Consider the following 72,089-nt stretch of genomic DNA (forward strand, 5'->3'; position numbering starts at 1 on the left):
ACTGTGAGTTGAGTATCAAGATCGTGATCTGTATTGTAACGCAAACAACATGGATGAGGAAAAGAAAGCTCCCACGCTTCTGAGCTTAATGGGTGCTGGAACATCCAGTCTCCTGAAAAACTAACAAGCAAGGTGTTTGAAGAAATGGTTACAATTTTACAAAATCACCTAATCCCTAAACTACTGGTAATAGCTGAGAGATTTAGATTTTACAAAAGGTACCAGTCAAATGATAAAAGTATTTTTGAATACATTGCAGAACTGCACAAACTTTCCCAGTACTGTGTGTTTAGAGATGTATTTTCTGATGCTTTTAGCGATAGGCTTGTATGTGGCATGCATTGTTAAAGCACTCAAAAGAGGCTATTATCAGAAAGAGACCTAACCTTAGGCTCGGCTTTCACAATTGTAATATTGTTTGAGGTTGCAGCAAAGGATGCAGCAAAACTACAGAAATAGAGGTTAGATTGTGAAATGCACAAAATGACCCTGAATTGTGCGAAAAACCAAAATTATTATCGATGTGGGAAATCCTCCCATGACGCAAATGAATGTTAGTTGAAGAAAAAGTTTGCCGGAAGTGTCACAGACAAGGTTACAGAGAGAGAGTGTGCACATCAGAGGAAAAGCACAACTGAGTGACAAATTTCACACACAAAACAAAGCAAATGCAGAAAGTGACCGAAAGTGATAGTATCAGAAAATGCAAAGTTTGACAAAGGTGAGCTGTCAGGCTTAGAAATGCATTGTATTACTGAACCAGATCACAAAATCATCTGGATTACAATCGATGTGTCTGATGTAAAACTGAAAATGGAGCTGGATACAGGGCCAGCTTTGTCTGTCATTTCAGAGGCTGACTACAACAGTCTGTTTTCTAAGCTACCATTAGAAAAGACTTCGGTGATGCTCAGGTGAAAAGGTGTCTCCTAAAGGTAAACTGAAAGTGAATGTGATGCACGGAGGTCAGACACAGCAGTTAGAGCTTCATGTATTAAAAAGTGAGCGCCAGCACTTTTCAGACATGAATTGTTGAGAAAAATCTGACTGGACTGGAACACAACCAAAGCTCTCCATATGTCATCACAAGCAACTGCAGCCCAAATGGTAGCACTAACCAGACACTGTCAGAGCTGCGTAATGCTAATGAGAAGGTTTTTGAGAAGAAGATTGGTAAACTCAAAGTTTGAATTTCAGAATTGAAATGGATGAAACAGCAACACCAAGATTCCAAAAACACATCCAGCGCCTTACACATTATGTCCTAAAGCGGATGCTGAACATCTGATCTTGGAAGTGTCTGGAATTCTCTCGAAGGTTGAGTGGAGTGTTTTGGCCATTTCCATTGTCCCAGCGATCAAGAAAGGGAAGGCCAGGGCCATTGGCATATATAGGGATTTCAAAGTGAGCATCAACCCAGTGCCATGTATTGTGCAGTATCCCCTGCCACAAATAGAAGAATTTTTTGCATTTTTGGCAGGCAGGGAGAAGTTTTCAAAGATTAACTGGTCAAAAGTCTATCTACAAATGGGGATTGAGGAGTCAAGCAGGAATTTCCTCACAATCAACACTCATAAGGGACTGTTGCAGTATAATCGTCTTGCCTTTGGCATCTTGTCAGCTGCAGCAATTTTGTAATGAGCAATGGACCAAGTGCTCCAAGATAAATCAGGAACACAATGTTACCTTGATTACATCATAGTGACTGGCAAGAATGATGTAGAGCACTTCCAGAACCTTGGTAAAGTGCTAACCAGGCTGAGTGAGTGTGGTCTGCGTACAAATAAAGAGAAATGCAAGTTTTTCAAGAATGAAATCTCATTTTGTGGACATATCGACAAGCATAGCATACATAAGTCACAAAAGATTGTGGCAGTGCAACAGGTACGCAGACTGGAAAATATGTCATAACTCAGGTCCTGATTGGGCCTTGTAAACCATCACCACAGATTTCTCACAAATTTTGACACATTGAAAACACTGTTACAGACAGCAGCAAAGTAGAAATGGTCAGAAAGATGTGAAACAGCATTCAAGGAAACAAAGTGACTAATAGCATCAGATGAACTACTCACCCATTATGACCCATCTCAACCCATCAGACTGGCGTGCCATGCGTCCCCTGAGGGCTTAGGAGCTGTTTTGTAACACACTATGAAAGATGGAATCTGAAAGTCAATTGCATTTGCTCCAAGATCACAGAATGCAATTGCACACAGATCGACCAAGAGGCCCTAAGTCTAGTATGAGGATTATAGAAGTTCCACAACTATTTCTACAGACAACCATCCCCTGCTGTCCATTTTCAATCCCAGGAATAGAATTCCAGTGATGACTGCTACCCAATTACAATGTTGGAAACTGTTCCTAAGAGCCCACTTTTATGATATGGAGTTCAACGTTACCTTACAGCATAGCAATGCTGATGGCTTGTCATGTCTTCCACTATTGGCAACTGAGGAAGGAAAGTCTTCATACTGTGACCCAGCAGAAGTGTTCCACACAGCACTGGTGAACCAGTTGCCCATAACAGATTAAGAAATACAAACAGAATCAAGGAATGACCCAACATTGTCAAACGTCTATGACATCACCATGCAAGAACGGTCAGCTCACAGTAACCCTATGTTTCCAGGGTTCTCAGTGAGACGAGACCAACTGCCGGTGTGTCAACGAACGCTGATGTGTGGATCTCGTGTTGTGGCTTCCTCTAAACTGCACACTAGTGTGTTAGAGAATATGCGTGAAGGACGTTTGGGTACAGTCAAGATGAGGAGTCTCGCCCAGAACTACATGTGGCGGACGGGAAATGATAAACAGATTAAAGACTTTGCCAAAAGCTGTTCAGGATGCCACAGCAAAATGCACCCCCACAGGCACTGTTACACCTATAGGAGTGGCCATCATCACCATGGCAAAGAGTACATATTGACTTTGCTGGGCCATTCATAGACTCCATGTTTCTGATTGCTGTGGATGCTCATTCAGAGACAATGAAGTCAAACACCTCAGCAAAGACTGTTTTCACTTTGAGAGCTATCTTCATCAGAAATGGCTGACCTGAACAAATTGTGAGTGACAATGGACCACGATACATGTCAAAATAATTTGGACTGGTCATGAAGAAAAATGACATCAGACGTTTCAAGTCAGCTCCTCACACTCATGCAACAAATGGATTTATCCAAACTTTCAAGAAATCCATTAAAGCTACGGACAAGGAGGACATTTCTCTACAGCAGGGGTCCCCAACCCAAATATCTGCCATCTCCTTACAAATTTGCTCCTCCAATTCTGGTTGCAGGAGGGGTATGATTGGCAACTAAATATTCCTGGATTTTGTTGCTTCAGGTGTAATAGAATCAGAGGGGCAAGAGTGGGAGGTGTTGCATTGCTTGTCAGAGAAAATATAACAGCGGTGCTTTGGCAGGATAGATTAGAGGACTTGTCTAGGGAGGCTATTTGGGTGGAATTGAGGAATGGGAAAGGCGTAGTAACGCTTATAGGGGTGTATAATAGACCACCTAATGGGGAGCGAGAATTGGAGGAGCAAATTTGTAAGGAGATAGCAGATATTTGTAGTAAGCACAAGGTTGTGATTGTCGGAGATTTTAATTTTCCACACATAGACTGGGAAACACATTCTGTAAAAGGGCTGGATGGTTTGCAGTTTGTAAAATGTGTGCAAGATATTTTTTTGCAGCAATACATAGAGGTACCAATTAAAGAAGGGGCAGTGTTGGAACTCCTTTTAGGGAATGAGTTAGGGCAGGTGACAGAGGTATGTGTTGGGGAGCACTTCGGGTCCAGTGATCACAATGCCTTTAGTTTCAATATAATTATGGAGAAGGATAGGACTGGACCCAGGGTTGAGATTTTTGATTGGAGAAAGGCTAACTTTGAGCAGATGCAAAAGGATTTGGAAGGAGTGGATTGGGACAATTTGTTTTATGGGAAGGATGTCATCAAGAAATGAAGGTAATTTAAAGGTGAAATTTTGAGGGTACAGAATCCTTATGTTCCTGTTAGGTTGAAAGGAAAGGTTAAAAGTTTGAGAGAGCCATGGTTTTCAAGGGATATTGGAAACTTGGTTCGGAAAAAGAGAGAGATCTACAATAAATGTAGGGAGCTTGGAGTAAATGAGGTGCTCGAGGAATATACAGAATGTAAAAAGAATCTTAATGTCATGGTTCCATTTAGCTGTTCCCCTTAACGCTCTTTACTCCCTGATAATGCCCTAATTTCAGTCATTAGATTTCCAATTCCTGCTAGTTTACCTAATTACAGTACACCTGGTTTTCGTCAGAGACTGTGAAATAAGTACGATGGCTTCTCTATCACAGGTTGCCAGTTTGTTGGTTTATCCTCGTGTGATACCTCGTTCTCTTGTCTGCTTAGAACAGTTAGTTCTAAGTTTAGTTCCAAGTTCTGCTCTAGTTTCAAGATAGTCCCTGTAAATCCCGTCTCCTTTCAAGATTCCTCCAGTTTGCTGTTCTGCATTCACATCTTCGCCAGCATCCCCAACTCCGTCGACGTGCCAGTGTCCTGCACTTGGGTTCTCCTCAGCCACCCCCTGCAACACTTAAGAAAGAAATTAGAAAAGCTAAAAGAAGATATGAGCAACAAACATAAAAGTTGCTGGTGAACACAGCAGGCCAGGGAACATCTCTATGATCTACACTCATCAAGAGCCAAAAGAGATAGGGGAGATTTTGACAAATTTATTTTCCTTGGTATTCACTAAGGAGAAGGATATTGAATTGTGTAAGATAAGGGAAACAAGTAGGGAAGTTATGGAAACTATGATGATTAAAGAAGAGGAAGTACTGGCGCTTTTAAGGAATATAAAAGTGGATAAGTCTCCGGGTCCTGACAGGATATTCCCTAAGACCTTGAGGGAAGTTAGTGTGGAAATAGCAGGGCCTCTGACAGAAATATTGCAAATTTAATTAGAAACAGGGATGGTGCCAGAGGATTGGCGTATTGCTCATGTTGTTCCATTGTTTAAAAAGGGTTCTAAGAGTAAACCTAGAAATTATCGGCGTGTGAGTTTGACGTCAGTGGTGGGTAAATTGATGGAAAGTAATCTTAGAGATGGTATATATAATTATCTAGATAGACAGGGTCTGATTAGGAACAGTCAACATGGATTTCTGCGTGGGAAGTCATGTTTGACAAATCTTCTTGAATTTTTTGAAGAGGTTACTAGGAAAGTTGACAAGGGTAAAGTGGTGGATATTGTCTATATGGACTTCAGTAAGGCCTTTGACAAGGTTCCACATGGAAGGTTAGTTAGAAACATAGAAACATAGATAATAGATGCAGGAGTAGGCCATTCGGCCCTTTGAGCCTGCACCGCCATTTATTATGATTATGGCTGATCATCCAACTCAGAACCCTGCACCAGCCTTCCCTCCATACCCGCTGATCCCCATAGCCACAAGGGCCATATCTAACTCCCTCTTAAATATAGCCAATGAACTGTGTTTCCTGCGGCAGAGAATTTCACAGATTCACCAGTCTCTGTGTGAATCTGTTGGAAGGTTCAATCATTAGGTATTAATATTGAAGTAGTAAAATGGATTTAGCAGTGGCTGGATGAGAGATGCCAGAGAGTAGTGGTGGATAACTGTCTGTCAGATTGGAGGCCAGTGACTAGAGGTGTGCCTCAGGGATCTGTACTGGGTCCAATGCTGTTTGTCATATATATTAATTATCTGGATGATGGGGTGGTAACTTGGATGAGTAAGTATGCAGATGATACTAAGATAGGTGGAGTTGTTGATAATGAAGTAGGTTTTCAAAGCTTGCAGGGAGATTTAGGCCAGTTAGAAGAGCGGGCTGAAAGATGGCAGATGGAGTTTAATGCTGATAAATGTGAGGTGCTACATTTTGATAGGACTAATCAAAATAGGACATACATGGTAAATGGTAGGATATTGAAGAATACAGTAGAACAGAGGGATCTAGAAATAATGGTGCATAGTTCCCTGAAGATGGAATCTCATGTGGATAGGGTGGTGAAGAAAGATTTTGGTATGCTGGCCTTTATAAATCAGAGCATTGAGTGTCGGAGTTTGGATGTAATGTTGAAATTGAACAAGGCACTGGTGAGGCCAAATTTGGAGTATTGTGTACTGTTCTGGTGACCAAATTATATGAAAGATGTCAACAAAATAGAGTGAAGTACAGTGAAGATTTACTGTTTCCATGCTGTAATTGTTATATGGTTATATGGTTAATTGTTTTTACTGTAATTAAATGAATAATTTTATTTGTAGCTTTAAATAGATTTGAATCACTTGTGCAATTATTTGCCATTGCTGTTCCTATCTTCTTACACTGTGCATCGTATATCAAAATTCTTTATGGTTGTTTTGTAATGGCTGGGAAGGGAGAGGAGGCACCAGGGATGTGGTCTGGGATACAAGAAGGTGGTAATTCAAAAATGTTTGGAAATCACTGGTCTAGCATCCACAATGAATAATGCATCATTGAGGTGGTATCTGGCATTATCATCGATGTTATTCACACCCCCCCCGCACCCCCCCCCCAGTACGAGCACTCACTTTCTACACATTCGTGGTCAAGGAATCACCTTGAACTTACACAACCCAATCAGTTCCCGCAGCTTATAAAAGACCATGGGAACGGGGCTGTTGTGTATTTAATATTTGAATAATCTCACAAATATATCATTTGATTAAGTGATCTTAGTGATTTATATAATTCTTTATGGTTATATTTAAAAATACATGAATTGCAATGACATGACACTACAACATGATGCATCCGTTCTTTGCTTAAAGTAAACACATCTTCGACTCACATTTCATGCTCCTGTGTCTTTCTTTTAATTGGTTTAAAATGTTACAATTACAAAACATAACAGAGGCAAACGCATATTTTAAAATTAATGTGTGATGACTACCTACCTGCTGAAACGCAACAAGATATTTGAGCTTAAAAATAGCAATGCAGCATGTGTTCTTCAAAAGGAAAGACACGATCGAGATTAAAAAGACAGTAAACAGAAGAATTTATGGTTTCATAAGCAGTGAGGACCAGTTGATAATAATCATTACAAAAAAGCAGAATTAATCGACTACATCAGGGGTCCCCAACCTTTTTTGCACTGCGGACCGGTTTCATATTGACAATATTCTTGTGGACCGGCCGACCGGGGGGGTGGGGCGGGTGGAGGGTAGGGTTGCCAACGAACAAGATTAGCAGTCAACAGGAATTCTGCAGATGCTGGAAATTCAAGCAACACACATCAAAGTTGCTGGTGAACGCAGCAGGCCAAGCAGCATCATCGACTGCACCTCTTCCTACAGATGCTGCTTGGCCTGCTGCGTTCACCAGCAACTTTGATGAAGATTAGCAGTCAAATACGTTGGGTTTACCCAGAGAAAGACCACAATGACCATGAAGCCTTCTGCGGGCACAAGTGCACATGCATGACTTGCGCATTCGTGTACGTGCCGATTTTTTTCTACAAATCGCTTTTGCCGATTCTGTTCAGGGGGCGGGGTGTTAATCACAACCGGAATATAGGTGATAAGTGGCTAATACACTCAATTTCCTTTCTAAAAGGGTTTATCTAACGAATTTAATATTAAACACACAGCGCATATTTTCCTCGCATGAATATAGCGATAAGTCAATTATCAGGGGAGGACAGGGGAGCTTGAAGTGTTGAAAGAACTTCCAGTAGAAGTGGTAGAGGCAGGTTCGATATTATCACTTAAAGAAAAATTGGATAGGTATATGGACAGGACAGGAATGGAGGGTTATGGGCTGAGTGCAGATCGGTGGGATTAGGTGAGAGTAGCGTTCGGCACGGACTAGAAGGGCAGAGATCGCCTGTTTCCGTGCTGTAATTGTTATATGGTGATATAGTTATATAAGTCAATAGCATCATAACATTTTAAGTAACGTTTGGATATTAAACACACAGCACGTATTTTCCCCGTATGAACATATAAAATCATTGCAACACACCAGTATCGCTGAATCAGTGGAAGCCCTGGGCTTGTTTCTCTGCAACAATACGGTCCTGTCGATAGGTGATGGGAGACAGCGATACTCGAAGGGAGTTCCTTATGTCCAGTCTATTCTGCAATTTAATTTTCGTTGCATTCATTGCAGAGATATGTTGGAAATGGAAGCAACGTTTTTAGTGCTTTCGTGGCTATCTCAGGATTTTCAGCCTTGACTTTGATCCAGAATGCCGGCAGAGATGTTATGTCAAACATACTTTTCAGCCCGCCGTCATTTGCAAGCTCGAGGATTTGATCTCCTTCCCGCACTGACATGGATGACGCGCGGGTAATGACCTCGTGTGCGTTCAAGCTCAACAGTGGCCGTGACAGGGAATGAGGAAAGGTGTAGCTGACTCCTATCACCAAATCATATCGTTTCCTCGCGGCCCGGCACAGGTCCGCGGACCGGTGGTTGGGGACCGCTGGACTACACTATGCGGATAGATGCCTCTCATTACACAATAGATAACTGAACGTTGAATGGATTTTGTATACTGAACAGATTAAGCTCTGTTTTAAAGCAAATGCCATATCCAAAGAAAAGTGAGTGACAAATTTGCTCAGCACATTGGATTTGAAGGCCTACAGTCTACTTTGAAATTTAACTGATTGAATCAAACCAACAAAAATGAGCTTTGCTGATATCATCTAAGTAATGCAGGAACATTTAGAACCAAAAATATTGTTGATTGCAGAATCCTTTAGGTTTCATTAGTGGAATGAAAAAGGAAGGGGAGTCCATGTAAGTGTATGTGGCTGAATTGAAGAAATTTTCTGAGCATCGTCAGTTAAGCACTGAGAGACCATTTAGTTTGTTGGATCTTACACGAAAGATTTCAAAATGGCTCTTAACTGAAGTACACACATTGAAAATAGCAGTTGAAACAGTTGCATTAATGGAAACCACAGAGAGACGAAAGTGAGTTGCAGTCAGGAATGACAGTGAGTGTGAACAAAATTGAAACATCTAAAGAGAAAACAGCCTGTCTGAACAAATTGTGTTACCATTGCGGCAGGGGGTCATGTACACAAGATCAATGCAGATTTCAAGGTAAAATTTGCAGAAAATGCAACAAAGTAGGACTCATATAAGGTGTATGTCAGACAAACAAAAACACATGGATTACACAGGGAAGAGAAAAAGATAAAAAGTCAGGTTGCAGTTTCAGAAAGAACACTGATCCGCAGGCTGTTGATGAAATGTCTGATAATGTTGAGAGTGACACAGGATTGGTAGCCTTGAGGTTTAAAATGTGGAAAGTGACAATAGGCAAGCAATATGGTTTACAACAGAAGTGAACGGTAAGTTAATTCAAATGGAATTGGACAATGGCTCAGCTGTGTCAGTAATCCAACAAAATGAGTATGAACTGCTATTCAAAAATATTAAACGGAAGCCTGTAGATATTCAACTAAGAATCTTTACTGGAGAAAAGATAACTCCTATAGAAATAATACAACTGTCTCCATTCTGTACACTATGAACTGATACCCACCAGGTGCTGGTGCCAACATCTGTAGGTTCTAGAGAAAGCTGGGTGGAGAGAGTTTTGTGACGGACACTGGCGGGGTTCGTGTTCTTTTTGGGGAAGATACAGAGAGGAGAAGATCGGGAGAGACGGCCGTAGGATTCAATCCGATAAGAAGACATGATTGCAAGGAGTGCTTTGTGAGTCAAAGAAGTCCAAGATGGGAAGTTCTACCAGTGATTGGTGATGAGAATTCAGTGCCATGAGTAATGGGCATACCCATCTTTTGGACAATACGAGCTCCAACGATGTGCATAGTTAGACTGGTTTAGTTGTAATGGGCCCTCTTTTCTTCTTTTTTTCCTCTCAATAACTGGTTGATGAAGCTGAAATTAGTAAATACACTTCCTTTATTATTGTATGCAGTGTACAATCAGTTATTTCTTGCTGATGGATAATTGTGTAGGAGCACAATTTACACAGAATTCATTCAAATCGAGGTTCCGTTAATTGCTGATAGGACTACTAAGTTCAGAGAGAGCATTGGGGATAGATACGCTGGTTGAACATTAGTTTGATCAGTTGGTGGGTAAGGGTATCGTGTTCGTCCAGACTAGCAATGACTAGCACCAGTGGAGATGGAAAATGTTTGCCAGCATTTGCTGAAATTGAAGGAAGCTGGAATTATCACTAAGTCAAGGACTCCCTATGTGTCACCCATAGTGGTGGTGTGAACAAACAATGGGAAGGAATGAATGTGTGTTGATTTTCGGACACTGAACAGACGTACAGTCCCAGAACAATATGCTTTGAATCAGCTTCTGTGTGGTTACTGTCCCTTGGGGAATGAAGGGAGGAGAACAAAAGGAGAAGAAGGTAAAGCTTATCTTAACCTTTCGGAGTCTTTCGGGGAAAGATGGGATACAAATTGTGAGGAGGCCTTTCAGTTGCTGAAAGAATTGCTGACTAAAACACCTGTGTTGGCCTTTGCAAACCCTCTTTTGCCATAAGTACTGCATATTGATGCCAACCGTGAGGGTTTAGGTGTTGTTCTATATCAGGACCAGGACCAGGGCAAAGGGTTGAGATGTGTCACTTTTGTCAGCCGGAGCCTGTCACCCTCCAAATGAAACAACCCTCCACATAAATTGGAGTTTCTGGCATTGAAATGGCCTGTGGTGGATAAGTTAATTGGCAACCTATATGGTGCCAAGCTCAAGGTGAGGACTGATAGCAGTCCACTGTCATAGATCCTGTCATGGAGAAATTGGATGCCACAGGACATCCTGGTTGGCGGCATTGTCTGCTTGTGGTTTCAGCCTGAAATACTGTTCGAGAGCTGGAATATTGATGCTGATGCATTGTCTCGTTGTTCGCATGAGGTGCCTGAAATGGATGGAGAGTGGGAGAGCTTCTGGTGTGATAGCAATGTTCCAGTTTTCCACAGTGGGGAAATCAGAGGCAAGGCTCTGGCATGATAGAGCTGCGGATCATTTGGGAGCTTCTAGTTGCTCCATTCCACCAGTTTATTGCAACGTGACCGCACTGGATACAAAACAGTTGCCCACCTTGAGTCCTGCAGAAATGGTGGTAGCCCAGTGAGACAACCCTTGTATGGGTGCCATCTGCTTATCTGTTGGCAAATGGGATATGACCCAAGTTGAAAAGATGAACCATCCTACCGCACCCCTACCGATGAGGGAGTGGGACAAACTGGAGTCGAGGATCCAGGTTTTATACAGAGTCACGTCTCCTCCAGACAGTCCTCGGCATTCCCAGTTAGTTTCAGGGAAGGAATTTTGAGAGTCGGCTCAAGCAAGAGTTACTGAGCATGCTTGGAGTTGAGTTGTCAACGATCATGCCCTATCACCCTCAGGGTGATCCCCAGCCTGAAAGGCTCAACCAGACATGGTTAGACTTGTTTAGAACCCTGGGTATCAGCAAAAGGAACAAATGGAGTCAGCATATTGGGCATTTGGCCAACAGCTACAACTGTACACAAAATGAAGCTACAGGCTACTCACCATACTATCTGATGTTTGGGCACGAAGCGAGATCGCTTGTAGATCTCTGTTTTTGAGCCAATGGTGAAGATGAGCCACAAAAGATGTAGCTTAAGCATGTGTCTGACAGAAGGAAAGAACTATAAAAATTTATGAGTGGACAGCAGCCTCTGCTACCAAGCAAAATCAAAGAAACAAGAGATATGATCAAAAGGTTAGGATCTCTCAACTGATTCCTGGAGACAGGGTTTCAAGAAGAAATTTGGGATTATCAGGAAAACATAAATTGGACAATCGCTGTGTGTCTATGCCTTACGTAGTGGAGAGCCAGATGCCAAATGTGCCAGTTTTCCAGACGAAGCCAGAAAATGGAAACGGCCCTGTCAAAATTCTCCATCGGAATCACCTTTTACACAGAGGGCAGGAGGTACGTGTTGACCCAGAACCTGAGTTAGAACCAACACCTAATAGGAGAACCCTGTTCAGAAGGAGGAGAACAGAAAGGCAATCAGAAGAACGATCTGATATGGACCCAACCACTGAATACTCTACAGACTCAGAGGACGAGGAAATGGGGGTGTGGTATATTGTACCTTATACAGAATCCCCAAGAATTGATGAAGAGATTCCTGAATCTCCCAACCCTGACTCAGATGTAGTGGGGGAACTAGCAGTGAACAGGAGGACACGATGCCGGACGATGAAGCTGGGCTCCAGTGTAATTGAGGATGATGCTGAGCTCAGTCAGGTGACAAGGGGACCTGAGTTGCAAGAAGGCATGTGTAATGGACAGGGGGATACATCCCTAAATTGATAGGAAAGGTCCCAGAGATTACCTGAGGCTGAAGAAGCTGAAGATGAGCAAAGAAAATCTCAAGAGAGTAAGGAAACCCCCAGACAGGCTGGTATATGGCACACCAAGAAAACAGAGTGTTGAGCCAATGCAATAATGAAATATGTTACTACCGTTTACAAATAAGTTGAGGGTCCTGAAATCACAAAATTCATTTGAATACTGTGTGATTACTAATGTTTTGCCAAATTTCAAAGTCATGGGGACGTGACTATTTTTCCTGCAGGGAGAATGTAATGCCCTGTTTACGATTTTTACTATTAATGCTGTAGGATATGTCATTTAATTGCTTTCCGTAGAAGTAGTGTGCCCTGCTATAGCATGTTCGGGTTTCAGGCTAAAGGTAATGGGCTATGATGTTCACCTTAGGAATGCTGTGTCAGCTATTCGGGATGGTGGAATTGGGTGAAGGTTCGAGAGAAAGCTGGGCGGAGGGAGGTTTGTGGTCTTTTTTTCCGTCATACACCTGGCCCTGACACACTGAGAAAACAAGGACACTTTTGTCAGAATGCTGTTTCTGGATTTCAGTTCAACATTCAACACTCCTGTCTCACAAACCTTAGAGAACAAACTCCTTCTCCTTTGTCTAAATACCCCACTGTGCAAGTGGGACTTGAACTTGCAAATGAACAGACATCACACAGTCAGGATGCACAAACGCTCCTCCCTCACCATTTTTCTCAACAAGGATGCCCCCAGGCTGTGTGCTGAGCTCATTGCTGTACACTCTGCTCACACGTGACTGCATGGCCAAACACCCGAGTAATCACATGTCAGGTTTGCTGATGACTCGACAGTGGAGGGGTTCAACAATGTCACCAGAAATGATGAACTGCCCTACCGGCAGGAGATGGAATAGCTCGAGGGCTGGTGCAAGGCAAATAGTTGCTTCCTCGATGCCAACAAGACAAAGGGGATGGTTATCGATTTCAAGAGAACTCACACCACTCACACCCCTCTTTACATCAGTGGCACTGCTGTAGAAACTGCGATCAGTTTCAAACTCCTCTGGTGTAGAACTTGAAACAACTCCCATGGTCCCTGAACACATCCTACACAGTAGGGAAAGCTCACCAACACATCTACTTTCTGAGTCGGCTGAAGAGAGCTGGTCTATGCACATCAGTACTCATGTCATTCCACAGATGCACAGTGGAGAGCATCCTAACAAACTGTATCACTGCATCGCTACTTCAAGTGGCCTCACCATTGTCAATAGACCTGCGACAGAGCTTCCCAACTCCTGTACCCATTACCCTGACTGATGAAGTCCAGCATGCCAAATGTTTTCTTCACCATCCTCTCCTTCTGTGACGCTGGTTTCAGTGAACTATGCACTTACAATCCTAGTTCCCTCAGTTCCATAACACATCCCAGGGTCCTCCCATTCACTGTATAAATCTTATCATTTTTCAATCTCCCAAAATGCCAGTTCCCTGGGTTGAAAGCCATTTGCCAATCCTCAGCTCACATACACACCTGATCAAGATATCCCTGTAATTTTTCATAACCTTCTCAATTTTCTACAAAACCACAGATTTTTGTATCATCCATAAATGTTCTAATCATGCCTTGGACATTCACATCCAAATTGTTTATCTGTATTACCAACCCCTGTGGAACACCTCCAGACAAACTCTCAAGTCTGAGAAACAAGCCTTGACCATCACCCTCTGTTTTCTAAACCTGAGCCAATAATGAATCCAATCCAATCTCCCCATGGCTCCCATGTACTCTCATATTCAGATGAGCATGCCACTTGGGACCTTGCTAAAGTCCATCCAGACAACATCTCTATCCAGTCTCTCGATTATCTCCTCAAAGTGCAAATCCATGCTGACTGTCTCAATACAGAACCTGTCTTTTGTCCATCAGAATCTCCTCCAGAAATTTACTCACCATTGATTTCACTCTCATAGGCTTGCAGTTTCCTTGTTTGTTTCTGCCACTCTTCTAAAACATTAGTACCACATTAACCACTTGCTAGACCACTGGAACTTCACCTGTAGAAAGAGATTAAATAAAAATCTCTGCAAATGCTTTCTTGATTTTGTCTCCAGCTTTCCATAAGATCTGATAATGCACAAGGTCTGGCCCTGGGATTTATCCAAGCTCATGCATATTGTGGCCTGCAATACCTCGTCCCTATTTCCCCATTTCATTAGCATCCATAATTTTCCCCACGGTAAAACCTGAGGAGAAATATTCATTAAATATTTCATCCAATTCCTTTAGTTCTTTCCTTTAGTAATGATACAACCATTGTTGATAGAATCTCAGATGGAGATGAGAGGGTGTACAGGATTGAGATATGCCAACGAGTGGAGTGGTGTCACAGCAACAACCTGCACTCAACGTCAATAAGGCTAAAGAGCTGATTGTGAACTTCAGGAAAGGTAAGACGAAGGAAAACATACCAATCCTCATAGAAGGATCAGAAATGGACAGAGTGAGCAGTTTCAAGTACCTGGGTATCAAGATCTCTGAGGACCTAACCTTGTCCCAACATATCAGTGCTGTTATAAAGAAGGCAAGACAGCGACTATACTTCACTAGGAGTTTGAAGAGATTTGGTATGTCAACAAATACATTCAAAAACATCTGGATAGCATTCTGACAGGCTGCATCACTATCTGGTATAGAGGGGCTACTGCACAGGACCAAAAGAAGCTGCTGAGGTTTGTAAATTTAGTCAGCTCCATCTTGGGTACGAGCTTACAAAGTACCCAGAACATCTTCAGGTTCTTAGGATTTGGGGCCCACACCAAACTTCTTCAACCATCTGAGGTGAAAGTGGCACTATTGTGTACAAATCATGTGTGGTGTGTATGCCAAGGAACTTGAAGCTGTTCACCCTCTCAAACCCAGATCTATTGATGGCAATAAGGGCAAGCCAGTGTCCATTCCTCCTGTAATCCACAACCAGCTCCTTTATTTTTGCGACAAATTTTTGCGAGGGAGAGGTTGTTTTCTTGACACCACTGTGTCAGGGTACTGACTTCTTCAATGTAGGTTGCCGCATTATTATTTGAGATTAGGCTAATCAGTATAGTATTGTCAGCAAATTTAATTAGCAGATTGGAGCTGTGGGTGGTGACACAGTTATGCGCATACGGAGAGTAAAGGAGTAGCCCTGAGGGGCATCTGTTTTGAGGGTCAGAGGGACAAAGGTGAGGGAGCCCACTCTTACCACCTGCCGGCGATCTGACAGGAAGTCCAGGATCCAGTTACACAAGGCAGGGTGAAGGCCGAGGTCTCTGAGCTTCTTGTCGAGCCTGGAGGGAATTATGGCGTTGAATGCTGAACAGTAGTCCAAGAACAGCATTCTCACATAAGTATCCCTATTCTCCAAATGTGGAAGGACGTTGTGTAGAGCTGTGGCTACTGCGTCATCTGTCTATCGGTTGTGTCGGTAGGTGAACTGCAGGGGGTCCAGTGTGGGTGGTAGCATGCCGCAGATGTAGTCCTTGACCAGCCTCTCAAAACATTTGCGTATTATTGAGGTGAGTGCGACAGGATGCCAGTCGTTCAGACCTGTTGCCTTGGTGTATTTATGTACCAGAACAATGGTGGATGTTTTGAAGCAGGAGGGGAGGGCACTCTACACCGGGAGAAGAAGAGATTAAAAATGTTTGTCAAGACACCTGCCAGTTGAGCCGCGCACATCCTGAGTACCCGCCCTGGGATGCCGTCCGGTCCCGCAGACTTTCGACTGTCCACTCGTTGCCGCTTAAACTACTTCCCGAGGGGGTGGGGGCACATTCCAAACCTGAACTAATGGCTCTCATTCCCCATCCAAACTGATCATGAATACCGCCACCATCTGAAAACCCAGAATGCTCCTTTCGGGCCATCACTAGTCCCAAACTGCTCAATCTCCCTTCGGATCCCTCCTTTTCACGGACTGTGAACCGTGCACACACTGAGCTACTCTAAACGCCATCACTTTATCACCGATCAAACAGAATTCAACAGCTCTCGGACTCTGAACCCGGAGAACCACACCGGTCCGACCAGTGAAGCGGGTGGGGAGACTGAGACACTCACGTTATTGTGTGGAACTTCCCAGCTCACTCTGTTTCATTGGATCTGGGATGATTTGATCGCGAATCCTCGTGATCAGAGTGAGTTCGGTCACTGCAGTGACTTTCAGTGAAACTACACCTTTTCCGAGAACGGAACGGAACAAGGACTGGAACATTGAGTTCGAAACATTGAATAATTACTTTGGTTCTGTCTTCACTAAGGAGGACATAAATAATCTTCCAGAAATAGTAAGGGACAGAGGGTCCAGTGAGATGGAGGAACTGAGCGAAATACATGTTAGTAGGGAAGTGGTGTTAGGTAAATTGAAGGGATTGAAGGCAGATAAATCCCCAGGGCCAGATGGTCTGCATCCCAGAGTGCTTAAGGAAGTGGCCCAAGAAATAGTGGATGCATTAGTGATAATTTTTCAAAACTCGTTAGATTCTGGACTAGTTCCTGAGGATTGGAGGGTGGCTAATGTAACCCCACTTTTTAAAAAAGGAGGGAGAGAGAAACCGGGGAATTATAGGCCGGTTAGCCTAACGTCGGTGGTGGGGAAACTGCTGGAGTCAGTTATCAAGGATGTGATAACAGCACATTTGGAAAGCGGTGAAATGATCGGACAAAGTCAGCATGGATTTGTGAAAGGAAAATCATGTCTGACGAATCTCATAGAATTTTTTGAGGATGTAACTAGTAGAGTGGATAGGGGAGAACCAGTGGATGTGGTATATTTGGATTTTCAAAAGGCTTTTGACAAGGTCCCACATAGGAGATTAGTGTGCAAACTTAAAGCACACGGTATTGGGGGTAAGGTATTGGTGTGGGTGGAGAATTGGTTAGCAGACAGGAAGCAAAGAGTGGGAATAAACGGGACCTTTTCAGAATGGCAGGCGGTGACTAGTGGGGTACCAGTTGTTTACAATATATATTAATGACTTGGATGAGGGAATTAAATGCAGCATCTCCAAGTTTGCGGATGACACGAAGCTGGGTGGCAGTGTTAGCAGTGAGGAGGATGCTAAGAGGATGCAGGGTGACTTGGATAGGTTGGGTGAGTGGGCAAACTCATGGCAGATGCAATTTAATGTGGATAAATGTGAAGTTATCCACTTTGGTGGCAAAAATAGGAAAACAGATTATTATCTGAATGGTGGCCGATTAGGAAAAGGGGAGGTGCAACGAGACCTGGGTGTCATTATACACCAGTCATTGAAAGTGGGCATGCAGGTACAGCAGGCGGTGAAAAAGGCGAACGGTATGCTGGCATTTATAGCGAGAGGATTCGAGTACAGGAGCAGGGAGGTACTACTGCAGTTGTACAAGGCCTTGGTGAGACCACACCTGGAGTATTGTGTGCAGTTTTGGTCCCCTAATCTGAGGAAAGACATCTTTGCCATAGAGGGAGTACAAAGAAGGTTCACCAGATTGATTCCTGGGATGGCAGGTCTTTCATATGAAGAAAGACTGGATGAACTGGGCTTGTACTCGTTGGAATTTAGAAGATTGAGGGGGGATCTGATTGAAACGTATAAGATCCTAAAGGGATTGGACAGGCTAGATGCAGGAAGATTGTTCCCGATGTTGGGGAGGTCTAGAACGAGGGGTCACAGTTTGAGGATAGAGGGGAAGCCTTTTAGGACCGAGGTTAGGAAAAACTTCTTCACACAGAGAGTGGTGAATCTGTGGAATTCTCTGCCACAGCAAACTGTTGAGGCCAGTTCATTAGCTATGTTTAAAAGGAAGTTAGATATGGCCCTTGTGGCTACAGGGGTCAGGGGGTATGGAGGGAAGGCTGGGTTCTGAGTTGGATGATCAGCCATGATCATAATAAATGGCGGTGCAGGCTCGAAGGGCCGAATGGCCTACTCCTGCACCTATTTTCTATGTTTCTATGTTTCTATGAAACCAAGACAACAGAACGACAACAATTTGCAAATAACCTGAACAGAGAAGTATTGAAATGCAAGATCCCAATAACAGGTATGATAGGGCGGATAGTTTGAAGTGTGTATATTTTAAATATAATGAGTATTCTGGGTAAGGCTGATGAACGTAAGCATGGATCAGTACGTGGAACTACAATGTTGGGCTTAATGTGCAAATACATTCGGGCGTGTAGAGGGCAAGGCGGAGGAGGTGTTGGGCCTTCTAATGAGTGTTAATGTTAATGTCCCCAGAGCCTGATGTGATTTACCCCAGTTTATTGAAGGGGGCAAATGACGAGGTTGCTGGAAACTTGACCAGTAGATTAACTCAAACTCCTGTGTTCGCTGGGGAGAGCCGGGAAGCCTTCCGATTTTCCATGGGCGCCCAAGCCGAAGAGGTGCGGCGCATCCGGAGAGAGAGGGCGGCACTTTATGGCCGTTGGCACTTTAACTATTTATGTAATGAAAAAGCTGAGGGGAACTTTAAACAACATCGATACCGTAGATACCGGGAAACGTTGCCCCATAACGGAGACCTGTGAATTCAAAGGGACAGGTTTAAGGGCAAGATGTTCAGGGGGAATCCGAGGCAAACCAATCCGCTGGACAAGGGAGTGGTTGGAATGGGGAACGCACTGCCTGAGGAGTGTTGGAGACAGAGGTTCACAGAACATTTAAAGTAACTAACTGAAGGATAGAAGGATACCTTCAAGAAGGTTTTTTTTACCAAGTGCTGGAAAAGGGGTTATTCCAGATGAGTACTTGATGACTGGAATGGATATGATGGGCTGTTTCTGTGCTGCACAATATTTCTCCGAAACTGAACACATGGAAAAAAAACCCCTGACTTCAGAGCTGACCGTCAGACAAGTCCTATATGGTAACATAGACATTGTTTGATACTAACTTTATTTTGAAGTTTCAACTTTGAAAACAACAATTACAGCTCTTTCTGAAAGGTTCCTCTTACAGTTGTCAATCAAATGAAGGAAGAAAGAAGCTGGATTTTCTTCATGGTTATTTCTGAGATACAGTGGGTTCCTGATAATTGGGCCATCAGTTAATCAGATCAACCAATTATTTGGGACAATGCTTAAAGAACAAAACCTGTGGCATTGTCAGAATTCCCTTCCTTTATTTGGGACACTATACCACTTAATTGGGGATGGAGACTGTTGTTAAACAGGTTAACTAGCTTTAGTCTCGCACACTTCTGTGGCTGTTGGATGCTACACCTTACTTAGACCAAACAATTTTAAATAGCACCAGTGTATGTATGTGTGTGTGTGTGTGTGTGTGTGTCTGTGTGTGTGTCTGTGTTCAAAAGCAGTGATTTTTGTCACTGATAGTTGATAAGAAATAAGCAGTAAGCAATTCTGTGTTCTTTTCATAACTTTGGTTTTAAGCATTCAGGCTTGGAGACGCCAGAAGCATGCAGGAGTGAAAATCAAACAATTTCACTTCTTTAACAACTTAGGAACTAAGAGGAATTTGAAAGCATCAACAATCAACTTGAACATTAATACATATATATTAATGACGGGGTGGTAAATTGGATTAGTAAGTATGCAGATGATACTAAGATAGGTGGAGTTGTGTATAATGAAACAGGTTTTCAAAGCTTGCCGAGAGATTTCGACTACTTAGAAGAGTGGGCTGAAAGATGGCAGATGGAGTTTAATGCTGATAAATGTGAGGTGCTACATTTTGGTAGGACTAATCAAAATAGGACATACATGGTAAATGGTAGGGCACTGAAGAATGCAGTAGAACAGAGGGATCTAGGAATAATGGTGCATAGTTCCCTGAAGGTAGAATCTCATGTGGATAGGGTGGTGAACAAAGCTTTTGGTATGCTGGCCTTTATAAATCAGAGCATTGAGTGTAGGAGTTGGGATGTAATGTTGAAATTGTATAGGGCATTGGTGACGCCAAATTTGGAGTATTTTGTACACTTCTGGTCACCGAATTATAGGAAAGATGTCAATAAAATTGAGAGAGTACAGAGGAGATTTACTAAAATGTTGCCTGGGTTTCATCTCCTAAGTTACAAAGAAAGGTTGAACAAGTTAGTTCTTTATCCTTTGGAGCATAGAAGGTTGGGGGGGACTTGATAGAGGTATTTAAAATTATGAGGGAGATAGATAGTGTTGACGTGGATAGGCTTTTTCCATTGAGAGTGGGGGAGATTCAAACAAGAGGACATGAGTCGAGAGTTTAAGAACAAAAGTTTAGAGGTAACATAAGGGGGAACTTCTTTACTCAGAGAGTGGTAGCTGTGTGGAATGAGCTTCCAGCAGAAGTGGTTGAGGCAGGTTCGATGTTGTCATTTAAAGTTAAATTGGATAGATATATGGACAGGAAAGGAATGGAGGGTTATGGGCTGAGTGCACGTCGGTGGGACTAGGTGAGAGTAAGAGTTTAGCACGGACTAGAAGGGCCGAGATGGTCTGTTTCTGTGCTGTAATTGTTATATGGTTATATGTGAAAATAAGAATGAAGATTTGGAGGATATGGTCACTGATAACATTGCCTCAGGACAGTCCATTACTGGGAATCAGCAATGATTTTGTTCATGGATTAATTTCTCTGTCGATATTTATTAGGAAATAATACAGAATTAATCAGTCCTGTAGTATTATTGGCAGTGTTCTAGTTTGTTCTGTATTTCATTTCAGTACACAATTTGTTCCTCATTTTCTCTTTTTAGACCTTCTTAAGTATTTCCATGAAACTTTGGCTAATTGGGCAAAATGTAGTGGTCCCGATGTGTCCCAATTAACTGCAATCCACTCTATTTCATAAATGCCCCAGAGAAGACATAGTGATGTACTTACTGGACTGCTTTCAGTCTGGAGGTGAAGCTGTTCCTTCAGTGTTTTCAAAAACATTCCAGGACTTTGCCTCAATGGAGAAACAGCAACACAAATCAAGACCGGTGTCACACAGGGAGATTTGTAAATGGTGATGAGTCCCTGCCGGTTGTCCTTCCCCAGTTGGGTGATTTACCTTCTGAGCTGCTCACACAGCTGCTGATCTTCTGTACCTACCGGTCTGATTTCTAGTCCTGCTCACACTGATGGCAGGGGTCTTGCCACTGGTAATGATGATGCCTGTCAGTGAGAGAGAGCGTAGGCTTTCAGATTTTCTCTTGCCGGGCATGATTATTGATTTGTGAATGGCGTCTGATACTGTTACGGTGCACAGCTGACCGCACCAGCCTCCAGTGCTCCGATTCTCCAGAATATGTTTAACTGGCACCGTCACTTTAAGGACTCTGGCCCACTCCACAGTTGGTGGCCATGTTTTGTCTCCAAGGTTTGGATATTTAAAGGGCACCTGAACTTAGGTTCAGTGTTCAATCGTCAGCTCAAATTTGGTTCAGTCTTTCACAGATGTAGTACCTATCCCCTCATGCCTGCAGATTGACCTGGTCATGTTCCATGCAGGCACAACTTGTTTTATTACCTGACTGACAGTGAATTGACATTAATGTTATATAATCAGCAGCAAATATCTCTACTTTTGATAAAGAAAAGAATGGTCATTGATATTTGGGCCCTGACCACTACTCTGAAGGATTCCTGTCCTGGGGATGGTGGGATAATCCTGCAACAACCAATGCCTGATTCCATTTTTTTAAGGTTTGATTCAAATAATCATACCAATTGATATCAGTTAACCGGACCCTCAGTCAAATTTTGTGTTGGTGCTGAGGGCAGTCTTTCTCACAATGGCTCTGAAAATCACTTTATCATTGTCTTAGGACCTGAATTGTTCAGACAAACTTCAATAGAATCACTGTGATGTAGGTGATTGAAATATAAAGGCATTTGACAGAGTGTAGCATCAAGGGGAAAATATCATCGAGAAGATTGGTGTGGTTGTTGGAGGTCAGCCCAGGATATCACTGACGAAATTGCTCAGTTTAGCATTGTCATCCAAACTATTTTCAACTGCTTCCGTAATGACCTTCCTACCACGCTAAAGTCTGAGGTGAGATGTTTGCTGATGATTATAGTGTTCATTTTGTCTCAAAAACTCTCAACAAACCGTGTTCTCATCAACTGCCTGCAGGCAAGGCCAAAGCAATGTTTAATCAAAGGAAAAAATGTGTCCAGTAATATCAGTACAACTGAAATGGCAGGGAATGACTATCACCATCGAGGGAATTTCCAAAACATCAGTCTTTGTCTCAGTGTCATCGCCACTGTGAATTCTCCTCCTGGTGTGTACCTGTGATTCTGTGAATATATTAGTATTTGGCTAAAAGAGCAGGTGAAAAGCATTGGATAATTCCTGACATCCAAAGACTTTCAATCACCATATGTTTCTGTGAAGGGCAAAGGGTGAACAAGCTCAGTGTTGATAGTAATCTGGTGGTTGAATCATGACTATTATGCAAGTTGGCTGTTTTCACCATACTGCAATCCATTAAGTTATATCCCCCTGCTGCTGTGATGTGACCTGAACTCATTTTATTCTGAATCATCAGTCCATGCCTCTTCATTCCTCATCCAGTTACAGAATCCCTGTTTATTATTGTCACTTGAGAAAATGCTCTGGTCATCACTACATGGTGTCCAAATTCTCAGACCTACTCTGACAAGTTACACTGTATTCTCAAAGTTCAAAATACATTTATTATCAAAGTGTGTATGCATTACACAACCCTGGGAATTGTCGTTCCCATGAACAGTCACAAAACAAAGAACTATGGACACAACCAGTTCAAAGCAAAAACATGAAATACAATACTCCCTGCCACACCATGTGCAAATGACAACAAGAAATGAACAAAACCACAGAATATAAAAAGAGAAAATGAAGAGGCATATTTGAGTACAGTTCAGCTCAGTGTTCATTATCTGCAGGTTGCCCTGATTTGATTGTAGCTGCAATGTCACAGATGCATCTTCATCTCACAGATACACCACGTTCCTGTGAATCTTGGAGCTTGAGTAGAAAACACCGTCTATTCAAAGTGATTATCACAGGCAACTGTGCAGCATTTTGGAGATGATGGTTGATTTGCAGATTCCATGTTGTAGAGTGCACTACAGAAATTGTGCATTCTTATTTCAGTTCACCTTCAGCTCTGAGCATGCAGATCTCCACTACGTCCTTTCCTGAATCCTTGAGGAGGAAACACAACTCCCCTCAAATGCTCCTCTGACAGGTTGACTAAAATAAGGAGAAACAATACAGTTGTGTACTTTCTGCTTAACATAAGGAAAATTGGACAAACATGGATTTCTTCTGGTGCATCTGGAGGATTCAATTCATGTTTGGTTGCACTATTACAGGAAGGATATGGAGGCTTTGGAGAAGGTGCAGGAGAGTTTTACCAGGATGTTGCCTAGATGAGAGGCCATGTGCTGTGCATAAAGTTTGGACAAACCAGGGTTGTTTTCTCTTGAAGGCTGGGGGTGGCAGAAGGGATAGCAGTGGAAGGTGGAGGGATGTGGGAAACGTGTTGGAAGTATATCAAATAATGAGAGGCATGGAAAGAGTTATTTTCCCAGGTAGAAATATCAGACACTAGAAGGTATAGAGGAGGTGAGGGAGCATGTTTAAAGGAAATGTTTTACTCAGAGACTGGTATTGCCTGGAGCTTTCTGCCACAGATGGTGGTGGAAGCAGACACAACAGGAGCATTTAAGAGACATTTAGACAGACACGTGAACATGCAGGGAATGCAGAGATATGTATCTTGTGCAGGTAGATGGGATGAGTTTATTTTGACATCATGGTCAGCAGGAACAATATGAGCCAAGATCCCTGTTTCTATGCTGTACTGTTCTATGCTCTGGTTTCTTGCATTATTCTCCAGTGATTAAAGGTGATTTGCTGAGCATCCTTAAATAATCTTGTGAAACAAAGAACTGTTAGTCACTCCTTTTATTTCATTCAAGGAGATAACCTACATGAAGACAAAGAGGAGACTCAAGCCCCCAACCACTCTCCCTGTTTGGTTCTGGAATTACTGGATTGTCACACATGCCAGTCTGCAGGAAACAGGCATCAGAAATGGGAGGCACAAGCTCCAGGTAGGTCAGAACATGCCACACTGTGTGTCTCTTCATGAACCCTACCTCAGCAACTGCTGCCAGTGCACTGCACACTGAGTGCTCAGCATTCTCATTGGTGCATGGGATCTGCTTTGTTGATCAGCTGCCATCCTGATAAATCTGATCCCATTGTGGGGTTGGATCTGGAATTCCTGAGTGTAGACCTGTGACCATGTTGAGCAATGATATCAGTGTATGATGGAGGGGAAGCTGTAGGTGGTGGTGTTCCCTTGCATCAAATTCCTTGTCATTGAACACAGAATGTCTCAACATGGGAACAGGCCCTTCAGCTCATGATGTTATGCTGCACCATTTAAGCTAATGATGTCTCACTAAATCAATTACTCTGCCTGCACATGGTCCACATCTCTCCATTCTCTACAATTGCACATACTTTATCAAAGAACCTCTTAAACTCCTTAATCATATCTATTGCCACCAGCACCCCTTTCACATTAACATTCTTCAACAGATCCAACATCACCTTTTCCTTCATCACAAAATGCCCCACACTGCTCACACTGTTCCCCAGGACTTTCCCCTTGTTGGATCAATACACAAAACCCTGTAGGATCTCAGAAGGTCAGGCACAGATGCTGCATGATCTGCTGAATTTGCCCAGTATTTTGTCTGGTACTCATTTAGGACTTCTCCACATCCTCCACCTCCAAGCATATGCTTAATCCTCTATTGTTGAGTGGTCCTACCCTATCCCTGGTTATTCTCTTACATTTGATGTATGTATAGAATGGCCTGGGATTCCCTTTAATCTAACATGGAAGGAACTTTCATTGCCTCTCCTGGCTCACTAATTCCCTTTTCAGTTCATCGCTGACTTCTTTACATCCCTCAAGGAATCTGTTCAATTATTTTAACATCCTAAACTGTGCTATGGTTCTATTCCCCTCTTGACTGAATTAACAATCTCTTTCCAATGCTCCCCTAATTTTCCACACTTACAGTGGCATGCAAAAGTTGGGCACCCCAGGTCAAAATTTCTGTTACTGTGAATAGCTAAGCGAGTAAAAGGTGACCTGATTTCCACAAGGCATGAAGTTAAAGATAGAAACATAGGGAAAAAAAACATAGAAACATAGAAAAACCTACATCACGATACAGGCCCATCGGCCCACACAGTTGTGCCAAACTTGTCCCTACCTTAGAAATTGCTAGCCTTACCCATAGCCCTCTACTTTTCTAAGCTCTATGTATCTATCCAAAAGTCTCTTAAAAGACCCTATCGTATCTGCCTCCACCACCGTTGCTGTCAGCCCATTCCACGCGCTCACCACTCTCTGAGTAAAAAAACTTACCTCTGATATCTCCGCTGTACCTACTCCCCAGCACCTTAAACCTGTGTCCTCTTGTGGCAACCATTTCCACCCTGAGAAAAAGTCTCTGACTATCCACACAATCAATGGCTCTCATCATCTTATACACCTCTATCAGGCCACCTCTCATGCTCCGCCGCTCCAAGGAGAAAAGGCCGAGTTCACTCAACCTATTCTCATAAGGCATGCTCCCCAATCCAGGTAACATCCTTGTAAATCTCCTCTGCACCCTTTCTATGGCTTCCACATCCTTCTTGTAGTTGGGTGAACAGAACTGAGCACAGTACTCCAAGTGGGGTCTGAACAGGGTCCTATATAACTGCAACATTACCTCTCGGCTCTTAAATTCAATTCCACAATTGATGAAGGCCAATACACCATACGCCTTCTTAACCACAGAGTTAACCTGCGCAGCTACTTTGAGCGTCCTATGGACTCGGACCCCAAGATCCCTCTGATCCTCCACACTGCCAGGAGTCTTACCATTAATACTATACTCTATATTCTGCCATCATGTTTGACCTACAAAAATGAACCACTTCACACTTATCTGGGTTGAACTCCATCTGCCACTTCTCAGCCCAGTTTTGCATCCTATCAATGTCCCGCTGTAACCTCTGACAGCCCTCCACACAATCCTCAACACCTCTAACCTTTGTGTCATCAGCAAATTTACTAACCCATCCCTCCACTTTCTAATCCAGGTCATTTATAAAAATCACGAAGAGTAAGGGTCCCTGAGGCACTCCACTGGTGACAGACCTCCATGCAGAATATGACCCATCTACAACCACTCTTTGCCTTCTGTGGGCAAGCCAGTTCTGAATCCACAAAGCAATGTCCCCTTGGATCCCATGCCTCCTTACTTTCTAAATAAGCCTTGCATGAGGTACCTTATCAAATGTCTTGTTGAAATCCATATACACTATATCAACTGCTCTTCCTTCATCAGTGTGTATAGTCATCTTCTCAAAAAATTCAAATCTTCTCCATCAACTTAGCAACCACTGAGGTAAGACTAACTGGTCTATAATTTCCTGGGCTATCTCTACTCCCTTTCTTGAATAAAGGAACAACATCCGCAACTCTCCAATCCTCCGGAACATCTCTCTTCCCCATTGATGATGCAAAAATCTTCGCCAGAGGCTCAGCAATTTCCTCCCTTGCCTCCCACAGTAGCCTGGAGTACATCTCATCCGGTCCCGGTGACTTATCCAACTCGATGCTTTCCAAAAGGTCCAGTACATCCTCTTTCTTGATATCTACATGCTCAAGCTTTTCAGTCTGCTGCAAGTCATCACTACAATCACCAAGATCCTTTTCTGTAGTGAATACTGAAGCAAAGTATTCATTAAGTACCTCTGCTATCTCCTCCGGTTCCATACACACTTTTCCACTGTCACACTTGATAGGTCCTATTCTTTCACATCTTATCCTCTTGCTCTTCACCTACTTGTAGAATGCCTTGCGGTCTTCCTTAATTCTGCCCACCAAGGCCTTCTTATGGCCCCTTCTGGCTCTCCTAATTTCCTTCTTAAGCTCCTTACTTTTAGCCCTATAATATTCTAGATCTCTAGCATTACCTAGCTCTCTGAACCTTTTGTAAGCTTTTCTTTTCTTCTTGACTAGATTTATTACAGCCTTTGTACACCACTGTTCCTGTACCCTACCATATCTTCTCTGTCTCATTGGAATTTACCTATGCAGAACTCCACACATATATTCGCTGAACATTTGCCACATTTCTTCCGTACTTTCCCTGAGAACATCTGTTTCCAATTTAAGCTTCCAATTTCCAGCCTGATAGCCTCATAATTCCTCTTCCTCTAATTAAACGCTTTTCTAACTTGTCTGTTCCTATCTCTCTTCAATGCTGTTGTAAAGGAGATAGAATTATGATAACTGTCTCTAAAATGCTCTCCCACTGAGAGATTTGACACCTGACCAGGTTAATTTCCCAATACCAAATCAAGTACAGCCTCTCCTCTTGGATGCTTATCTGCATATTGTGTCAAAAAACCTTCCTGAGCACACCCGACAAACTCCACCCCATCTGAACCCCTTGCTCCAAATCGCACTATGGAGGATGCAATATCCACCACACTGTACACAGTTCTCTCTCACTTGGATAACAAAGACACTTATGCCAGAATCCTGTACATTGAATTCAGTTCAGCGTTCAATACCATCATCCCGCAGAGACCAGTGGAGAAACTGTGGCTGCTTGGCCTTAATACTGCCATGTGTCACTGGATTCTGGATTTCTTGACAGAGAGACCACAGTCAGTCCGTGTTGGCAGGAACATCTCTGACTCCATCACGCTGAGCACTGGATCCCCACAAGGCTGTGTGCTTAGCCCGTTGCTGTTTACACTGCTAACACATGACTCTGCAGCCAGATTCAAGGAGAACATGATCATTAAATTTGCTGATGATACCACAGTGGTGGGGCTCATCAGCAAAAATGATGAAACAATGTACAGGGAGGAGGTCAAACACCTAGCGAGCTGGTGCAGTGATAACAACTTGATGCTTAATGTCACCAAAACCAAGGAGATGACCGTCGATTTCAGACGGTCTCAGCCTGAGCACACACCCCTCAGCATCAGTGGCTCCACAGTGGAGAGAGTGGAAAACATCAAGTTCCTTGGGGTGCAGATCTCAGACAATCTCACCTGGTTCAGGAACACCACTGGGATTGTGAAACGGGCCCAGCAGAGATTGCACTTTCTGAGGAAGCTTAAACAGCGTCACTCCCCACTAACATCTGAACTACATTCTACAGAGGCGTGGTTGAGAGTGTGCTGACCTTCAGCATCACAACCTGGTATTCCAGCTGCAGTGCTGTCAACAAAAAACCCTTGCAGAGGGTGGTTAGGGGAGCCGAGAAGGTTATTGGGGTCTCCCTACCTTCTGTCCAAGGCCTCTTTCAGAGTCGATGCCTCCAGAAGACATGGTACATCATTAAAGACCCCTCACACCCTCTCCATGAACTGTTTGATCTTCTGCCATCAGGCAAATGTTACAGGAGCATCAAAACTAAAACCGCAAGGCTACTAAACAGCTTCTTCCCACAGGCAGTCAGACTGCTAAATAGCTGCTCTACCTGACTCTGCTTTGGACACTTTTAACTTGCAATGGACACTTATAACTTGATTTTAACTGACATGTGGCTGTTGTGTTTTACTATTTATTGTTATGTTTATTATTTAGTGTTGCATTTGTTATGTTATGATTGCACTGCTCCTGGGAAATGCTGTCTCACTCTGCCCTACAGAGCTGACGTATGGTTAGAATGACAATAAAGTTTTTTGAATCTTTGAATCTTGAATCTTGCTCTTGGGAGATGCCAATCGATATTTGGGAAATTAAGATCTCCCATCACGACAACTCTGTTATTATTAAACCTTTCCAGGATCTGTTTCCCAATTTGCTCCTTGATATCCCTGTTTCTATTGGGCGGCCTTAAAAAAACACCGGTAAAGTTACTGACCCTTACCTGTTCCTAATCTCCACCCACAGAGACTCTGTGGACAATCCCTCCTTGGTGTCCAACTTTTCTGCAGCCGTGACACTATCTCTGTTCAGCAGTGCCACGCCCCCACCTCTTTTGCCTCCCTCCCTCCCTGTCCTTTCTGAAACACCTAAAACCCGGCACTTAAAGTAACCATTCCTGTCCCTGCTCCATCCAAGTCCCTGTAATGGCCACCACATCATATCTCCAAGTACTGATCCATGCTCTTAGCTCATCCGCTTTGTTCACAACACTCCTTACGTTAAGACACATCGCAAACCTTCAGTCTGAGTGTGTGTGGTGGTTTTACAAATGGCAAGGAGATGCCGAAGATCCTCCAAGAAGTTTTTAAACTTTAATTTGCAAATTAAAGCTGAGACAGTCAGTGAGCTAGCCGCTGAATGCCCGCCGATCTTTTTCACACAGCATTCTTTATCGCCCCCCCTTCTGGGTTAACTGCATTAGCATACCGCTGTATGTTTCACTCTAGCTAATAAATTAACCACCCTTATCTCTCTACTTGGTTACATTCTACTTTCTCAAGGGGTCAAAATTACGCAGGTTTCATTCTAGCTAGTAAATCAATGGTTACATAGTAAAATACCATAGGAATCCCTACGCACTCAATAACAGACACTTAATGCATAGTAAAGGCATAGTAAACACCTGAATAAACACTTGATACACAATAAAAGCATAATGAATACTTGAGTAAACACTTGATATGTAACAGAAGCACACTTAAGTAACTTAGAAAACAGTCAGTGGTTTCACTATAGTGTTACAATGTTTTCCAATATAATCCACCCTTTGAGATCCACAGGGTCTCACACAGAGAGAGGAAACTACGAGTCCATGCACAAAAGCTCAAATAAACTCCAGTATTTACTCCCAAATCTGAGTCAAACTATAATTTCTTGTGCTTAGAACTCAAAGTGTTCTCTCCCTACCTTCCTAGGCCACTGAACCAAAAACCTGTCCCTTCATGTCTGAGACAGGAAAAAAGACTCACGAGCCTTTACAGTCTACTCCCACTTTATGATTTCGCTCCTGTACATCTTGCAGGTCATGTAAGCTGTAACAGTACATCATCAATACTTCTCTTTCCACTGGGCTTGTTTCAACAATTTCCAGGAGCATCGGAAAGCGTTTTGTTGCAGCCTTCACTATAAGAGACTTGAAACACGGAAGAAAACAGCAGAAAACAATCGCACAGCTTACCAATGCGATACCTACAGTTATCACTATCTTGGTTAGCCATGCTCCCCATCCCCCTAGTTTACTATCTAACCAGTCAAATAGCTCATGTCCGAACCCTGCATTCTGTCTAACTTCTCTTCTCAGACTTTTCAATTTGTTCATTGCTCTGCTAAATGATCCCTCCGGACTAGTGTTATTTGGTTTAAAAGTACAACACTGTTCTCCAAATATTACACAAGCTCCTCCTTTTTCTGCCAACAGCCAGTCTAACACCTGTCTATTCTGCTACGCCACTCTGCTAGTTGCATCCAGCTGTTGTCCTAGTGCCTCCAGCGCGTCATCGGTGTAGTTAATAAATCTCTGTTGATTATAATATATATAGTTTATCCACACAACGTTTTTGCTAACCCCTATTGCAGGTATAATCGCTTCCCAGCCAGCAGCAATCTCGTTTCTTGCCTTAAACTTCATTAGGTATACCTCTCGGCTGTCCTACGCTGTCAATTTGGATTGTTGGGTCAGGTTCATATTTTCGCCTCTTCCGCCGCAGTGTCTGCTGCTTCGGAGCGTCAAATTGTACTTCAGGGGATACTACAACTTCTTGAGTCAGAATAACCCGTGTACATGTACCTGCCCAACTAAGGGGAAGTGTGGATCTCAGGCCTTCCTCCATTCCACACAACCACCAAGTGTCCGCTAATGGAATGTTCTGGACATCCAACGCACCTTCGAGTGGAGGGGTACCTACTATGTATCTTCAGCCTGGGGTTACATCCCAAGTCTGCACGCAGTTACCCCAAAAATGGCCAACCGAAAAAGCACCTGTCCGTGTAAAGCATTCTTAATTCAAATGATCCTGCATTATCAATTTTCCCACTGTGGGGGTCTGACTTCTTTTACTAATGACCCAAGGTCTGCTGTAATTACATTTATGGGCGAGCACATTTCGATCGAATTGCGAGGAGGCTTGGGATAGCATACACCAATAAGGGCAATATGGGGTGTTGTCAATACATTTCTGATAACAAGGATCTACCTTAACGCAAACCCGCATGAAATGAGCCTTGGTTGCACTTGGACACTGCCGTTCACACCGCTCCCTATGCTCCCCTCGCCATCGCGCACAAGTGGAGGAGTTGTAGGGCATGGGGACTACATGCTGCGCGGGGCTTCGCCCTGGAGCACAAATAACAATTCTGTCTCTCCATCATTCCTGCTGTGTATTGTGCCCATTGGTACCACTGGCTAGTACGTGTCTGTTGCCACGGCAAAAAGGTAACTGTTGTGCTCCGCTTACTCCTTTCTTTTAAGGTTTGTGGAGTCCTGACATTCCCATACTATATCGACCAAATTAATGGTTTCCAAGTCCGTACAGGGGTTTGTGGTTGTATCATCCCAAGGGGCAAGACTGGTCGCTTCCAAGTCACCCTCACTGTCTGAAGGAGTGCTACTATCCGCAACCCCATTCTTAGGCTCGGCAGACCTGTTCTCAAAACCAAAACCTTCCCTTATCGTCAGATCAGACTCCTGTGGTGCAGTGTCAGCTTCTTGTTCCTCTTGTCTGTCCCCTGCTATCCGTTCCTCTTCACCATTTACCTCGGGCTCCACACCTGGCTGTACCTGCGGGGCTGCTCTGGTGCAGTGATTGAGATGGTACCAGGTGGAGCGTCCCTCTACCTGAACTACCGTGGGAGGCGCCTTGGTTACCATAAAAAGCCCCTCCCTTCTTGGTTCATTCCACTTTCTTCGAAAAGCTCACACATAGACCTGATCTCCTGGCTTGATTGGTCCTTCCCTTTGCACGATCTTCGGCTCTTTCCGTTTTTCCCGTGCATTTGCTGCATGTGTTGTTTTAGTTCTGCTTCCAATTGTTCCAAGCTAGGCCCTTTGTATGGTCCTCTCCACTGGGGCACTGGCATGGGCCTTCCTGTTAGCATTTCATGCGGTGTTAGATGCATCACTCAATTAGTTTGCATGCAGTAACTCATTAACGCTAACGGCAGCGCGTCGATCCAGTTGAGTTTATTACCTGCACAAATTTTATTCAGTTTGGTTTTTAAGGTCCCGTTAATTCTTTCCATCATGCCTGCGACTGAGGGTGATACACACATCCAAACCTTTGCTTTATTCTTAGTGCTTGCAGGACTAATTTAACCACCTTTTGGATGAACGCTGAACCATTGTCTGAGGGGACTTCTGTAGATATTCCGAATCTTGGGATCACCTCGTTTGTCAGGAATTTTACCACTGTTCCTGCCCCTTGATCTTTTGAGGGTACCACTTCTACCCATCTACTGAATCTGTCAATTACTACTAACATGTATCTTTTCCCTCTTACTGTCCTTATCATATCCACGTAGTCAATCACTAAATGTTTAAATGGCCCTTCGGGCACAGGTATATGACCTATTGGGGTTGTAATTCCTTTCCGAACATTATTCTGTGCACATACCTTGCACTGCGACAGCACGTGGTCTGCTGAAGCCTGTAAATAAGGCGAGCAAAAACCGTCCTTTTTTATTTTCCTTATCACTTCCCTCCTTGCACAATGATCCATCCCATGTACTTCTGAAATCAGGATAGTCAACAACGGGGTGGGTGCTACCAATAAACCGTCCTCCGTGCTCCACAGGCCGTCTGGGCTCTGCTTGGCCCCCCTTCGTCTCCACATTGTCTGCTCTGCCAAAGTTGCCTTACCTTGTATTTCAATCAGGTCCTCTACCATAGGTTCCGGCTCCGAGCTTACCTGGGGCGCAATGATGGCCAACGTACATCCAGATGCTTTCCGGGCTGCTTCGTCTGCAGCTTGATTTCCCTTGGTTATTACATCGTTTCCTTTTTTATGTGCCTGACACTTCACTATAGTCAGTGCTTTGGGTTCCTTCATTGCTGTTATTAAATCTAAAATTTGCTGACAGTGCTGTGTGGGATCTCCATTATTCTTCTTAAAGCCTCTCTGTTTCCACACTGCCCCAAACAAATGACACACTCCATGCGCATATGCCGATTCAGTATAAATGTCTTCCTTCTCACCTTCCATCATTTCGCACGCTGCTGTCAGGGCTTTGATTTCTGCTAATTGGGCGCAACATGGTTGGGGGCAAGCTTCCATTCTAATAGGCTTAAAGCTTGTCTGATCCTGCTGCACTACTGAGAAACCTGCATGATTTCCATCATAATCCCTATAACAGGAGCCATCTACAAACAAAACCTTTTTAACTTCATCTTCTAGTGGTTCAGATCGTAAATCTGCTCTTAATTTGGCAAATACCATTGTTTTCCTTACACAGTCATGGGGTCCTCCTTCATGACCCAAGGGACATAATCAGCTATGTTACTGATTGTTGTTGTTCGTCCATCGTTGTCGTTGATGAAGACCTCGACGCCATTATGATGGTGTCGAGACCAGCGCTTGATTTGGATTTAAGCGAGGGAGAGTTGCGCAGCGTCAACCTCACTCTCTCTTCCCAATTCCCATCTGGATCCAGCGGCAAGACAAGAGTCGAGACGGCTGGAGATGGGACTAGGCACAGCGGATGACCAGGACATCTTCTGTGTCTTGTTCTGCTCTACATGTTCCACGACGCTTGCAGAGACCGGCTTCTTGACCGTTGGACCTTCCATTGGTCTCATCCACTCAATCCGCCGGAGTCTGTCTTCACATGCTGGGATAGACAACTCTCTATCTCACCAAGGGTTTGAGACCCATCAGCTACCCTCACCTGGTTTAGCCGGCTTGTCGAAGCCGTTGCCCGGGGAGTGGCTGCTGTCGCATGCAAACAGCTACGGGGAGCCACAGGTGAGAGCTGAGCGCCAGGTGGGGACCAAAGGTGGACAAACCGCCCTGAAAAGGACGCGACATGTTCCCCCACCAGAGGTGCTACCCCTCCCTGACACCCCATACACCCCATGTACATGATAGTACATCTCTGTATAGTTATATCTGGAAATGTCAATAACATCTGATATGCTGCTGTTCTGTCTGGTGTCAACATGAATTTACCTCTTTCCAGTAATTCTGTGACCTTGTGGTGTGTGTACAGGATCACAGGTAGCCCATGGTCACGGATGATGCCTTTTCATAGTCATAGTACAATGCTGCTAGTCCCTGATAGCAGGGTGGGTACCCCTGAGCCAATTCATCCAATTTCGCACTATAGTATGCTATTGGTCATTTTGCTTTTCCTGTGCCTGTCTCTTGTGTTAGAACCGCTGCGACATAGCCTTCCTGCCGGTTGGATTCATACAAATGAAAGTCCTTTTCATAGTCAGGCAAAGCTAACGCTAGGGCTGACTGCCATTCCTGTTTAATAGTATTAAACGCTATTTCTGCCTCCTCGTTCCACTGTAGGCCACTCTTCAAACTTGTATGTCCTGCTTCCTTCATTATTTTCCTTAATGGCATTACGATTTCAGCATATTCCCCAATCCAATCTGAACTGTATCCTGTTAATTCTAAAAACGTCATCATCTGCTTTACTGTCTGGGGTTTAGAAGCTTTAGCTATTGCCTCAGTTTGACTCGGTGCTATCACCTTCATTCCCTTGGAGATTACCCTACCGAGGTATTCTACCTGTTGCTTACAGAATTGCAGCTTCTTTTTGGATACCTTATGTCCTCCATACACCAGTCTTTCTAAAAGGGTTATGGTATCCTGTTCACACTGCTCCTCACTTTCGGAGCAAATTAACAAATCATCCACATACTGTATCAATGTACTTTCCAACGGTATGCCCTCTAAGTCTGCCCTTAATACTTGACTAAAAATGTGCGGTGAGTGCTTAAATCCTTGCGGCATTCTAGTATAGGTATACTGGTTACCTCTGTATGTAAATACGAATAGATACTGACACTGATCAGTCAGGGGAATGCTGAAGAAAGCTGAGCACAAATCAATCACTGAAAAGTAGCTTGATTCCGGTGGCCAGTCCTTCACCACCTCATTTACCGCTTGTAAGTCATGTACCAGTCTCCATTTGGATTTGTCCGCTTTTAAGACAGGCAGCAGTGGGGTATTACATGGACTATCTATCCTCTTAAGTACGCCTGCTTCGAGTAACCCCTGTATCGTGGGTGCTATTCCCTCCTTTGCTTCTGGTCTTAGAGGGTATTGTGGTCTCCAAGGTGGAACTGCTCCCTTTTTCAGTTTTATTTCTACCGGACTTGCTGTTTTTATTCTCCCTATGTCCGTGTCATGTTGCCACCACAGAATAGATGGTAACCTATCCAGCCTGTTATCTTTTTCCTGACCTTTCTCCTTTTCCAATAGTGGCATGTGCGGCTGAGGAAATACTCCAACCTCCTTTATAGTTCCTGTCATATCTATATCTACCATTATTTTAATGTAGTTGTTGTCTCCCGATGCCCATACCTCCGGCATGATTTTCCTCCAAACTGTTACAGTTCCAGCGCGTTTTACTAAGGGTCCTAGGTCTTTAGACTGGTATCCTTCATTCACCAGCAACGTTATGTGGGGCACGGCCTCCGGTATTCTATACCATTTCTCCAAGAAGGTGTTCCACCTGACTTGTAGGGCTGCCCCTTGCTTTCCAATTATTATAGCCTCTCCTCTTAGGTGCTGCCGGGTACTTGTCCCCTCGTGCCATCTCTCCTCTAATTCCTTACTCTGAGTCTCGTCAAAAATTACTGTGCAATGTAACTCAGACTTGGGCGCTTCCGCCTTGGGCAATATGACCTGCACGTCCTTTTTCCATTTTTCCCAGGTTTCCCAGATCTGATCTTCTATGTCTCCTATCCAGAAAACATTAGCTTTCTTGATTTCCCGCACTAGTAACTGAGTATTCGCTCTTTCCACACTCAACCCGTTTCTAGTGCATTCTAATTCTAATTCTAGTTTTAATAGTGCATCTCTGCCTGGCAAATTAATTGGGGTTCCTTTGGACACTAATACCGGCAGAACTATTCTTTTACTGCCCATCCCCAACCGTACTGGAGCTGTGCATTGTTGTTAACTGTGTTTTCCCTGAGAACCCCACAGTCTCAATAAACTTTCCTGACATGGGAAGGTGAAGGGCATACTGCGGCTGTACGCAAGTATACGTGGCTCCAGTGTCTATCATCATGGGTGTCAATTGCCCTTCTAACATAACCTGAACAATGGGTTCCTCTTCCGCCTCCCTTGTTATCACTGGGTAGTGTCCCTTCCCACCTGGGTTCTCTGGGCACCCCTAGCATCTTGCATAGGGGTTCACGGGTCCGCCTGAGCCTGTGGGGACTGGTCCTTGGCTAACCTGTGGTTCCCTTCTCATCAGATCCTGCTGGTATGTGATGGGCCATGACCTGAGAGGACAGTCTCTTCTCCTGTGTCCTGGCTGGTTACACCCCCATCACAGTCTCTCTATCTATCTTTCCCCTTGTCTCCTCACTGGCCCTCTTTGTCCATAACCTCTCTGTCCCCCTCCTTGGGGTTTCCAGTCCTGTCTGGGCTGCTGCTTAAATTTACTCTGTTCCTGATAGGGCATTCGTGGGAATGCTCCTCCAAAGACGTTTATTATTGGCATGGGGTTTTCTGGTCCCCGTCTGACAGTGCAACCGGTTCCTCCATACAGTGGTGTTTCATTCATTTCAATGGTTGCACTCAAATCGGGTGCTACTGGCAGCATCTTTTCCCTTCTCTTTTTCCTTCTTTTTGAGTTCTTCAAGCTGCATTTGCATTAGCTTTCTTTGCACCTCTTCTTGCTCTCAATCAGCTTCTGTTTGTCTTTCCGATATTTCTCAACGGCATGGCCTACGTGGTCTCTAAATTCTTGTGAGTTCATTGATGTCAGTCCAACCACTTCCTCCAGTTTAGATTTAACTTGCGGAGGCATTGCATCCAAAACGGTGGTTCAGAACAGCGAGGTCGTAAACAGGTTGCTTTCCACTTCTTGCTCAGTCTCCAGCCTCCACCTTTTCAACTGATTGTCTACATAGGCTGCTGGATTCTCAGTGACCCCCAGCGGATCCCCTTTCAGAGCTTTGGGGTCCACTTTGTAAAGCTTCCTGAGGGCCTGCCATACCCTCTGCCTCACTTGGTCAAAGCTGGTCCAGTCAGTCATTGGGCTGAACGCATTTAGTAGTCCAGCCACTTCCATCAGCTCTTTTAATTTGGAGGTTCCCATCAACCTTATCAGTAGTGCCTTCAAATCTCCTATAGCCAATAACCGTCCCGTAGTTTCTTCTTCAAAGGCTCTAATCCACTTCCCTGCTCCTTCATGTAAGCTAGGCAGGGTGTTTTTCAGCCCTTCCAGGTCCTGGGAGCCCTAAGGAACATACTGTACTTGTCCCGATCCTTTTACTAACAACGGCATCACTTTTTTCCCTTCTCTCCCCGTATTCTGATTTTCCTCCTCACCCGACTCCTCATCCCCTTCTGACCTTGTTCTTACTGGCTGCCACACAAATCTCTCCAGGGTTTGCTGTCTCCCTTGTTTTCCTATTTTCTCTTGACATCTCCTGGGAGTCCTCTCTTTCTGATTCGGGCTAGCATTTGCTCGGGTCCTCGCGAATTCCTCAAACTGTTTTTGGAAACCCAGTGGGAAACCCAATTCCCTCTGTAATCTCCTACATTCTTTCTCCGCTTCTCTTATCTCCCTTTCCACTCTCTCTTTTTCCTCTTCAAGGAACTCCTCTTCTATCCCCTGTCTACACTCTCTTATACTCTCATACTCATTACTTGACTCTTTCTCTTCTGATAAATCAACTTCTCCTCCAGCCTGTTCAGTGTTGTGTTCCTGTAACAGGAATTCCTCCTGACTTTTCCTCACTCTCAATTCCCACAACTCTGATACATTCTCTTATTATCTTACTTTCTCATTCTACTCTTTTCTTGTCTTCCTGCATCTCCTTCCACAGTGCCTCCCTCTCCTCCTCATATTTTCTTCTTTCGTCCTCGGTATCCCAGACTTTAAACTCTCCCCGCAGTTCTAGTTTTCCTGATAATACAGGGCACTGTTTAAGAGTCTCCTTCTTATAATAAGGGTGGTGGTGGGGAGGGGGGGGTTCTACATTTCTCAGGTCTGGGTATAGAGTCGGCTCCTTATTCTGTTTCTCCTGTGATTTACCAAACTGCTTTTCTTGTTTCTCAGTGTCTTCTTTACTTGCCACTGATATTCGTCCTTTCTTTCTCAATCTTTCTCCCTCCATCTTAAAGAGTTAGAACACTTCTATCTCCTATTTTTTTTCTCTCTTTTCTTGGATTTATCTCTTGATTTTTGATTTTTAATCAGCGCCTCCATTTCCTCACATAAACTTATATCAAATGTTCCTTCTTTCGGCCATTTCGTGACCAGATTTTTGGTTCTTTTTTCCCATTTTTCTGAAATTTCCGCGATCTTACTTGACACACCGGAAATATTTTGCTCTGTATTTCTACTGCCGTTCCTTTCCCTGTCATGTTGTTCTTTCCCTTTTTAAGGTATTCTTGACATCTCACACCTCGGTAATGCTATTTTCTGTAACCTATTTCTCTATCTAACCTTATGGTTTCCTCTCACCCGTGTCCAAATTATCTACTTAAGCTATACTTATCTTCTATTCTGTTCTGCCCGTGCAGACCCCCTTCTCGGGCGGTATTCGCAGAACTTTCATTTTGCACCTCGTCTATTCTGACCCTTACTTTTCTTAAGGCGGAATTCACGAGGGTTTTCCCTTCTTTTCTTTCTTTCCCTGCCCGTTCAGACCTTCGTCTCGTACGAAGCGGTATCCACAGGGACTTACCAACACCATGTGGAATTTTTCTTACTTAACTTCTCGTTACCTTATTCATACTCGCCCCCCTCACTGCAGTGTTCTTGATCAATCTTCCGAGCCTCCTTTTAACCCTCAATGCTGCCAGATTCTTTGAATCGGAGAGACCCTTCGGCAGTTGTTTCAAACTTCTGAGTCCCCGCGAACTCCCCAAAAACCAACAGAATTCTTAGTCCAAATTATCTGTAAAAAACACTTACCTTTGTTTGGGTGCACCCTGAATTCTGTTAGCTTTGTGGAGGTCCCCCAGGGACTGGGAAGCGCCCTCAATCTGCCGTTTCCTTCTTCCACGGTTCTGTTCCCGATCCTGCCCGACTACGCCAGTTTTGTCGTGGTTTTACAAATGACAAAGAGACGCCGAAGATTCCCCAAGAAGTTTTTAAACTTTAATTTGCTAATTAAAGCTGAGACAGTCAGTGAGCTAGCCGCTGAATGCACGCCGATCTTTTTCACACAGCATTCTTTATCGCCTCCCTTCTGGGTTAACTGCATTAGCATACCGCTGTATGTTTCACTCTAGCTAATAAATTAACCACCCTTATCTCTCTACTTGGTTACATTCTACTTTCTCAAGGGGTCAAAAGTACGCAGGTTTCATTCTAGCTAGTAAATCAATGGTTACATAGTAAAATACCATAGGAATCCCTACGCACTCAATAACAGACACTTAATGTGTAGTAAAGGCATAGTAAACACCTGAATAAACACTTGATACACAATAAAAACATAATGAATACTTGAGTAAACACTTGATATGTAACAGAAGCACTCTTAAGTAAATACTTAGAAAACAATCAGTGGTTTCACTATAGTGTTACAACGTTTTCCAGTACGCATCCCTTCTCTATCAACACACATCAAAGTTGCTGGTGAACGCAGCAGGCCGAGCAGCATCTATAGGAAGAGGCGCAGTCGACGTTTCAGGCCGAGACCCTTCGTCAGGACTAACTGAAGGAAGAGTGAGTAAGGGATTTGAAAGCTGGAGGGGGAGGGGAGATGCAAAATGATAGGAGAAGACAGGAGGGGGAGGGATAGAGCCGAGAGCTGGACAGGTGATAGGCAAAAGGGGATACGAGAGGATCATGGGACAGGAGGTCCGGGAAGAAAGACAAGGAGGGGGGTGACCCAGAGGATGGGCAAGAGGTATATTCAGAGGGACAGAGGGAGAAAAAGGAGAGTGAGAGAAAGAATGTGTGCATAAAAATGAGTAACAGCTGGGGTATGAGGGGGAGGTGGGGCCTTAGCGGAAGTTAGAGAAGTCAATGTTCATGCCATCAGGTTGGAGGCTACCCAGACGGAATATAAGGTGTTGTTCCTCCAACCTGAGTGTGGCTTCATCTTTACAGTAGAGGAGGCCGTGGATAGACATGTCAGAATGGGAATGGGATGTGGAATTAAAATGTGTGGCCACTGGGAGATCCTGCTTTCTCTGGCAGACAGAGCGTAGATGTTCAGCAAAGCGGTCTCCCAGTCTGCGTCGGGTCTCACCAATATATAAAAGGCCACATCGGGAGCACCGGACGCAGTATATCACCCCAGTCGACTCACAGGTGAAGTGATGCCTCACCTGGAAGGACTGTTTGGGGCCCTGAATGGTGGTAAGGGAGGAAGTGTAAGGGCATGTGTAGCACTTGTTCCGCTTACACGGATAAGTGCCAGGAGTGGAAATGCAGAACTCGTTGACTTTATTAACTTTGCCTCCAACTTTCACCCTGCCCTCAAGTTTACCTGGTCCATTTCAAACACCTCCCTCCCCATTCTAGATCTTTCTGTCTCTGTCTCTGGAGACAGCTTATCCACTGATGTCTACTATAAGCCTACTGACTCTCACAGCTATCTGGACTATTCCTCTTCTCACCCTGTCTCTTGCAAAAACGCCATCCCCTTCTCGCAATTCCTCCGTCTCCACCGCATCTGCTCTCAGGATGAGGCTTTTCATTCTAGGACGAGGGAGATGTCTTCATTTTTTAAAGAAAGGGGCTTCCCTTCCTCCACTATCAACTCTGCTCTTAAACGCATCTCCCCCATTTCACGTACATCTGCTCTCACTCCATCCTCCCACCACCCTACTAGGAATAGGGTTCCCCTGGTCCTCACCTACCACCCCACCAGCCTTCGGGTCCAACATATTATTCTCCGTAACTTCCGCCACCTCCAACGGATCCCACCACTAAGCACATCTTTCCCTCCCCCCCCCTCTGCATTCCGCAGGGATTGCTCCCTACACAACTCCCTTGTCCATTCGTCCCCCCCATCCCTCCCCACTGATCTCCCTCCTGGCACTTATCCGTGTAAGCGGAACAAGTGCTACGCATGCCCTTACACTTCCTCCCTTACCACCATTCAGGGCCCCAAACAGTCCTTCCAGGTGAGGCATCACTTCACCTGTGAGTCGACTGGGGTGATATACTGCGTCCGGTGCTCCCGATGTGGCCTTTTATATATTGGTGAGACCCGACACAGACTGGGAGACCGCTTTGCTGAACATCTACGCTCTGTCCGCCAGAGAAAGCAGGATCTCCCAGTGGCCACACATTTTAATTCCACATCCCATTCCCATTCTGACATGTCTATCCACGGCCTCCTCTACTGTAAAGATGAAGCCACACTCAGGTTGGAGGAACAACACCTTATATTCCGTCTGGGTAGCCTCCAACCTGATGGCATGAACATTGACTTCTCTAACTTCCGCTAAGGCCCCACCTCCCCCTCGTACCCCATCTGTTACTCATTTTTATGCACACATTCTTTCTCTCACTCTCCTTTTTCTCTCTCTGTCCCTCTGAATATACCTCTTGCCCATTCTCTGGGTCACCCCCCCCCTTGTCTTTCTTCCTGGACCTCCTGTCCCATGATCCTCTCGTATCCCCTTTTGCCTATCACCTGTCCAGCTCTCGGCTCTATCCCTCCCCCTCCTGTCTTCTCCTATCATTTTGCATCTCCCCCTCCCCCTCCAGCTTTCAAATCCCTTACTCACTCTTCCTTCAGTTAGTCCTGACGAAGGGTCTCGGCCTGAAACGTCGATTGCGCCTCTTCCTATAGATGCTGCTTGGCCTGCTGCGTTCACCAGCAACTTTGATGTATGTTGCTTGAATTTCCAGCATCTGCAGAATTCCTGTTGTTTCCCTTCTCTATCACCTGCCTATCCTCCGTCACACTGTCCCCTAGCTTTCTCTATTTGTGAGCCAACTGCATCTTCCCCAGTCTCTTCAGTTTGGTTCCCACCGCACAACAATTCTAGTTTAAACTCTCCCCAGTAGCCTTAGCAAACCTCCTCACCAGGATATTGGTCCCCCTGGGATTCAAGTGCAACCCGTCCTTTTTGTACAGGTCACACCTGCCCCAAAAGAGGTCCCAATGATCCAGAAATCGGAATCCCTGCCCCCTGCTCCAATCCCTCAGCAATACATTTATCCTCCACCTCATTCTATTCTTTAATATTTTAAGCAAGATTACTTTTTTAGTTCCATCTTTTACAGTTTCAAAATAAGAAATAAGGAAAAGGTCCCGAAGCAAATGTTTGGGCACCCTACATGGTTAGTACTTAGAAACACCCCCTTAAGTATCACAGCTTGTAAATGCTTTTTGTAGCCTGCTAAGGGTCTTTCAGTTCTTGTTTGGGGGACCAGCCAATTGACTGGTCCTGGACTTATTTTCCATCTGGCATAGTTTTGCACTTTGTTGTTTGACTGTTGGGGTTTTTTGTATTGCTATACTTACGCTCTATTCTTGGTTGGTGCGGCTGTAACAAGAAAAAAAAGGAAACCAAATTTCCCTCCGGATTAATAAGGTATATCTATCTATCTGTCTATTTTTGCCTATTCTTCCTTGCAAAAGGCTTCTAGTTCTGTGAGATTCTTGGGCCGTCTTACATGCACTGCTCTTTTGAGGTCTATCTACAGATTCGCTATGATGCTTAGGTCCTGGGACTGTGAGGGCCATGGCAAAACCTTCAGCTTACGCCTCTTGAGGTAGTCCATTGTGGATTTTGAGGTGTGTTTAGGATCGTTATCCTGTTGTAGAAGCCAACCTCTTTTCATCTTCAGCTTTTTTACAGACGGTGTGACGGTCTAAACACACCTCAAGAGGTGCAAGCTGAAGGTTTTGCCATGGCCCTCACAGTCCCCTGACCTAAGCAGAATCGAGAATCTGTGGATAGACCTCAAAAAAGCAGTGCATGCAAGACATCCCAAAAATCTCACAGAACTAGAAGCCTTTTGCAAGGAAGAATGGGCAAAAAATCCCCCAGACAAAAACTGAAAGACTCTTCGGGACCTTTTACTTTTTTGTTATTTTGAAACTGTAAAAGATGGAAATAAAAAAGTAATTTTGCTTAAAATATTAAAGAAATGTGTCATCTTTAACGTTACGCCTTTTGGAAATTAGGTCATCTTTTACTCGCTTAACTATTCACAGTAACGGAAATTTTGACCGGGGTGCCCAAACTTTTGCATGCCATTGTATCCTTCCAACTGTCTAGAACGTATCAGTTCCATATTCTCTGAGTGGCTGCCCATTTTAATTCCTCTTCCCATTCCCATTCCGATATGTCTATCCATGGTTCTCCTCCACTGTCATGATCAGGCCACACTTAGTTTGGAGGAACTACACTTTAATTCCATTTGGGTAGCCTCCAAATAGATCTAATGAACATCTATTTCTCAAATTTCCAGTAATGCCTCCCACCCTCCCACCCCATTTCCCATCCCCCTTTCCCTCCCTTTCCTTATCTTCTTGCCCACCCATCTCCTCCCTCTGGTGCTCCTCCCCCCTTTTCTTTCTTCCATCACCTTCTGTCTTTCACCAATCAACTTTCTAGCTCTTTACTTCATCCCTCCCCCTCCAAGTTTCACTCTGCCTGCACAGGGTCCATATCTTCTCTATTCATCCACTTATCAAAGAATGCCTTAAACTCTTCAATCATATCTGTTGCCACCACCACCCCTTTCACCTTAATGTTCTTCAACAGATACAACATCACCTTTTTCGTTGTCTCAAAATTCTCCAGCATATTAGTACGTCCCACACTGTTCTGCATGACTTTCCCCTTGTTGGATACTTTCTGTAAGTACTCATTTACAAGACACTAGAGACACTGTAGATGCAGGAGATCAGGATCAATACACAAGATCCTGTAGGCACTCAGTAGATCAGGCACAGATGTTGTATGATCTGCTGCGTTTCCCCAGCATTTTCTCTGGTACTCATTTAGGATTTATCTGCATTGTCCACCTTCAAGCATACTGTATCTATAATCATCTGTCTTTGACTCGTCCTACACTATCCCTAGTTATTCTCTTCCACTTGATATATGTACAGAATTCCTTGGAATTCCCTTTGATCTAACATGCCAAGGACTTTTCATGGCCCCTTCTGGCTCACTTAATTCACTTCTTGATTTCTTCTCTCACTCGAGGAGTCTCTTTTTGATTATTTTAACTTCATAACTGAACATTTGTTTCCTTTTTCTTCTTGCCCTCTTTCAAATACTCCCCTAACATACCACCCTTATCCTTCCAACTTACTGAATCATATCAATCCCATACTCTGAAGTTGGCCATTAAACACCCCACACAGAGGAGATTTGCCGAGCAACACCTGTTCCTGAATAACTCCTCCTAGTTCCTGCTCAAAACATTGAGAAATTTTCTCCCCCTTATTTAACACTTTCTTGCAATATCTATACTTTAAGGTATTTTAATTACTGATTCCTGTTAATTTCCCCCACTGAATGCTCAGTTGGCTGACCAGTCACATTTCACAATATCAAGTCTAATATGGCCCCTGTTCTAATTGGACTACTGACATACTGTTTTAAGAATCTCTCTTGATGCACTTAACAATTCTGCCTTGTCTACCTCTCTTGCACAAAGAAGACCCCAGTCTATTTTGGTGAAGTTGCAGTTACCCAATCAAACAAACCTGTTGTTTTTGCAAGTTTTCCTAATCTGCCTGCATGTTGGTTCCTCAATATCTTGTTTGCTACTGAGAGCTTGATAATGTGATCCAGATAGAGTAATTGCACCTTGAGTTTTACCCTTGTGGGCTCAGTGGATAAGCCGCCCATTATCCACTCCCTCTGAGAGCAGCTGTGATATTGTCCCTGACTAGTAGTGCCCTGTTTTATTACTGGAGATCAGGGGGTTGTGAGTTGTTGTCAGAGTAGCCAAGAAGAAACAGTGTAGGGGATGTGTGTGTGGCACACAGTGACAAGTCTGTGTGGTATTGGTGTGAAGAGTAGGTGGTCAGACTATCATTGTTTGGAGATGGTCACAGCCTGGTACATTTGTTACAAACATGTTACTAGTCTTTGTTTATGCCAGACATGAAAGTTTTACAGCTTTTTCATCTTTTCAAATTACTTGTACATTTTGTTTTTCTTTATGACACCCAGACTCATCTCTGTTGCCACCCTCCACCCCCCCCCCACTGAGCATTCCCACCTTTCCCAGGCACCTGCTTATTTCCATCTAACAAATTCTCTCTCACATACACATCAAGTTTCCAACTTTCCCACCCCCACCAGCATGACAAGCAATTTACAGGGGCACATTAACCTAACTACTAACACTGTGTGGCAGGATCACCCATGGGAAATTGACTCAGTCACAGGAGAACATGCAGACTCCACACAGACAGCACCAGAGACCAGGAGTGAAGCCAGGTCACTGGTGGTGTCAGTCCGCTGCACCACTTGCAGTGCAGTGTCACTGCACCCCCCAGGTCACTTTGTTACAGCAGGCATGAATTTGTTTAGTTTTCATTATGTAGTGAATTGAATCTTGTATAATTATCAGCAAACCTCTGTCATCTGACCTTGTAGAGAAAGGTCATTTATGATGGAGCTGATATTGGTTGAACTGGCAGCTATCGCATAAGAACTTCTGCATTGATATCATGAGGTTGTATGGAGAGATTTCCAATACTCATAGTTCTAGAGAGGCAGGTTGCAGCCTGACCTGTGATGTTATCCACATGAAATTTACAAGCAATCTTTGTGGTCCTTTAGGTTTACCTGCATGTGGCATTTACCAGTCCATCTCAAAGACCTGCTAATTTTTGGGTAACTGGTCACTACAAGTTATCCTAAATGAGATAGATGACAAGAAAATGGGGATCTGAAGAAATGGAAGTTTTTAATAATTAGAAATGATAATGGAATATGTTTCCTTTCAGTCAACAGGTGGCTCAGTCTGAGAATCTCACATTCTTCACAAAGGAAGAGCTCAAGAGATTGAATTCCGACTTTGAAACAGGTGGGGTAGAAAAAGCTACGTCTCTTATAGAGCAGAGGGTATCAGAACTGGATGAGACAGAGCTTAACATCGCAGTGATAGGAGAGACAGGTACAGGAAAATCCTCCTTCATCAATGCCATGAGAGGACTTCGAAACAGTGACGATGGAGCTGCTAAAGTTGGGCTCACTGAAACTACAATGGAACCAGCTACCTTTCCACATCCCAATTTCTCCAACGTCTGCTACTGGGACCTGCCAGGGATCGGGACCGCAAAATTTCCAGCTGATAAATATCTCAAGCAAATGAAATTTGAAAAATATAATTTCTTCATCATAATATCATCTTGTCGTTTCAAAGAAAATGAGACAAAACTTGTGAAAGAAATTAAACGGCTCGGGAAGAAATTCTATTTTGTCCGCACTAAGATTGATGCTGATTTTGATTCAATGAGAAAAGGGGGGTTGGAAATTAATGAGGAAATAGAACTGGAATTTATTCGGAATGACTGTTTAAAGAATTTGAAAGAAGCGGGGATTCTAACCCTCTCTGTGTTCCTGATATCCAGTTTTGAACAGAATCGATATGATTTCAGTCAGTTAATGAAAAGTATCTCTGTCCTGGCCTATCCATATCAATGTCTGGAGATTATTCAAAAGAAAAATGAAATGCTGCAGAAACGTGTCTGGATGTTGGCAACGCTTTCGGGAGCTGTGAGAGCAGTTCCCATTCCTGATCTCTCTGCTGCTTGTGATATCAGCATATTGATTGGGGCAATAGTCCATTTCTGTAAATGTTTGTGTCTGGATGATGCCTCGCTTCAAAGACTGGCCAACATCACAAATAAACCTGTGGAAGAACTTAAGGCGATAGTTAAATCTCCCCTGCTAAGGGCAATAGATACAAATATAATTGTAAGGTTAGGTTACGATGCTACAGTTGTTGCCGTTTCAGCTTTGGAAGTTGGTTTTTACTCCATCCCTGTCATTGGTTCCATTTTTGGAGCAGGATCATCGTTTCTCATGACCTACACAATACTGACCGATGCACTGAAGGACCTTACAGAGAGCGCAGTGAGGGTGTTGAAGTTTGCATATGACATTGATTAACTGGTCAGCACCAACATCAATACAATGAGCTAATGGTTTGCTGTGGTTAAAATATTTAAGAGGCCTGTCACTGAACCCTGCTGTAGTTCTCCAGACAACTTTCCCCTTTGTTGCTTTTCTTTCTAAAATATTTCTTATCCATTTCTAAAGAACATTTGTGCCTGACTGAGGGAGTGCCAATCCATTAAAAACATGAAACAGATGGACATAAATGACATGTGATCCTAATTTGAAGAGGAGCCGAGAAGTTATCTCCAGGTGTCTGAATGATGCTCACCCGTCAATCAATAGCCCAGTGTCAGACTGTGTGGACGTTATAAGGTCACAGTGTATGCAATATTGCTGTGTACAAACTAGTGGGTGTGTTTGCCCTTCAATATCTATAAAGATCTGATTGTGACATCATAAAAGGGCAATGGAAAGGCACTTCAGGAAGTCATTAAAAAACGGCACCAAACTGAAGCACATTCAAAAGAGTTGTTGAAATCACTATATCAAATGAAACAGCAGACAGAGACACGATTCAGTTGCATCCAGGAATGAAAGTGAGTGTCAACAAAATTGCAGAAACCAGACTGACCAATCGAATTGTGTGACCATTGTGGCATTGACTTACATACACCAGACCATTACAGGATTAAACGTGAAACTTGCAGAAAGTGCAACGAAGTAGGTCACAAAGCATGTCTGGCCCTCAGACATCCAACTAAGAACTAATACTGCAGAAAAGATAACTCCAGTTGGAGTGACAATTGTAACAGTGAGATGCAACAACCAACAACACACATTGGGTTTGTATGTGGTTAAAACAGGAGGGCCAGCATTGTGGGGATAAGTGGCTGAGACAACCACAATTTGACTGGAGATATATCCACTACTTGCATACCACATCCTCTGCCATAGGGTCAACAGGAAATGAATTGAGAAAGGTGCTGGATGATGCCACAGCAATGTTCAAGGATAGCACTGGAAAACTCAGACAAATCAACAGTGAAATAGTGTTATGCCACACCAAGTTCCCATCCAGTTCCTTTTACCATTCATGATAATGGATCCAGTGAACTAGATCAGCTGGAGACTATATAAGTATTTTCAAGGTTGAGTGGAGCCCATGGGTAACAGCAGTAGTTCCAGTAGACTAGAAGAATAGGTCTAACAGGATCTATGGTGATGTTAAGGTCACCACCAACCCAGTCCTGAAAGTTGATCTTCGTGAACCTTTCTGGAGGGAAGCATTTTAGCTCTGAACTTCACAGAGGCTGACCAACAGATGGTGACAATAGAAACTGTACTCACACATTATGATCCACCTCATCCAGTGAAGCTTGCATGTGTTGTCTCGCTTTAGGGTACAGGTGCAGTCAAATCAAATGTTATGAGTGAAGGAAGTGAACGCTCCACAGCCTTTGTGTTATGTTCCCTGACCCCTGCAGAGCAAAATAATGCACAGCTTGACAGAGAAGCCTTGAGTCTGGTTTGCAGTGTAAAACAGTATGGAACAGTATGAAACAATACTACTGTATGGAAAAGAGTTTACCATCGTTACTGATTATCAAAAACTGATAATAATCATTTTCAATCCACAGAAGAATATTCCACTAACAACAGCAGCACAAATGCAAAGATGGGCTCTGATTCTTGGAGGACACAATTATGTTTGTACAAGATTGATATCAAGAGGATGACAAATCATGCAAATGCTGATGATTGTCCTGTTTACACTTGGAAAAGGAACTACCTAAAAAATTTACAAATGATTTGTAATTTCCTCTTGATTAAGACAAAGCACATCTGCACTGTACCACCCAGCTACAAATGGTTTAGTGGAGAGGTTTGTCCAGAGTCTAAAGACTGCACTGCCATCAATGTCAGCAGAACACACTATTCTAACACTGAATCTGCTACCAAAACATGTGGCAGCTGCACTGGTCAGTCAAAAGGCAAGAAATCCAGCTAAAAACATAGCAAATAAGCCCTTTCCTGAAGTAAATTGTGGTAAATTAGCACCGCAAACAATGAAGAGGTGAATGGAGGCAAAGTGTATTTGAGAGATGAACTGTACTGGTACGTTGTAGAATTGACCCCAATGCAGTGAGCAATTCGGAGAGGAGATATCATGCCAGGGAAGTTTTGACGCCTGTACGACTGTCCAATGTGCGAGTTTTTATCGCTCTGGACACCAAGGCAATTTGGAGAAATCAAGAGTGACTTTGGGATGGGCAGCGAAATCTGGGCATGGAGCGAGTCACCAGATAGCGTGGTCTAGGCTTGGAGCCTTTCACTGCAGATTTGCCTGGGTCCTAGTGTGAGGTATGAAACACTGTTTGGATAATTTAAACACCAGCCCAGATATACTGAAAAGACAGCCTGTCAGATTTGGAGGCGACAGCCGATATCACTCACACTCCTGTGATGTCCACCCCTCTCCATGGTGCTGGGGCTATGAAGACTGCCCTGGTGCTGTGCTCTGTACCCGCTAATATAATGAACTGATACCGAGGCTTTGGGCCTACTGCGGGCTGCTCTGGGGGTTGGAGCGAAGGACTCATTTTGGTTCAGAACGCTGTTGCTCTCTTCTCATGTTTGCATGATTTGTGTTTTGTTTTCCCTCTCTCTGTGCACCAGGCGTTGGTCTTTATCTGATTTTCTTTTCATTAGGTTCATTTGGGTTTCTTGCTTTGCGGTTGCCTGTAAGCAAACAAATCTCAAGATTGCATGATTCATACATTCTTTGATAATAAATGTATTTTGAAACTTGATTCAGAAATTTACCAGTTTCCTCCTTGCACGTCGTAAAGCAACACACTCCACAACCAACAACTCACAAGCTATTCTGTGGATGTCTATACAGGAGTTGTATTCTGCAGTAAACAGTACGTGTGTGTGTGTGTGTGTTTGAGTAATATTGCAAATATATTGTTTGACTAAACATTCTATGTTTTATTTAATAATCAATTAATAATTAGTTACAGGTTATATGTTACAGTGGATGAATGTCATACAACATCACATCACCACGTCATAAGTGCCCGCCTCAATAAAATTAAAACCGAAGAGTAAACATTTGTCACCGTCTTCCCGTGTTTTTCTTTTGATTAGTTTTATGTTTTCAAGTTACAAAATATAACAGTTTTGTTCCTCCAACCTGAGTGTGGCCTCATCATGGCACTAGAGGAGGCCACGGACAGACATTTTGGAATGGGAATGGGAAGTTGAATTGAAATAGGTTATCACCGGTAAATCCCACATTTAGTGATAGACAGAGCGAAGGTCCTCGACAAAATGGTTCCCATTCTACATTAGGTTTCTCTCATGTACAAGAGGCCACACTGTGAGTATCCGATGCAGTAGATGACACTGACAGACTAGCAGGTGAAGTGTTGTGTCATCTGGAAGGACTGATCCTCCCTGAATGGTGATGAGGGAGGAGGTGTAGGGGCAGGTTTAGCACGCCCGTTTGCAAGGATAAGTTGTAGCAGGGAAATCAGTGGAGAGGGATGACTGGACAAGGAAGGCATGTAAAGACCAACCTCTGTGGGCAGGATGTGGTGGGGTCTAGTGGTATAGAAAGATGTGCTTAGTGGTAGGATCCCATTGGAAATGGTGAATGTTACAGAGAATGATATGCTCGATACAGAGGCTTGTGGGGTGATAGGTAAGGACAAGGGGAACCCAATGGGAAAAGCTGCAGTATCGTCAGGATAGTGGGAGAGTCACTAGATTTATAAACAATATCAGTAGATTGACTAACTCCAGAGATGGATACAGCGTGATCGAGAAGGAGGAGAGAGTTGTCCAGCTTGGACCAAGTAAATTTAGCAGCAGGATAGAAGCTGGAGGCAAAGTTGATGAAACAGATGAGCTCAGCATGGGTGCAGGAAGCAGCACCAATGCAGTCTTCAATGTAACATACAAAGAGTTGGGGAGGGTTACCAGTGTAGGCTTGTATGTAATGGAAATTCAGACATAGTTGGGTTCTTCGTGTGTGTCCATGGGTACATCTCGGGATTGGAGAAATTCGGAGAAGCCGAAGGAGAAATAGTTCTGCCAAAGAAAGCAGGGGTGGTGGTGGAGCAGAACTGTTTAGGTCTGTTGTCCAGAAAGAAGCAGAGAGCTTTAGATCCATCCTGATGAGGGAAAGAACTGTATAGGGACTGGACATCCATAGTGAATATGAGACAATCAGGAACAGGGAACTTGGAATATAGAAACATAGAAAACCTACAGCATAATATAGGACCTTCGGCCGACAAAGCTGTGTCGAACATGTCCTTACTTTAGAAATTACCTAGGGTTACCCATTGCCCTCTATTTTTCTAAGCTCCATGTACCTATCCAGGAGTCTCTTAAAAGTCCCCATTGTATCCACCTCCACCATTGTCACCAGCAGCCCATCCCATGCACTCAACATTCTCTGCGCAAAAAACTTACCCCTGACATCTCCTCTGTACCTACTCCCAAGTACCTTAAAACTGTGCCACCTTGTGTTAGCCATTTCAGCCCCGGGAAAAAGCCTCTGGTTATCTACACGATCAATGCCTCTCATCATCTTGTACACCTCTACCAGGTCACCTCTCATCCTCCGTCGCTCCAAGGAGAAAAGGCCGAGTTCACTCAACCTATTGTCATAAGGCATGCTCCCTAATCCAAGCAACATCGTTGTAAGTCTCCTCTGCACCCTTTCTGTAGTTTTCATATCCTTCCTGTAGTAAAGCGACCAGAACTGAGCACAGTACTCCAAGTGGGGTCCGACCGGGGTCCAACCAGGGTCCTATATAGCTGCAACATTACCTTTCAGCTCCTAAACTCAATTCCATGGTTGATGAAAGCCAATGCACCATATGTCTTCTTAACCACAGAGTCAACCTGTGTAGCAGCTTTGAGTGACCTATGGATTCAGAGCCAAGATCCCTCTGATCCCCCTCACTGCCAAGAGTCTTACCATTAATACTATATTCTGCCATCATATTTGATGTACCAAAACGAAACACCTCACACTTCTCTGGGTTGAACTCTACCTGCCACCTCTCAGCTCAGTTTTGCATCCTATTGATGTCCCGCTGTAACCTCTGACTGCCCTCCAGACTATTCACGACACCTCCAAACTTAGTGTTATCAGCAAATTTACTAACACATCCCTCCACTTCCTCATCCAGATAATTTATAAAAGTCATGAAGAGTTGGTGTCCCAGAACAGATCCCTGAGGCACACCACTGGTCACCGTCCTCCATGCAGAACATAACCCGTTTACAACCACTCTTTGTCTTCTGTGGGCAAGCTAATTCTGGATCCACAAAGCAATGTCCCTTTGGATGCCATGCCTCCTTACTTTCTCAATAAACCTTGCGTGGAGTACCTCATCAAATGCCATGCTAAAACCCATATACACTACATCTACTGCTCTACCTTCATCGATGTGTATAGTCACATCCTCAAAAAATTCAGTCTGGCTGGTAAGGCTGAGTGGCTGGGTGGGTCGTGTCCTTGATTATTCTGGCAGCACTGCTCTGACAGCGTGCGGTGTAAACTGAGTCCGAGGACGGAAGATTGGTTTGTGTTCACTGTCGCGTGGCACAGGCAGCAATCGCGAGATTACTACCTTTGAGGTCCTGCTTCTCAACTTCCTTCCTAACTCCCTGTAGTCTGTTTTCAGAACCCCCTTCCTTTTCTTACATATGTCATTGGTACCAATATGTATCACGACCTCTGGCTGTTCACTTTCCCACTTTAAGATATCATGGATGCGAACAGAAACAAGTACAATAAGCTAATGTCATGCTGTGTGTAAAATACTTAAGAGGCCTGTCAGTAAACTCTACCATAATTTCACATGATAACTTTCTTCATTGTTGCTTTCCTTCTGAAATATTGCTTATCCATTTCTGATGACACACTTGTGCCTGACCGAGGGAGTGTGACTCCGTTAAAGACAAGAAACAGGTGGACATAATTGACATGTGATCCTCATTTGAAGAGGAGCCGAGAAGTTATGTCCAGGTGTCTGAATGATGCTCACCCGTCAATCAATAGCCCAGTGTCAGACTGTTTTGACATTATAAGGTCACAGTGTTTGCAATATTGCTGTGTACAAACTAGTGGCTGTGTCTTCCCTTCAATATCTGTAAATATCTGATTGTGACATCATAAAAAGGGCAACGGAAAGGCATTGGGAGAATTTGTTTTATTCTCCTGCTGGGGAAAATAGACACAGATATAATTACAGGGTTAGGATAGGTGCTGCAGTTGTTGATCTTTCAGCTGTAGAACTTGATTTGACATCATTGCCATCCATTTTTGTAGCAGAATCATCCGTTCTGATAACCTACACAATACTGACCAATACACTGAAGGACCTTACAGAGAGCACAGAGAGGGTGGTGAAGGTTGCATATGGTATTGATGAGTTAATATTATAAGACCATAAGATATAGCAGCAAAATTTAGGCCATTTGGCCCATCAAATGCACTCCGCCATTTCATCATGGCTGATCCATTTTTACTCTCAACCCCAATCGTCTGCCTTCCCTGCCCTGACCAATCAAGAATCTATCAAAGTTTCAACATAGAACATAGAATATAGAAATCTACAACATATTACAGGCCCTTCAGCCCGCAATGTTGTGCCGGCCATGCAACCTACTCTAAAAACTGCCTAGAATTTCCCTAGCACATAGCCCTCCATTTTTCTACGCTCCCTGTGTACCTATCTAAGAGGCTCTTAAAAGACCTTATTGTATCCACTTCCACCATTGTCGCTGGCAGTGTATTCCATGCATCCACCACTCTTTGTGTGAAAAACACCCCAGACTTCCCCTCAGTATCTATTTCCAAGCATCTTAAAACTATTCTGTCCTCAAATTTGACCCACCAAACTGAACCACTTCACACTTATTTGGGTTGAAGCCCATCTGCCACTTCTCAGCCCAGTTCTGCATCTGGTTGATGTCCCGCTGTAATCTCTGACAACATTCCAGACTATTCACAACATCCCTAACCTTAGTGTCATCAGCAAACTTACTAACACACCCTTCTACTTCTTCATCCAGATCATTTATAAAAATCACAAAGAGAAGGAGTCCCAGAACAGATCCCTGTGGAACAGCACTGGTCACCACCCTCCATGCAGAATATGAACCTTTTGCCTTCTGTGGGCAAGCCAATTCTGCATCCACAAAGCAAAGTCTCCTTGGATCCCATGGCTCCTTACTTTCTGAAGGACCCTTGCATGGGGAGCCTTCCTGAAATTTATATACACAACATCTACTGCTCTACCTTCATCAATGTGTTTTGTTACATCTACCTTAAGTATACGTAATGACTTGGCCTCCACAGCTGCCTGTGGCAACAAATTCACAGATTTACCACTCTGGCTAAAGAAATTCCTCCTCGCCTCAATTCTAAAAGGATGCCCCTCTATTTTGATGTTGTGTCCTCTGGTCTTAGACACTCCCACCATAGGAAACTTCCTTTCCACATCCACTCTGTAAAGGCCTTTCACCATTCGATTGATTTCAAAAAGATCACCCCTGATTCTTCTAAGTTCCAGTGAATACAGTCCCAAAGCCGTCAAACGATCGTCGTATGACAAGTTGTTTAATCCTGGAATCATTTTCCTGAACCTCCTCTGATCACTCTCCAGTTTCACCACATCTTTTCTGAGGGGCCCAAAACTGCTAACAATACATCAAGTGAGGCCTCAGCAGTACTTTATAAAGTTTCAACATCACCTTCTTGCTTTTATATTCTAGTCCTCTTGAAATGAATGTCTTCCTCACCACTGACACAACCTGCAAATTAACCTTTAGAGAATCCTGCACAAGGAATCCCAAGTCCATTTGCACCTCAGATTTTTGTATCTTCTCTCCATTTAGAAAATAGTCGGAGGATTCTCTTGGAACCCTAGACGGAGTAAGTCGCATTTTGGCTTTGCTCCGTTCATTTTGCAATCTTTTTATCACTCTTTTACTATCTATATTAAAAGTATTTATAACACTTTTATATACTTGAACTTTGATTTTTAATTGCTGGAAGTAAGTACCAGAGGGAAAAAGGCATTAGCCGAAGGCAAGGAAGCCGGTAATGGAAATGGAAGGAGGGAAAGGGGTTGAACACGGAGAACTCAAGTTTCGTTTGGTCGAAGATTACCATCCTGAGATAACGCGAGAAAGATCACTTTTTGAACTGGTGATGTCCGAGCGCTATCAAAGAAAGTTCCAACCAGCTCTTCCTTCAGTTAGTCCTGACGAAGGGTCTCGGCCTGAAACGTCGACTGCACCTCTTCCTACAGATGCTGCTTGGCCTGCTGCGTTCACCAGCAACTTTGATGTGTGTTGTTCCAACCAGCTCTGCTATTTCCAGTGAACACAGCAGGCTAGGCAGCATCTATAGAAAGAGGAACAGTTGACGTTTCGGGCCAAGACCCTTCGTCAGGACGAATTGAAAGAAGAGATAGTAAGAGATTTGAAAGTGGGAGGGGAGGGGGAGATCCAAAATGATCGGAGAAGACAGGAGGGGGACGGATGGAGCTGAGTGCTGGAAAGCTGATTGGCAAAAGGGATATGTGAGGATCGTGGGTCGGGAGGCCTAGGGAGAAAGAAAGAGGGAGGGGGGATGCCCAGAGAATAGACAAGGAGTATAGTCAGAGAGAGAGAGAGGAAGAAAAAGGAGAGAGGAAAAATGAATAAATAAATAAATAAATAAATAACGGGTGGGGTACGAAGGGGAGGTGGGGCATTAACGGAAGTTAGAGAAGTCAATGTTCATGCCATCAGGTTGGAGGCTTCCCAGACGGATTATAAGGTGTTTTTCCTCCAACCTGAGTGTGGCTTCATCTTGACAGTAGAGGAGGCCGTAGAGAGACATATCAGAAATGGAATGGGACGTGGTCTCCGCCCAAAACGTCGACTCTACCTCTTTCTATAGATGCTTCCTAGCCTGCTGTATTCACCAGCAATTTTTATGTGTGTTGCTTGAAATTCCAGCATCTGCAGATTTCCTCGTGTCTGCTATTTCCAGCTCACCTAAGGGTTGTTTTGCCTGATAAATCACGTAAATGGTTTAAATCCACAGACGAAGCTCATCAATTCCTTAAGGATCAACGTTCGATCTCAGCTGTCTAATAAATTTACTGTTTTTTCATGGCTGTATTCATTTGGTTTATAAGTTAATAACCAGTACATAGATTTGGACTTTTAAAGTTTGAAGAATTTTGCCCTTGGTTTGATAATGCTCGTACTTTGTTTTGGAGTATGGATATTTATCATGCTTTTATGTTAAAGTTCCCTTTTTTCTCCCTTTATTATTTTATTTTATTATTTTTAATTGTTTGTTTTTGAAAATAATTAAGAATCTGATTTGGTGATTGATTTTTTTCTTGAAATATTAATAAGATTGTATTCTGTTTCACTTTCTAAGATCTTGCCTTTCAAAATGTTTTGCAAACGGCTGTTTTTTAACATTTGTTTGGTTTTTCTATAGCATTCTCTTCTCAATATTTTGACAATGGGTGGTGTTTTAAATTCTTTTCAATTTTGGAGACTTTCTTCAAGAGAGATGGGGGTAGGGATGTGTCTAGATAGCTTTCTGTCTGTCTATTGGCCAGTTTTAGGGCCTTTGTGGGTGGGGGTGGGACTAATGTAGTTTAGTTTTTTCCATTTGGGTTGATCTGAAACTACAAATATGTCTGAATTGTCGTGACTTCCGGTTCCTCTTTAAACTTTTTTTCCCTCTTCCTGATTCATGAGTTTCCTATGCAGTAAGGTTAACCCTTTACACACCTTACGGTTTAATCAAGTACAATGGATAATATTATTAACTTTGTTTCATGGAATACGAATGGTTTGAATCATCCGATTAAATGGATGAAGATTTTCAAAGTTTTTCATAAATTGAATGCTCCGATTATTTTTGCCCAGGAAACGCATGTAAGGAATCAGCGTTTTTTTAGGTTTTGGAAAGATTACAATTTCACTCCAATTCACAGGATAAGATGAAAGGGGGCTCTACTTTCATAAATTCCTTGATTTCATTTGTTCACTATGAAACAATTTCAGACCCGAATGGTAGATATCTGTTAATTACTGGTTTACTTTATAACCAAAAAGTGGTTATGATTAATATCTATGCACCAAATACCAATTATCCTGAATTCTTTAAGCATTTATTTGCATCTCTTCCTAATTTAAATGGATAAACATTGATAACGAGCGGAGATTTTAACTGTTACCTGAATCCCTCAATGGACAGGTCTGCGCCCAGTCAGGTACTTCCAAACAAATACGCTGCATTAATTAATTCCTTTTTAGTTGACTCCAGAATTTTAGAAGTTTGGAGGCTTTTATATCCTAATGATAAAGAGTTCTCATTCTTTTCTCACGTTTATCATAAATACTCAAGAATTGATTACGTTTTATTGATTCTCGATTACTTTTATCTGCTACTGCTTGTGAGTATGATGCAATTGCCGTCTCTGATCATGTTCCCCTGAAACTGTCAATCAAATTAACTGATGTAACTTTCATTGCTAGACAATGGTGGTTCAATTCTACTCTGCTTCAGGACTTAAACTTTGTTAACTCTATTAAAGAACAGATTGTGTTTTTCTTCTCAACTAATTTTACAGAAGAAATTTCCTGAGGGACACTTTTAAAGTATATATCTGTGTGCAAATTATTTCATATAGTGCTGGATTGAAAAAAACAAATTCATAATGGATTACGTACATTGGTTAATAAGATTAAAGAAATTGATAAAAAATATTCTGCTGCTCCTAATTTTCCTAATTTGGAGTTTTACAAAAAGAGAGTTGAACTTCAGATGCAATACAGTTTGTTATTAAAATCCCCAATTGAAGATCAATTACTTAAAACTAAGAGTCCATTTCATATACATGGTGATGAATCGGGTAAATTACTGGCCAACCAATTGAAAGATGCTTCAGCTAAACATCAGATTATTAAAGTTTGTAAATGTGACGGTATTTGACAGTTGACTGTGACAAAATTAATAAATCTTTTCAAGAATTCTATACCTCTTCATACCAATCAGAATTTCCTGATGATTATACCATAATGCATGAATTTTTAAGAAAATTGAATATTCTGAAATTACCACTTAATGAATGTTTAACATTAGATGCACCCATTACTGAAGAAGAAATAAAGAAAGTAATTTCCTCTGTGAATTCTGGTCAAGCACCAGATGGGTATACAGTAGAATTTTTAAAATCTTTTTCAAGTCTACTTTCTCCTTGATTATGTAGAATTTTGAAGGATGCCTTATTTGTAGGTAAATTACCACAATCTTTTTATAAAGCATCTATTTCTTTAATTCCTAAAAAAGATAAAGACCCCACTGAATGTGCATCCTATAGTCCTATATCCTTGTTAAATGCGGACTCCATTTTTTTCCCCAAATATTAGCAATTAGATTGGAAAATGTATTGCCATAAATGGTCTCTGACAACCAGACAGGATTTATTAAAAATTGTTATTCATATTTTAATGTTAGGAAGTTGATGAACATTGTATATACTTCTTCATCTAAAACTCCAGAATGTGTTATTTCACTTGACACTGAGAAGGCATTTGATAGAGTTGAATGGGAATATTTATATATACATCCTTGAGAAATTTAATTTTTGCCCAAAATTCATATCTTGGATTAAATTGTTATATCATACACCTTTGGCTTCTGTACTTACTAATAATTAGAGATTCCACTTTTTTAGGCTTTTTCGAGGTACTAGACAAGGCTGTCCTTTAAGCTCTTTATTATTTGATATTGCCTTGGAGCCCTTGGCAATCGCTGTTGTCATGTGTGAAGACAAGCAGAGCTGCAGAACGGATGATGCTCATGAGAGAGATAATGAGAGACAACAGAGAACCATTCAAAATGCTAATAAGAGAGGAGAGAGATTAACGAGAGAGAGACACATAATTCAGTATGTGGCGTCTGCCACAGACAGTTTGTTTTGAATCTGAACTGTTCACTAACAAATCGTGCTGAGACAATAGGAAGTATAAAGTTTGATGGACAGGTGATACCCCATCGGGGGATAAATATAGCGGGTTTGCTAAGGCACGGGACACATGCCACGAGACCCTGGAAAGCGCATTGTGCCCTACAAGTTGGTGGGAGTTTGGAGGACCGATTCGCGGGAATCGGTCAGAGGCTCACAGGGTGTAAAGGTACGATCGGTGGGAATCTGGTGTGTGTCCGCCCTTACCTGGGTGCCGGGTTCAACATGGAAGAGTGATCGCATCCGGAATGGAGGGGTCACAGTCAGTGACCACAGCGGGATCAGAAGGCATCGAAAAGTTTGCCTGAAACCAACTGTATCTCTCACTCTCCCTTTCTCTCTCTCCAACAGTACAACAACAGTGATTACTTCAAACTACACTAGACTGAACTGAACTCTGCTTCACCTTAAGACTGATCATTTTACCCCTAGACTGCGATAGAGCTTGGTTGATTCCTATTACCCTATTTCTGTGTATATGTGTATACTATCATTGCTAACCTGTTACATTTATATCCTTGCGGTTAGTGTACTGTATTACTCATTTCTTTAATAAAACTTAATTAGTTCCTAGTAATCACAGACTCCAATGAGTGTTCCATTTCTGCTGGTTTGACAACCCAGTTACAGGGTACGTAACATAAGTGGGGGCTTGTCTGGGATTTTGAACGCCATAATTGGGACTGGTTAAATTGATTGGGTTAAATTTCCGAATTTAAAAAAAGGGCAAACAGCAGAATTGGAGATTGAGGAATTTCTAAAGGTGCCAACCTTGGAGGCATTGGAGGATGCCAAGAAATCAGAATTGCCGACTGTTGCAAAATGGTTGAATCTTTTGAAGGGGAAGCAGACAATGAGGAGAGCGGAGATGCACAGAGCCATCGTTGAGCATTATGTATCTAAAGATGTGTTTCCCCACGGGGAGCTGGAGGTGGTGTCTATGAGCAAACCTGGTGGGGAGGCGGTGCAGCTGCAGATAGAAAAATTAAGGCTCAAGCATGAGTTCCGAGTAAAGCAGCTAGAAAGGGAAGAGAGAGAAAAGCAGCTTGAAAAGGAAGAGAGAGAAAAGCAGCATGAATTCCGAGTAAAGCAGTTAGAAAGGGAAGAGAGAGAGAAGCAGAAGGAAAGGGAGGTTGAGCTGGAGAAGTTAAGGATAGCGCTAGAGAGGGGCCAAATGCCGGACCAACGTTGAAGGCTCAGGGTGACCCAGGAGGTTAGGTTGGTTCCCCCATTTGAGGAGGCCGATGTTGATCGGTACCTTCTACATTTTGAAAAAGTCGCTGCAAGTCAGGACTGGCCGAGGGATAAGTGGGCTGTTTTGCTTCAGAGCGTGCTTAAAGGGAAGGCTCAGCAAGCTTACTCAGCATTGTCAGCAGAAGATGGCCATAGGTAAGATGTGATAAAAGAAGATATACTCAGGATTTATGAGTTGGTCCCGGAGGCATACCGACGAAGATTCCGGAATGTGAGGAAGCAGTGGGGCCACATGTATTTAGAGTTTGCCCGTGAGATGCAGAGTATTGTGAGCATTGGTGCGCCTCGAAAGGGGTCACTGGGGATTATGACAAACTGCTACAGCTAATACTGATTGAGGAATTTAAAAGTTGTGTCCTGAAGGTCTGAGGACTTGTCTAGATGAGAAAGAGGCAGAAACCTTAGCCGCAACTGCTAAGTTAGCGGATGAATACGCGTTAACACACAAAGCAAAGTTTACCCCGAGTAGAGCTCCCAGAAGGGTAGTCGAGAGGGGGGAGAAAGTCTGCCGGCAAAGCCAGAAAGTAAGCCGGGGACGAGTGAGAAAGATAAGGAAGACGTGAAGCAGTTTGGCAGGAAGTCTCCTGGGGTCGTATGCTATAATTGTGGGAAAGCCGGTCACTTTGCGTCCAGGTGTTTTGCCCCAAAGGAGGAGACAGGGAAAGGAAAAACGACGAATCCGACTGACTGTATTGAGCCAACAAACAAACCGTTAGGGGAGAAGAGGTCTGATAGAGTTCAGGAAGGGTGTGAGAAGTTTATTTCGGCCGGATTGGTGTCGGTGAAGGAGGGGTCAACCCCAGTTCCAGTACGGATCTGGAGAGACATTGGGGCTTGTCAATCATTGATCTTAAGGAGGGTGTTAGAATTTAGTGCAGAGACCGAGACTGGTGAAGTCAGGGTGATAAAAGGCATTGGGAAAGGGACTGAAGCAGTACCTTTGCACCAGATATACCTGAAAAGTGACTTGGTCGCCGGACCGGTCATGATAGAGGTGCGGTCCGAATTACCGATGAAAGACGTGGAGGTCTTACTCGGTAACGATCTTGCAGGTTGAGATGTGTACCCAGCAGTAAAGCTGATGAGCAAGCCTGCCAGGACTGAGGACCCGCCCATGGATTCACAGGTTTATCCTGCTTGCGCAGTGACTCAACGCATGTCGAGAAAGGCTGCCGAATTGAATCTTGATTTAGCTGAGACGTTTTTACCAGTCTTGTACCAGGAGGGGTTAGAAAGTGAGAAAAAGGAGCATAGTGGAGCGGAAGGAAGTGAGGGAGTTAAGGTAGATATATCATTAGTGAGGAAGGAATTTATACAGGCACAGGAACAAGATGAGGAGCTGATGGTTTTGACAGAGACAGCTCTCTCTGAAGCAGAAATAAAAAGGGAACCAGTGGGTGATAGAGTCTTAGTTCTGTTTCCAGTGGTAACCAACCCCCTCCAGGCGAGATTCCACAGTCCGTACAAAGTGATTAAAAAGATAAACTCTTTGAATTATGTTATTGAAACACCAGACAGACATAAGCCGACACAATTAGTGCATATTCATATGTTAAAAGCTTACCACGATGAGAAAGCAGATCCAGTCGATGTTATCACAAAAATAAATGAGGCTGGGGTGCCAAATGATCAGGGGAAAACCCATCTTGAAAAGATAAACATGGTGCTGACCAGATTGGAGAACTCTATTGGTCAACTTTGCTGAAAAGGTCTCTTACTTAACCCCTGAACAGAGCAAGCCGCTGATAAAGCTAATTAACCGGCATGCAGATGTATGTCCGGATGTCCCGAGGCGATGCAAGGGGACGGTACATGATGTTATTGTTACATCAGATCAGCCTATTAAGCAACACCCCTATAGGATGAACTTGGAGAAGGGCAAGCTAGTGGAGAAAGAAATTGAACACATGCTAGCCACAGGTATTATTTGGTCATCCAAATCAGAATGGGCCTCTCCCTGTGTGGTTGTCCTAAAACCCAATGGGAGCTTACGATTCTGTACAGATTACAGAAAGGTGAACGCCATCACAAAAACTGATGCTTACTCCATCCCAAGGGTAGACAATTGCATCGATAAAGTGGGAAGGGCTAAGTACATCACAAAGATCAATTTGCTGAAAGGGTACTGGTGTGTTCGTTTAACCAACTGGGCTAGAGAAATCTCAGCATTTGTCACTCTATCCGGGTTATACGAATATAATGTTTTACCTTTTGGCATGAAGAACGCCCCAGGGACCTTCTAAAGGATGATTAATTCAGTGATAAAAGGGTTAAAGAACGCGGAAGCGTATATTGATGATTTGGTGGTCTGGAGTGACACGTGGGAGGAGCACATTGTGGCAGTAGAGGAACTGTTTAAACGGCTGTCTGAAGCCAACCTGACAGTGAACCTCGCGAAAAGTGAGTTCGGCCATGCTAAGGTCACATATCTGGGGTATGTGTTAGGACAGGGGCAGCTGCACCGATGCAGGCTAAGGTGCAGGCTATCTCTGAAGTTCCCATCCCGATGGACAAGAGAGCCCTGAGAAAGTTTTTGGGGATGGTGGGGTACTATCGGAAGTTTTGCAAAAACTTTGCAGATATTACCCTCCCTCTTACTAAGCTGTTGCCGAAGAATGAGAAGTTTGTGTGGAACGACATTTATCAACAAGCCTTCGAGAGTCTGAAGGTGATTATGTGTCACCGCCCTGTATTGAATGGGCCTGACTTTTCAAAACCCTTCTCCCTAGCAACAGATGCTAGCAACGAAGCGGCGGGGCGGGGCTGTTGCAGACAGACAAAGAGGAGATTGAACACCCAGTGGCTTATTTTTCTGAGAAGTTTAATGTCCATCAGAGAAATTATTCCACTGTGGAAAAGGAATTACTGGCAATCATTCTGGCATTACAACATTTTGAGGTTTATATTTGTATGCACAGAAACCACTGACAGTTTACACTGATCACAATCCATTAGTGTTTTTGACCACAATGAAGGATAAAAATAAATGCTTGTTAAGTTGGAGCCTGGTATTACAGGAATTTGATATAAAGATAAAACGTGTAAAAGGAACCAACAATGTGATTGCTGATTGTCTGTCCAGGTGTTAAAATTTAAAGTTCTCTGTATTAGCCAAATAGCTCATGACTACCTGTATATTAGTGTGTATTTTATAATGTGCATTCATGCTCGTAATTTTTACCCCCCAGTAAAAATTCTTTTAAGGGGGGGGTTGTCATGTGTGAAGCCAAGCAGAGCTGCAGAATGGATGATGCAAATGAGAGAGATAACGAGAGACAACGGAGAACCATTCAAAATGCTAGTAAGAGAGAAGAGAGAGATTAACGAGAGAGAGAGACACATAATTCAGTATGTGGCGTCTGCCACAGACAGTGTGCTTTGAACCTGAACTGTTCACGAACAAATCCTGCTGAGACAATAGGAAGTGTGAAGTTTGATGGACAGGTGATACCCCATCGGGGGATAAAAATAACGGGTTTGCTAAGGCACGAGACACACGCCACAAGACCCTGGAAAGAGCATTGTGCCCCACAAGTTGGTGGGAGTTTGGAGGACCGATTCGCAGGAATCGGTCAGAGGCTCACAGAGTGTAAAGGTACGATCGGTGGGAATCTGGTGTGTGTCCGCCCTTGCCTGGGTGCCAGGTTCACCAGGAAGAACGATCGCATCTGGAACGGAGGGGTCACAGTCGGTGACCACGGTGGGATCAGAAGGCATCAAGAGGTTTGCCTGAAACCAACTGTATCTCTCACTCTCCCTCTCTCCAACGGTACAACAACAACGATTACTTCGAACTACACTAGACTGAACTGAACCCTGCTTCACCTTAAGACTGACCATCTGATCATTTTACCCCTAGACTGCGATAGAGTTTGGTTGATTCCTATTACCCTATTTCTGTGTATATATGTATATTATCATTGCTAACCTGTTACATTTATATCCTTGCGGTTAGTGTACTGTATTACTTATATCTTTAATAAAACTTTATTAGTTCCTAGTAATCACAGACTCCAACGAGTGTTCCATTTCTGCTGGTTTGACAACCCAGTTACGGGGTACGTAACACTTTCCATGATTCACCCAATATATTTGGCATTATTCGTGGGAATGAGAAGCACAAGGTATCATTATATGCAGATGAGCACCGGATGCAGTATATCACCCCAGCTGAGTCACAGGTGAAGTGTCGCCTCACCTGGAAGGACTGTCTGGGGCCCTGAATAGTGGTAAGGGAGGAAGTGCAAGGGACAGTGCTCCTGATTTGGCCTTCTATATATTGGCGAGACCCGATGCAGACTGGGAGATTGTTTCGCTGAACGCCTCCACTCTGTCCGCCAGAGAAAGCAGGATCTCCGAGTGGCCACACATTTTAATTCCACGTCCCATTCCCATTCTGATATGCCTATCCACGGCCTCCTGTACTGTCAAGATGAAGCCACACTCAGGATGGAGGAACAACACCTTATTTTCCCTCTGGGTAGCCTCTAACCTGATGGCATGAACATTGACTTCTCAAACTTCCATTAATGCCCCACCTCCCCCTCGTACCCCATCTGTCATTTATTTATATACACACATTCTTTTTCTCCCTCTCCTTTTTCTCCCTCTGTCCCTCTCACTATACCCCTTGCCCATCCTCTGGGTTCCCCCCCCTCCCTCTTTTCTTTCTCCCTGGGCCTCCCGTCCCATGATCCTCTCATATCCCTTTTGCTAATCAACTATCCAGCTCTTGGCTCCATCCCTCCCCCTCCTGTCTTCTCCTATCATTTTGGATCTCCTCCTCCCCTCCCACTTTCAAATTTCTTACTATCTCTTCTTTCAGTTAGTCCTGACGAAGGGTCTCAGCCCGAAACTTTGACTGTACCTCTTCCTGGAGATGCTGCCTGGCTTGCTGCGTTCACCAGCAACTTTGATGTGTGTTGCTTGAATTTTCAGCATCTGCAGAATTCCTCGTGTTTGTATTTTTCTCATAATAGGGCAGCCAAAAATTAATGAAATCCTCCAGATGCAGCCTAACCTGAGCTCCATCATAAGAATGCTGGAACAAAGCCATGTTTGCTCAGTTTCGCTTTTTTGCTAAACAGAAAACACACAACTGTATTGTCTCTCCTTATTTTAATCCACTTGTAAGGGGGAAAAATGAGCGGAGATGTGTTTCCTACTCAAGGTTTCAGGAAAGATGTGGTGGAACACTGGATGCTCCGAGCTGAAGGTGCGTGGAAATAAAGAACGTTGTCCATAGTGCACTCTACAACGTGGAATCTGAATATCAGCCATCATCTCCAAAATGCCACACAGTTGCCAGTGATAATCACTTTGAATAGATGGTGTTTTCTCCTCAGGCTCCAGGATTCACAGGAACGTGGTTTATCTGTGTGGTGAAGATGCATCTATGACATTGCGACTACAATCAAATCAGGAGAGCCTGCAGATAATGAACACTGAGCTGAACTGTACTGAAATATGCCTTTTCATTTTGTGTATTTATTTTCTATGTTTCTGCTTGTATTTTTTTTGCAGTTAGTATGACTTTTTTTTCCACATTGTGGGGAGGAAGGTTGATGTTTGATGTTTTTTCTTTGAATAGGTTGGTTCCAAGGTTCACCTTTGTTTTGTGACTGAATGTGGGGAATATGGATCCGAGGGTTGTATATTGCATACACACGTTGAAAATAAATGTACTTTGAACTGTGAGAATACAGTGTGATTAAAATATAAACATGTTCCCACTATCAAGAGATTCTAAGCTCATCATACAAGAGATGATGCTCTCATGATCTTCCACATTTTCCCTGATGTTGGAAATCTTTTGACTGTAAAGTTATTTATCACGCACTATTATTTCACACTGGGAAGAGAAAGAAATAAGGCTGATGAAACTGACATCCGCTGTGGGAAACATGGACATGTGAGAGTGGGACTGAGAATTTGGACACCATGTAGCGATGACAGAGCATTTTCTCAAGTGACAATAATAAACAGGGATTCTGTAACCGGATGAGGAATGAAGAGGCATGGACTGATGATTCAGAATAAAATGAGTTCAGGTCACATCACAGCAGCAGGGGGATATAACTTAATGGATTGAAGTATGGTGAAAACAGTCAACTTGCATAATAGTCATGATCCAAACACCAGATCACCAACAACACTGAGCTTGTTCACCCTTTGCCCTTCACAGAAACATATGCTGATTGAAAGTCCTTTGATGTCAGGAGTTACCCAATATTTTACACCTGCTCTTTTAGCCAAAGTACTAATATATTCATAGAATCACTGGTACACACCAAGAGGAGAGTTCACCACGGCAATGACAGTGTGTGAGAAAGATTGATGTCTGGGACTTCTCTACACGGTGACAGTCATTCCCTGCCATTTCAGTTGTACGGATATTACTGGACACTTTTTCCTTTGATTAAACATTGCTTTAGCCTCGCTGCAGGCAGTTAATGGGAGAAACATTTGCTGAGAATTTTTGAAACAAAATGAACACTGAATAATCATCAGCAAACATCTCACTTCAGACTTTAGGGTGGAAGAGAATCCTGCGGAGCAAGCTGGAATCCGAACCTGTGTTGGGGCTGGTCCCTTCCATCAATGCTGCTCTTCAGTGTTTCGCTCATTGGAAGAACAACCTGGATCAGGACAACTTACCATTGTGCTACTCAGGTAGTGGGCTATATTATGTTTTGTTTCTTTGTGACTATATATGTTTTTTTAAATCATAACCATGGATGCTATTTGTGGTATGTGCTACACGCAGCGTGCTGTATGCTATTGGTCATGTGTTTTACACCTTGGCCCCAGAGAAACACGGTTTCATTTGGCTCTATTCATGTATGGTTTAAATGATAATTAAACTTGAACTTGAACAAGAAAGTTGAAGAAACAAGAAGTGAATTACATGTTTATATGTGAGGTCATGCAATGAGGAAGGGTCAATTAAAAGAATATTGAGTGAGTATTGAAATGCATAATTTTGTGCCATGATGAAAGTGAGGACCGCCCCTGTCTGCAATGGAGTAGCAGTACTTCTGTGCTGCCCTTAGTTTTCTTTCTCTCCCCCTAGTTTAAGCTTTGATTTCAAAATTTTTATTTGCTGATTCTTGAGGGGGATTAATATGTCTATGTCTACAAGAAGTGGGAAGAATATACTTGAACCTAGTGATAAAGGTAATGGGAAAAGAAAGGTGCAAAAGGAAAGATCTGATGAAATGCCATCGTGGGCTGAAGATATCGTTCGGACACTGAATTCAATTAAGGATCAGAATGGATCAATTAAAGACCAACTGGAAAAGAATAGTAACAAAATGAAGTCATTTCTGGGAAAACTTAAAGACCTGGAAACTCAAGTTATTTCACATGAAAAGGAATTGAAGATAACTAAGCAAAAGTTGTCTGAAGCTACAACTCGTTTGGAAAGATATCAAAATAAAATTATAGACATAGAAACTAGGTCTCGACGAAGGAATATAGGAATTGTTGGGCTGCAAGAAGGAGCTGAAAATGGAAATCTGATGGATTACTTTGGTAAGCTTTTCCACACTTTATTTCCTACCATTCTATCAAAGCTGCCTGCTATAGAAAGGGCACATGGGGCGTTTATCTCCAAATTGAAGGATTCTAGTAAACCAAGATCTGTTCTGGTTTGCTTTCATCACTTTAAAATTAAAGATCAAATAACGCGACAGGCAAGAAAACAGAGTTTTTAGATTTATGGAATCTGAGCTCCGCTTTTATGAAGATTATCCAAGAGAGATAATGGAACAAAGATCAAAATTTGCTCTGGTAATGAAAAAGCATACGATAAAAAAACTTTTTCCGTCTTTGAGGTACCCGACAAGAATGAAAAATTTTTTCCTGCTAATTCTCCTCCTCGTACTTTTTTTGATCCAAAAGCTGCACTGGATTTTGTTCAGGCTATACCTGCCATTGTTACCAATACCTCTGTTGAATGATCTACCTGAAAGGCTGTTTGGCTATCTGTATATTATTCACATTTTGGAAAGAAGATTTATAAAGGTCATTTGTGTATTTCATTGAGAGACTAATTAAAGAAGACAAGGAGAGTTGTTCATCATTGCATGTTGTTGGTTTTCCTTTGGAAAGATTTATGGCTTAAGTATCTCTGTCTAAATGATCTCTAAACATTCTACAACTGAGAGAAGAAGATAAGGGGATTTGTTCTTCTAATTTAATACTTGGTTTGTTTCTTTTTTTTAATTAACTAATTGGTAGTTTTTTTTCCTACTAATAGGGCCTTTTATATATTTTTTCTGTTTTATTATAACATTTTATAATTGAATTTAAAGCTTTTTTAGGGAATTAATATTAAACTTAAAGATGGCGCTGGTTTTTCTCTCTAAAGAGATAACATTATTTTGGTTCTTTCTTGTTTATTAGTCGATGGAATGTAAATACCTTTTTTTTACTGAGACTTTATTGTTTTTTTCACAAGGTCACTCTACTTTTTTACTAACTGGGGGGAGGGAAAGAAAACACAGACAGGGCAGTCTGTAGCTCTGAATTCTACCGTAGATCGCTTGCCTTTTTCGGGTTTCCGGGTGTGGGTGGGTGGGTTTAGAGTTAGGAGTTTTTTCCCATTGGGTGGTTCCGGATCATGCGTGTTTTTTATCTGTTTGTATTCTTCATCACCGCCATTTTTGATCATCCCGTATTGGTATGTGCTCTGTGCATGTATAAAGTAGAATAAAATTATAGTATGGTATTTAAACGGATTAATATAATAAGTTGGAATGTATGTGGTTGGAATCATCCTATTAAACGAAAAAAGACTTTTAAAATTATTAATTGATTCCAACCTGATATAATTTTTGCTCAAGAGACACATATCAGGGCGGGAGATCAAAATAGATTTTTTTGATGGTGGAATGATTTGCAATTCCACTCTACTTCTCAGTAAAACAAAAGGCTTGTCTAGTTTGATTAAACCTGATATATTTATTCAAGAGGATATTGAATCAGATTCTAATGGTAGATTTTTAATTGTTAAAGGAACAATCTGTAACAGAAAAGTTGTTTTGGTTAATTTGTATGGTCCTAACTTAAATGATCCTTTTTTTAAAAAGGTATTTGCTTTACTGCCTGATTTAAATGAATATATGCTGATAATGGGTGGGGATTTTAATTGCTGCCTAAATTCCATGATTGATAAGAGCTCAACCAATCAGCAACTTCCAAATGGATCTGCGTCACTTACTAATTCCTTTTTGATTGATTTTGAGTTGATTGATTTGTGGAGGTATCTCCATTTCGATAATAGAGAATATTCTTTTTTCTCACATGTTTATAAAAAATATTCGAGGATCGATTATATTTTAATCGATCCCCGCTTCTTGCCTAGTGTTAAAACTTGCAAGTATGACGCTATTGCTATATCTGACCGTGCGCCTCTGAGTTTGTCTTTTGAACTTGATGATGTCATTCTTGCCCGCCCACCTTGGCGCATGTCTGAGACATTATTGCAAAACTCTGACTTTGTCAGTTTCATTGAAACCCAGATAAAAGATCTTTTTCTTTTTAACGATATGGCGGGTATGTCTAAATATGGGATACATTTAAAGCATTTTTACATGGTCAGATTATTTCTTATTCAGCTAAACTTAAAAAACAAACTAAAGCAGAATTAGATAGAATTTCAAAACAAATTAAAGATTTAGATCATATCTATGCAATTTCCCCCAATACTGATTTATTTAAACAAAGGGTGGAACTTCAACACAATATAACCGGTTATTAACTCATCCCATTGAAGGATATTTGCTTAAGTTAAAGAGCCAATTTTATATGTTTGGAGATAAAAATAATAAACTGCTTGCATTTCAATTAAAAATGGCCACAGCCAAAAGGCAAATCATGAAAATTCGTAGGAAATATGGTACCTTAGCTCAGGAATATGAAGAAATTAATAAGATTTTTCAAGATTTTTATGCTGAGCTTTATAAATCTCAATGCCCATTAGAATCCTCTGAAATGAATGCTTTTTTACGAAAGATTGTTTTTCCTAAAATCTCGGCTGAAGATCAAAAAACTCTCAATGCTCAAATTACTGAAGCCGAATTTCATAAAGATAGTTTTTCAATGCAATCTGGTAAGTCCCCAGGACTTGATGGCTATCCTGTAGAATCTTATAGAAAATTTGGAAAGTTGCCTTCTCCGTATATGTTGGAAATGTTTAAGGATGCTTTTGTGAAAGGTGAATTACCCAGCTTCACAACTGAACAGGTGAGAAGACAGCTGAAACAACTCAACCCAAGCAAGGCTGCAGGACCGGATGGTGTCAGTACCAGGGTTCTCAAAGCCTGTGCCCCTCAGCTATGTGGAGTACTTCACCATGTATTCAACCTGAGCCTGAGGCTCCGGAGTGTTCCTGTACTGTGGAAGACGTCCTGCCTCGTCCCTGTGCTGAAGACGCCGCGCCCCAGCAGCCTCAATGACTACAGACTGGTGGCATTGACCTCCCACATCATGAAGACCCTGCAGAGACATGTTCTGGAGCTGCTCCGGCCTATGGTCAGGCCACACTTAGATCCCCTCCAGTTCGCCTACCAGCCCCGACTAGGAGTGGAGGAAGCCATCGTCTACCTGCTGAACCGTGTTTACGCCCACCTGGACAAGCCAGCGAGCACTGTGAGGGTCATGTTTTTTGACTTCTCCAGGGTGTTCAACACCATCCACCCTGCTCTGCTGGGGGAGAAGCTGACAGCTATGAAGGTGGATGCTTCCCTGGTGTCATGGATTATTGATTACCTGACTGGTAGACCACAGCACGTGTGCTTGCAACACTGTGTGTCCGACAGAGTGATCAGCAGCACTGGGGCTCCACAGGGGACTATCTTGTCTCCCTTTCTCTTCACCATTTACACCTCGGACTTCAACTATTGCACAGAGTCTTGCCATCTTCAGAAGTTTTCCGATGACTCTGCCATAGTTGGATGCATCAGTAAGGGAGATGAGGCTGAGTACAGAGCTACGGTAGAAAATTTTGTCACATGGTGTGAGCAGAATTATCTGCAGCTTAATGTGAAAAAGACTAAGGAGCTGGTGGTAGACCTGAGGAGAGCTAAGGTACCGGTGACCCCTGTTTCCATCCAGGGGGTCAGTGTGGACATGGTGGAGGATTACAAATACCTGGGGATACGAATTGACAATAAACTGGACTGGTCAAAGAAAACTGAGGCCGTCTACAAGAAGGGTCAGAGCCATCTCTATTTCCTGAGGAGACTGAGATCCTTTAACATCTGCCGGATGATGCTGAGG

At 43.1% G+C, this 72,089-nt stretch overlaps 1 protein-coding gene across 1 annotated transcript; it reads left to right on the forward strand.

Annotated features, from left to right (window-relative positions):
- The first annotated feature begins 11,855 nt into the window (after positions 1-11,855).
- On the forward strand, positions 11,856-47,690 carry LOC134352543 (interferon-inducible GTPase 5-like). The gene is made up of 3 exons (XM_063059801.1): positions 11,856-11,944; positions 24,258-24,374; positions 46,365-47,690. Exons 1-3 carry the CDS (start codon positions 11,856-11,858, stop codon positions 47,530-47,532), a joined length of 1,374 nt encoding a protein of 457 aa, XP_062915871.1. The 3' UTR covers positions 47,533-47,690.
- Positions 47,691-72,089: the final 24,399 nt, after the last annotated feature.

The sequence above is a fragment of the Mobula hypostoma genome, chromosome 10 (assembly GCF_963921235.1).
Source record: "Mobula hypostoma chromosome 10, sMobHyp1.1, whole genome shotgun sequence".
Classification (NCBI taxonomy): domain Eukaryota; kingdom Metazoa; phylum Chordata; class Chondrichthyes; order Myliobatiformes; family Myliobatidae; genus Mobula; species Mobula hypostoma.

What these genes read in the sequence shown, in the direction of transcription:
- LOC134352543 (XM_063059801.1), top strand. Translation starts at nt 11,856, where the DNA reads ATGTGCCAGTTTTCCAGACGAAGCCAGAAAATGGAAACGGCCCTGTCA. An exon ending in TTTTACACAGAGGGCAGGAG is followed by an intron (nt 11,945 to 24,257) that starts GTACGTGTTGAC and finishes ACCTACATGAAG; the next exon opens with ACAAAGAGGAGACTCAAGCC. An exon ending in ATGGGAGGCACAAGCTCCAG is followed by an intron (nt 24,375 to 46,364) that starts GTAGGTCAGAAC and finishes GTTTCCTTTCAG; the next exon opens with TCAACAGGTGGCTCAGTCTG.